This window comes from Ischnura elegans, chromosome 1, assembly GCF_921293095.1.
Source record: "Ischnura elegans chromosome 1, ioIscEleg1.1, whole genome shotgun sequence".
Taxonomy (NCBI): domain Eukaryota; kingdom Metazoa; phylum Arthropoda; class Insecta; order Odonata; family Coenagrionidae; genus Ischnura; species Ischnura elegans.
This window is the reverse complement of record NC_060246.1, coordinates 61,367,179-61,417,933: the sequence shown is the minus strand read 5'-3', so window position 1 is coordinate 61,417,933 and position 50,755 is coordinate 61,367,179. Positions and strand designations below refer to the sequence as shown.

At 36.0% G+C, this 50,755-nt stretch overlaps 3 protein-coding genes across 8 annotated transcripts; 2 read left to right on the top strand and 1 right to left on the bottom strand.

Annotated features, from left to right (window-relative positions):
- Positions 1-2,354: 2,354 nt before the first annotated feature.
- LOC124161561 (histidine-rich glycoprotein-like) lies at positions 2,355-8,553 on the top strand. Of its 5 annotated transcripts, XR_006865381.1 has the most exons (5): positions 2,369-2,619; positions 5,854-6,444; positions 6,739-7,096; positions 7,996-8,186; positions 8,450-8,553. XR_006865381.1 is itself a non-coding variant. In XM_046537944.1 (2 exons), the coding sequence occupies exon 2, from the start codon at positions 5,919-5,921 to the stop codon at positions 6,441-6,443; it is 525 nt and encodes a 174-aa protein (XP_046393900.1). In that variant the 5' UTR covers positions 2,386-2,619; positions 5,854-5,918; the 3' UTR covers positions 6,444-6,445. The 5 variants fall into 5 exon arrangements, 1 of the variants encoding a protein (XP_046393900.1); XR_006865377.1 differs by having other exon boundaries at positions 2,355-2,619; positions 6,739-8,186; XR_006865384.1 differs by lacking the exon at positions 7,996-8,186 and having other exon boundaries at positions 2,373-2,619.
- A 2,015-nt stretch (positions 8,554-10,568) lies between these two features.
- On the bottom strand, positions 10,569-17,468 carry LOC124161547. Of its 2 annotated transcripts, none has more exons than XM_046537925.1 (4): positions 16,846-17,467; positions 16,559-16,712; positions 13,344-13,605; positions 10,569-12,129 (listed from the first exon to the last, which is right to left on the bottom strand). In XM_046537925.1, the coding sequence occupies exons 1-4, from the start codon at positions 17,170-17,172 to the stop codon at positions 12,051-12,053; spliced, it is 822 nt and encodes a 273-aa protein (XP_046393881.1). In that variant the 5' UTR covers positions 17,173-17,467; the 3' UTR covers positions 10,569-12,050. The 2 variants fall into 2 exon arrangements, with proteins under 2 accessions (XP_046393881.1, XP_046393889.1); XM_046537933.1 differs by having other exon boundaries at positions 12,041-12,129; positions 13,349-13,605; positions 16,846-17,468.
- Positions 17,469-23,391: 5,923 nt separating this feature from the next.
- On the top strand, positions 23,392-43,048 carry LOC124161538. The gene is made up of 8 exons (XM_046537912.1): positions 23,392-23,550; positions 23,659-23,813; positions 23,972-24,128; positions 29,432-30,052; positions 35,403-35,540; positions 36,199-36,357; positions 36,473-36,581; positions 41,298-43,048. The coding sequence occupies exons 1-8, from the start codon at positions 23,490-23,492 to the stop codon at positions 41,590-41,592; spliced, it is 1,695 nt and encodes a 564-aa protein (XP_046393868.1). The 5' UTR covers positions 23,392-23,489; the 3' UTR covers positions 41,593-43,048.
- The last annotated feature ends 7,707 nt before the right edge of the window (positions 43,049-50,755 follow it).

Below are 50,755 nucleotides of genomic sequence, written 5' to 3'. Positions count from 1 at the left end.
AAGTTGACACTTTATTTTATAATGTGGTGCTAAACACTTCGTGAAGCAAAGTGAAAAACATCAAGTTTTTCTCTACATTATGTTAAAAATACATGAAAAATAGGACATTTTAATTGTTTAAATAAAACTTATAAATATTATCGCTAGAATTAAAAATTTCACTACAATGGATTCTAAAAATGTTAATTTCTATTATGTAATTATTTAAATTTAGGCATTTCAAAACATAACGCAACAGTAGAAAAAAACTTCAATCAATTTTTTCAAAAAATGGGGAAAAAATTTTGCGATCATTTTTCATTAAATTGACAGATGTCTCCTGCTTTAAAAAAAAATAGTTATAAATAAAATTATTTCAGTAATGTGGTCACTGATCATTCTATAATTTGAAAATATATTACTTTTTTCCAAATTAAAAAGTGAAAAAAATCATTTTTGGCCAGCTTTTTTCGATTTCAGCCCACTGTGGGACGTGCGCATTTTCTCGAGAGTCTGGCTGCGGGGAGAGCTTTTGAATGCTAGCGCAACCTGTAATCAAATAAGGGCATCTTAAATAAAAAATGAATTATATTTAAGTATGAGTACATTCTCCAATTTTAACACCCTTTAACTATCTAATATATTGAAGTTTTCCCAAATAATATAGTAAATCATTTTCCTGATGGTCTTAATGCCAAAGATCATGCGTACCTGCATTGAGAAAATATGTTTGGAAAAATATGCTAGAGCTCAGCCTCAAAATAAATTTGAATCCTCTAATTTGAGGTCGCCATTGACCAATTTCTAACCCTTATTATTCCTGATTTTTGGCAACACTTGATAAAAATAATGAAAAGGTTTTTTTCTTATCCACTATCTTAAATAGTTATACCTACTGTATCCGTACCGATTCGATACTTCACATTAATATAACCTTCGGAAGGGTTGGAAACCTTCTCATTGCGGTTTTTAGCCAGCAGAAAAATCTTCAACTTGTTTTTAGATTCCCCACACTATTAAGCAATTACTGCAAAAGTAAATAATATCGTCTTTATTTTCAATAATTTAAGCTTACTCGAAAATAATGGGGACCATACTTGCGTAAAATCTTTAAGCGCTCGATATAACCACGCATCATTTTAACTTACAAAGCCCCTCGAGTGTCACCACCAGATCTCGATGAAATTTCATAGGTGATATGAAATGGATTCCCATGAGATGTAGTATTGGTTTCAGCAGCAAACGCTCAATACTCTTCGAGATATTAGCGACGGAAAGTATCAGAAAACGCCTAAACCTATGCATCCTTCGCAGGACAACAATACCCCGTCTGTGCTCTTCAACCTAGCAACGGAATATAAGGATATATTGTTGTGCTGCGAAGGATTGGCGTTTTCCGGTACTTCCCGTCGCTAATATCTCGAAAAGTACTCAGCGTTGGCGGCTGAAACCAAAACTAAATCTCTTGATTATCCATTTCTTATCATCTTACAAAATTTGAGCGAGATCTGATTCTTGACGGACTTTCCTTGTTAGTGCTAGACAGTGGCGCAGCAAGAGGGTTTGGGGGATAAACCCCCCCCCCCAGAGCTCAGAGAATTTTTTAAGTTTAATCCATTTTACTTTAGTGGATTGATATTACTAATATAATAGGGTAAGGATGAATAAAATATCCCTCAAAAAGCCGTAAAACTCACTATTTTGAACCATATATCATTAAAATTCCGCAATTTATTAATCTCGCACCTACCGCTTATCCTGGTGGGTATACTATACCCCTACACACCCCGGTATTATTGCACCTAAACCACCCTCCCCAGCCTTAATTCCTAGCTGCGCCCCTGGTGCTAGAAACATATATGCATGTTCAATTATTGCCACCCATACACGTAAATCAATCATTTCGACCTCAGAAATTACTATTTATCAATTGTTTGCCACAAATGACGAAAAAAAGAAAGATGACATTTTTTTATCCGAGACTAAAACTTGACCTTTTCTTGACCTAAGGAACCCTAAAAGAATTGGTAAACGACTCCAAAAGAGTTTTCGAGTGTTTCAGAGTCGTTAAATCAATGCTGCTTCATAAGGTAGTACTGATGCAATAACTCTTCCTGTGAAATCAGGGTATAATCCGATACGTGGGCTGTATCTCGAAAATTCGAATAAATTTCAGAGTATCCAGCTACGCACTCTCACCGACACATGACCTCGAACGCTGTCCTTCTTCCTAAACCCCCCCGCGCGAGAGGATGGTAAAGAGAGTCACAAGCGCGTGACCATCACGATGACATCATCGCCAAACGTGAATCGTAATAAAATGCTGAGACGCGCAGTAAAAAATATCACGCGACCATGAGTCACAGGAGGGGAAACTATAGGTGACGTATCAAAACCTCAACCGAACAGAAAACTCATTCCGAAACTGGACGGACGTACTTGTTTGAACCGGAACTGATGATTATATAACGACGGAGGGGAAGGGAGAAGGCGCTTTATAAACTGCGTAGCTGGAACATCGAACACAGAAAGGAGAAGCCAGAGAAGCGTTTGAGGCCGCAGCGACGATATTCTACGGACGCCGAAGTCAAGGAATCAGCTTCTACACCTCCAAGCACGACGAACGCTATTTGCAGAAGCGTGAGTAGAAAGAAATAACAGAATAGAAAACTATTGAAACTTCTATTTGGCAATTCGCTGATGATGGCTAAAAAGGAAATAAGCGCCTGGAAACTCCGCTCATGCAAGCAAACCAAGATGGTTGTCAAAACGTCGCTGCGACGTCCTTTAAAAAATTGCTGTCACTGCAAGTCTCCTTCCAGTAGAGCTTCGGAATATATGTGTAAAGAGAATCGATGGCAGGCGAGGTTTAATACGTTTCTCCTGAGTCAAGGCATGAATGTGCAACAACGACCTTTCGAGAATTGCTCATACATGGGCGTACCCAGCGAGGGGCAGCAGGAGGCAGCTGCCCCCCTTGAAGCAAAAGTAAATTTAGTTTAAAACGAATAATTTTTTATACCCAAGAAAAGTGATATTAGTACATATAAACCATGTAATTATACTAAAAATATTTTTTCGAGCAAGTAATTGAAAAAACAAATAAACTACTGTTATATATCTTTTGGTTTCCTTAACCTTTCCGTGTCACAACTTGAACAACCACGGCTTGCCCCCTCTAGATTAGGTCCTGGGAACGCCCTTGTACTCATAGCATTTCAGTGCAAATTTAACCCCCATAAGAAATATTTGGCGGTGAAAGAATTGAAAAATATATAACAGAATTAGCCTTCCTTTATATTTCATACAATTCTTTGTAAAATACACACATTTCGGTAATAATTGTCTACGTCATCTGTGTTATTTTCATTGAGAACTTATTTTACAGTTGTCCCCTCCCAGGGGCGCAGCTAGGAAGTACGGCAAGGGGGGTAAGATAAATGGTTCAAAATAGAGAGTTTAACGGCTGAGTGAATACTTCGATGTTTTGTTTGAGAGTCATCCATCCCTCTAATATTAGTTACTAAATTTGTCGCATTGAAATATTTTTATAAAAAAATTTCTTAGAGCTCTAGGGGGAGGGGGTTTTTTCCCCCAAAACCCTCCTCGCTGCTCCGCCGCCCACAGCCTCCACAGCTTGCACCACCTCCACAGCCAAAACTAGGCGCTGTAGAATGCTTGAGGTCTCAACTAAGGTCTTTCTGACCATACATAATGATATACCGAAAAACATTTCTCCTTATCTATCTATGAGTACAGATAAGGTACTGCGCATTAGGTACTTAATTTGTGCACTTCGGAAGAAATTTTAATTAAGAGCGAGCACCAAAGGAATAAAGTTTTTTCAAAAATTTTAATTGAAGAAATAATTTTTGAAATTTTTTAACACACCTTGATGTAGGGCCTATTGTTTGTGTTTGGTACATTGATTCATTATTCATAAAATAAATCTTTAAAATAATAGTACATATATGGTAAAAATGCCAATATTCTCACATGTGAACATGCTGCCTAAAGACATGAAAAGGTTACCAATTGCTGTTTTACATGATTCATGTCGTTAATCTGTGCAAGCATTGAATTCATTCCCCCAATATTTTTACTGCTCAGCTTATATAGTGGAGCATCCAAGTAGCTAAAATTCCATTCACATGTTTAAAAAAATGTCCCATATTCACACACCTTAAGTGAGTTAAGCTAACTTAAGGTGTGGGAATGTGTGCAAACCGCCAGTGGGAAGCTGTGGGAACCACCAGCTCTGTGCTATGAGCAGCTAAGAATTTGGGCATCTACCCATAGAATGGCGTGATCTTCATCACTGCCAACTTCTATGGGTGGATGAGCTAATCTAAACTGCCTTTGGTGCTCTTTTTGCCTTGTCTCTATCGTTTAGCTTGTCTGGTAAGCCCCAGGTGTCTTCAGGCTGATGGGATCCTTTGCCTTCACCTGTCAGTCCCTTAATTTATTTACAAATTTTGTGACTGTATTAATGTAGACTTCAAGAAATTAAAATGTATTCACGAGAACAAATTAGGAAAAAATAGATACAAACATGATCAAGCACATCATTTTCCAAATCAAACATGCTTTTGCTAGAGCTTGTGGGATTATTCTTCCATGGCTCAGGGGTCTTCAACCTTTTTTTAATGCAAGGGCCAAAAGTTGATTTCACATTGTCTGGAGGGCCACAATGCTCCGCATCACCTTACCACCACATCAATAAAATAAAGAAAAATATAATTTTAAAGTGGAATAATCTTTATCGGCAAAAAATTTCAATCAAAAAATGTGATTTTTTACAGAAATATTTTTTACAAGTGAGTCAATATATATTTTATATTGTGTGGCATGAATCAGTACATATTTTCAAAGCTTCGCCCCCTAGCATATATTTTAGGAAGGAAAATTCATTGTCACCTATCGCCAAGTTATGAATAGGCCCTCTCTCTTCTTTGAACTCCGACGGTTCTTCAAAAATCAGGGTGTCCCTCCAAGAGTCATGCACTTGATTATCAAATACCTTTTAAATCACTCGCGCCTGGGGTAACATCATCCTCCAGTTCTACTTCACTTGATTTGTCACTATCACTGTATCCTTCTTCTCCATTCAAACAACTAGAACTATCTGAATCACTCGGAAATTCACTTCTTCTGCGATAGCATCCTATCTTGGATAGACATGGAGTTGGCCATCAGCTGAGCTAGTTGACATCTATTTCTCCAATTATCAATCCTATGTACGTAATTGTATTGATAGCAAGCCACTTAAAGATTATCATAGGTTCGTATTAGTCATTAAATTTTCTGAGGTAAAAAAAGTGTGAAGTCCTCTTGGCTATCACTTCCAACAGCTGTTTAGTTACCTACTGAACTTGCAAACAATAATATATATACCATTTCTATCAAATATCCTTCTGAGAAGTACATATTTCAAAGTCATGTGCACACAAGTGCTCTGATTAATTAAGAAATAAACTTAGATTCCTGAGCAACTACAGTATATAATCATCTAAAAATTAGATTCAAGTACAGTTGAGGACCTCAAATTCAGAATCCAGAAAACCAGAAATCCGGAGCATTTGAAAATTCCTCTGCGTAGTGTTTCGACTTGGCACCACTCTCCGAGCCTTGTTCTGGGACGAGGAAGAAGCTAGCCCACGCTATGAACATACGCTAACAACCTAGGCAGGGGCATGTGGGGACCTCAAATATCGAGCACAAGAGCCTCAATGCATTTATAAATTAATTAATTTAAAAAATATACCATGAAACCAGAAACTCTTTGCTCCCAAGCTTTCCGGATTTGAGGCCCTCAACTGTATAAGGAATTAAGGTGTGAAGAAGCATGTCACAAGGATAATGTCTTCATTTCAGGAGTCTGAGCCAGAAGGAAACAAGACCATATTTAGTACCGCTTCAATTGACAAAGAGAGAAGAAAATGAAAACAATGGGAAAGATGGGTTTCCACTTCAGGAAACATGGTCACTGTGGACACAAATCTGCTCGCTGCGATCAGACCAATAAGTGGTCAGGCTGGAGAGCATGTGCAGGCCAAGGGCATGGTGGGAAACAGCAGCCTTCTGAGAGCATGGGTCATGGCCCCTGTCATCAACACCATGGCCATGGTCATCACCACCACCATCATGGTTTTGGGAAATGGGGCTCTAAGGGTATGATGAGAAAATTTCATCATGCTCATTGTGCTCATATGCACCACTTCCACGACCACCATCAGAAGCATCATGGCCACACCCATCCCCACTGTCATCAACACGGCCATGAGAGATGCTCGCAGCATGGCATGGGTAGAGAACGCATGGAGAAGAGACATGAGCAAGCTCATGAGTGCTGTGCCTCTAGGTCTCAGAGTAAGGCTTGCCAAACTGAACCTATTGCGGAAGAGGCTGCAGATTGTAGCGACTCTCAAGCAATTGAGACAGAAGCCAATCAAGCATCGGCTTAAGGTATGTTACTTTTCAGGTTACTTTTTCTAGTCTTTTTGCTGCTTAAGAGGCAGAACTTTTCAATGCATGAGTGTACAAATGACTTAGGAATCTACATGATTATTGGCAATGCATTAGGGTGGAAGATGAAAATCATGATTCCAAATAAAACAGACTTAATGCACAAATATGGGCCATAAAATATTCCAGGCATAGATTTATGCTTTAACTTAATATAATATTTTTGTATTGCTCATATTTTCCATTCCACTGACATGCCATTAAACATTTCTCTAAAATCCACATTGTTTTCAGGAATAAAGAATGAAAATAGCTGATATTATTTTCATGCTTAATTTGGGAAGCGAAAGCAGAAAATATTTCTGTAATGAAATTGCAACAGCATCCCATGATACCACAGCTAATAAAACTCCAGTGGTGCACTTTTAAATCTATTTTGTCTCACAATTGGATTGTCTACTCTGAGACTCAAGTGTGATGCACTCATAGGAAAATTGTTATCCACATATATTGATTGCAAAGAATAATGTGATTCAGAGTTCAAGCAAGTCAAATAATTGCTGCATACCTGCTATGGATAATTCAAAAGAAAGACCATAATATGGGATCAAAGTTTGAAGTTTAGGAAATCAGGATTGATCTGACATGGAAGGTAAGAAAGATAAGGGAGCCCTAAACAACTGATATAAGCCAAAACATCAAATTTTTTTACAATACTTCCGTAAATAGATGTGCTTGATTGAAGAGCATCAATATATTTCACTTATTCTAATCATAATATGTTATTAATAAATAATATATTCACTCACTATCATAATGCCAATTGGATTTTGTTTCTATGATACGATGGATGAATTTTCTATCAGAAAACAAACTTTTTGTAGATTATACCGTCATCCCCGCTTACTTTCACCGTACGCAGTAATTACTACCATAAGAAGGCAAGGATAGAATAAAACTGATTTTGATAGATAAAAATATGTATGTAGCTCATTAATAGAGGTATGTACCATATTTTAAAGAATTTTGGTGATGAGGAGCTCTCTTTTTCTATGTATTTTGGTTTGCATTATAGACTAAATGGAATGTTTCACATGGCCAGTAGATTTGGTTTATGACCAATGTATCAGGAATATAGATAAATGTAGTGGAGTTGAACTCAGCATTTACTGACTGCTAACAAAAAATATGATGCCTCATATCAGTAATTCTATAATTAAGTATTAAAAAGTCAATTTAAAAGAAAATATTTCAGATATGCTTTCTATTAAATGGTGTATTATATGTAAGCATATTCCATATCATGGTACATATTGTTGATGCATCAAATCAATTTTAATCATGTAGCACAAAATATCAAAATCAAATTGATAAACACACAAAAGTTAACCCTAATATTGGAAACAAACACAGTGAAAGACGAGAGATTCAAAAATACTCGAAAGCTTCTCTCTCGGATGAAGGCTCTGATACAGCAGTTTTCCACCTAACTGCTAAACCCACAATTTAAACTTAAAGTATAGATTTTAATATTTCATTGATACTTTACAGGAAAACTAAGGTCGTTAATGTAAGTTACCTACATAGAATTTTCAAATTGGATGAAAGGAAAAATGGCCTAATACTATGATACATGAATAACTATCAAAATGAGCAATGTAAGCTAATTACTTGCAAAATAATTTGAAAAAAAGTGTAAAAATGTAGGAAATAATCAATACATGATTTGAAAAGGTATACAGGTAAGCAAAAACTAATAGCTTTATTTTACTATTTCTAATTTTAATTAAATAAAAAATTAGAAGTAAGGATCTGAATTTGAGGATACTAAATCAACATGTAAGATTTTCAGTCAAAATTTCCCAAGACCAAGTTTGGCTAGGAAAAAGGACAATGGCAGGAATTTAAATTTTGTGCTTATTATATCAAGGAAATTAAAGTAATTTTAAATGATAATTCATATCACTGAAATTACTAACGGTTGGAACTCTATTTCTCCTTGCAGGAAAACCGAAGCATCATGAAGTGCTCAGCAATGGTAGATTGGATATAGACTCAATCAGATGTAGCGGTCAATCAACTGATAAAAATAAAATGAAATACTGAAAAGTTTTGACTTTTTCTTTTTAACGGTTATAACTACCATCTCTAAATAAGAGTTTCCCTGAAGGAAAATAATAAAAAAGTAATGTTCCTGCTTCCAGAGGGATAACATAGTATTTAGCAGTGATGTATAAAATCTTAGAAATAAATGGAGGTAAGAAGCATCACACCTAAAACTCTTTTGTTTCTCCTCTTACCAAGAATATTCTCTTTTCATCCCTCCGTTTAATCTTCCACATGTAAGGGTGAGCACTACCAACCAATCACCTTCACATTACATATAAGAACCAATAGTACCTTCCATGACGTTCCTTGGCTCAGGTGATGAAAACAGATGAAATTCGCTTGAGATGATACGTGTAAATATTATAGCCATAACCTATGATAATGTCTCAGTAAAGGTTTCTTATATTTTAATTGAGTATAAGGTCATTCTGCATGTTAATAGTATAGAATGTTTATCATCCAACATTTCAATATCAATAACTAGTCCAGCTCAGCATTTTAAGATTTTAATAATTAAAGAATAAAAATGCATCTTTAGCAAAGCTTCCATGTATTAAACAAAGAGACTTAGAACTAGAATCAATCAATTACCCAGCGAGTCCATGAAGCAAACTAGGCTTAGTTACCAACCCCACTATTAACGAGGTAAGTCAAGACTACAAGTAAGTCAATTCTACCAAAACATAAATCAAGAACCGAATTAAAAATAAGAGGGTTGTCCATGTAATGAGTTTTCCAACAATTTTTTACTTTTTCTTTTCAAAGATGATAAATACCCCCTCTCACATTGAAAAAAAGTTTTTTTTTGGGTTGAATAGTGCAGTTTTGGGAAGCTTAAGACTTTTCCCTACTTTTCAACATCATTACCGCTGAAATGAAAGCAATTTTGCATAATGTGTACCATCTTATTTGGGCCTGACTCGTTGAACTCTCCAAACTGCTCTGCAAAGTAGGTAGCTTAAAACTTCATCTCTCAGCTCATCTTCTAATTCTGGAATGTGTCCAATTCTACAACGGTATGCAATGGTTTTTCCTCACTATCACAGATATATCAGTACATCTGCATTGAGGCACTTCTTCAATTCATGGAAGAGATGACAGTCACTTGGGGCTAAGTCTACACTGTTACTGATGGTTAGCTGTGTGACATTATTCCATCCAAATTTTTTGATGAAATTTGTTGTTGCAAGGTCGAAGTTGGGCTTCTATTGCCACATGGTCTTCTGTGAGCATTGTTGGGATGCACACAAACCTTGGCATGCCCTATAAGGTTTGTCAAATTCTTGTCATTGAAGATCTTGCTGACTCTAGGAATCATCTTGCTAAGCTCCTGAAACATCACACTTAAGGCTTTCAAGCATTGTGCCTTTCACTTTTGCAATTGTGTTGTGCCAAGAGTCCAGAACGATGCATGGGCGTCTGTCCGTCATTCTTTGAATTCTCTGCACTGTTTGCACTGTACTCAGCTTCACACATTTTGGCATGAATGTCTACTGGTCCATTGTTCTTTGCACAGAAAATAAATTCACAGCATGTGATTCGCTCCAGGTGGGAGAAGCAAGTGTAAGCTCCGTCTTTAATGGTTGCCAAGCCAATTCTGATTATTGCAGACAGTTCAATTGGGCGGGGACTGATAGAGGAGGAACCAAGCTCCTTGCCCATCACCAGATTCTGTGAAGCATTAATCTTCACCACTGCAGCTCTTTGGGAAATTTATGTAATGGACAGCCTTTATAAGTTTTCATTGAAAACTGTTCATGATGTTGAGCATGTGTCCATTACAATTTCCTTATAGATTATGAATGAATCCATATGCTTAGAAAGAGAAGTAGCATGAAAGTAACAGTTAATATATATATATATATAGTAATATCTTGACTAGGTCAGAGGCAACACTGCCAAAATACTTATGTATAGAAAAAGTGACAGCCAATAACGTTCAACAATCAATACTAAGTTGAAGTAACCTGATAAAGCACATGAATTTATGACTGTATAGTAAATTCAATAGAGGATTATCATTTTCAAAAAGTCTTTATTCAAAGCTATATAAATCTTGAAAATGTTGATGAGAAGTAGTATGGGCATTTTATAAACTCATAAAAACAAATTTGGATCAAATTTACAAAACATAGAACACAAATAAGGCATTTGAACCTCAAACATACATAATAGCATAAGAAAACTGACATGAGTTCAGCTACTTGTAAATTATGATTAAAATAGAGAGCTATGCACCGTCTACAATACAAATGCATTCAATAGTGAAAATAGCAATATCATTAACATAAGAATTTGCTGATACAGCATACTCAAGCTGAAATTTATTTGCCAATCAAGTTTTGGCCTAAGCACCAATAAGTATTGATTTATTCAATGCAATGAGCATAAATTGACATATAGTACTCATACACATCATTAATGTACTTCGACTAAGTAAGATATATTTACAAAAAAATAACTGATATACTCTATGTTTATCATTTATCTGGAAGATAATCAGGTGTAAACATCATAAAAATTTAATTAGCTCAATATATTTTATATTATGTTAAAATATATTACCATATCTGATATTGAACACTAACAAGCAAGAAAACTCCAGCTTTCACATGTTTCATTAACGTCACAAACCAAAATTTGTACAGAATAGTTAAGAAGCTTCACAAGCTATTAAGTCAATACAATGGTATGCAATGGTTATTCCTCACTATCACAGATATATCAGTACATAAAATGCCTATTTCAAAGAAATGCATAAAAATATCCTTGGAGGTTTAGTTGAAGAGAAATAAATTTTGCATTTCACTAGGAGTAATTAAAGACGATTTAACGAACAAAGTAAGATATGTAGAACTGAAGCATGTAGGCATGTAGGATGCCAAATAAGAGCAACTTTCTACATGAAAGAAGATTTAAAAATATGTAAATAATTACATATTGAACTTTAGCAAAAGAAGGCTGATATTATTCAAGCCTAAATGTATCACTTATTTCTCATTTAAAATTTCTACCAATACACAACACTCTAATTTGGTAAACAATAAGAATTAAAATGGCAAAGTATAGCAAAGAAAAATATGCTTTTACTGTCATGAAATGTGATATGTGAAAGTGTATTTGGTATATTTGAGCTTTTCAACTAGGCATAGTTTAATTCTAAAAGCCATGGTGTTCAAGCATCATATACACCTCAATAACTGTAATACACATGTCAAGAAAGCAGCGTGACTAGCAGTCTTCACAGCTACTTTTCAATAGCGTACTTAGGAATCATTTATCAACTCTATAAATACTCATAGTAAAATACACATCCGATAAAAAGATATACGTATATGATTAATACGAAAGTCTTGGAGCTTCATCCTTTCTTTTTAAGTCTTTATTCTATATCACTCGGAAGAAATAGTTTATGAAAACTATTTTTAAAGCCCTTTTATGAAATAACTGTCAGTCTTCATGGAAATTTTCCAGATTGGGAAGCTTTATCAACACTATCACATTTTACTGCATGATCCTCCTCTTCCATTCCCTGGACCTCCACTGCCTGTATGCTTATAATGGCTGATGTCAACTCTATCAAAGAGACAAATGAAAAAGCTAATTAATTCACCATCATGACTCCGACAACCCTCATTTTTCATAATTAACTTCATACTTCAATATTCTAACCATATTAGGCTCTTGCAGCGTGAAAACATTTGACTGATGTTTACAAGCTAAAAATATCACTTAACTAAGAAAAGAAATTACACGAACACCATATTTTGATTTCCATATTATACAATTATTTGATCTTACAAAAAAACTGATTTATTCATCACCAATTTTTCCAACAACCCTACATTGCAACTGAAATACAGTACACTCCCGATTATCCGCGCTGATGATGGGGAGGGACGGCACGAATAATCGGAAAACTTCGGATAATTCAAACTTTAACTTAAATGTCTTGCAATGTTCATAATTTACCTGAAGCAAACAATATATTATTATTTATGCAGTTACATATTCGGTTATTTTAAAGTGCTTCCTGGACTCAATGAGAGCTTTCTTTGCCAGTTCACAATCTTTTTAGCTGCGATAACATGATTGTACTCGTATTTATTAATATATATTATTAATGCTCTACGTAAGGTCTGGTTTCGAAAACCACACATCCGTGGCTGCGTGATCACGCATACAGAAAAGTGGTTTGCATGAATGCTTTGAAACCACTGCTCGACGTCGGAAACTTTTTCAGGCACCACGCCACGTAGTTGAGTCTAGCACAAGTTGCCCGGGTTGCAACTGCTGCGGGACGTGTATCCATGATCACAGAGCGCACTATGAAGCTTGTAAAACAGAAGCACGGTACTCCCGTGAATGCAGCTAGAGCGTGATCGCTTCCGTTATACGAAGGAGATTCTAACAGAAATAATAATCCTGGTGTATCCTAGCATTAATGCAGTAATTCCGATGATTTTGCATCCGATTTTATTTTTAAATATATAGATCGCTGAAAAAATTGAGCGAGAGTGAAAATCATGCACGGATAATCCGCAAGCCGGATAAACCGCAGCCGAATAATTGGGATTCTGCAGTACTGGAAAAATGTATCCCCAAGACATCGGTCAGTTTCAAGATTTTTGTAGGGTTTTCATTGACAATTTGACCAATTCATTCAAATTCACATGATATGATGCATTCTCAGAATATGAGTTCAGAAGCTACTATTCAGGTAAGGTAGGTGATGATGAAAGTTTTTTGAAAATTCAATTTTACACGGTAATATGGCTATAGGAGCATACCTTACTGGTTTAGTATCATCCTCTTCAGCTGCCAAAACTACTTTCAACCCCTTATGCCCAGGTATCTCATCATCTTCTTCAGCCATGAGAAACATAGCTTCTTCGTAAGTAGGCGGTGGTGCTTCTTCTGCCAAATTTTCATCACCGTCGCCCATACCACTACTCGCCCAAGTGCTGCACCCGACTAAACCATGGGGATGTACATGGTATGATCCCACTGACATTGATGGCACACTATGACCACTTGCAGCCCCACCTCCACCTTGAAATAAGATACTTTTTCAGATATGGCCAACATAGAGTGATAAAATAAAGCCTATGACGTTAACCATTTACTGCCTCACGGCAATTCCACATTCATTATGGCAGATGAGATGGACTCCATTGCATTACACCAATTAGCAGTCTCTAGCCTTCTTTGACTTAATTGCAGATGTAACTTACTCCTGCTCATGTTTTTCTTTCTTATTTAAAGCAAATTCAATAAAACTTCACTATTACATATACAATTAAAAAGCTTATCTCCTTGTTGAAGGGATTAATGGTTATTGTTAAATAACAGATAAATGAAAACACTTTGTTCAATCTTCCTGTTGCAATAAGCATGATTAATGCTGATTTTTCAGTTGAGGTCATCGATGTAATGGCACCAAATCATCAAGGTGTATTACAAGGACTAGGGATTTAAATATTTATGCCATAGCTGGCCCTTAAACTTAAATAAAAACCAGTGACAATTGGCAATTTAGCAATCATGCGTACCTCAAATGTATCTTCTCAATCACTAATGCAAATAGTTTGATTAAATGACTTCTAAGGTAATGACAGAAAATAACATATTCATTTGGTTATTTCCAGACTACATAAAGAAAAGATCAACGTGTGTTGTGGGTTACATGTTTCCATCAAAGATCACCTAATGTAGCACCGTATTATGCAACGGTGTCACTCTCACCAAAATATGACAATTTTTCTATTTTTAGACATACAGTCACAAACATTGAGGCAAAAATGTAGCAGAAGTTCATATTCCAGAGGGTGTTTTAATATCTAGTCTTCCAGGTCACTTGGAATCATGAATAACACGAATAAATTTGGAACACACACAGATTGTAAGGGCAAAATAGAAGTCAAAAATACACCAAATATCACACAAAATGTATACATACACACATCATTCAAGGAAATGAGTGCTTTACCAATATGAAGAGGTTACATGGTAGCAGTGATCAGTAACTTATTTTGCGCCAATTGTTAGTTCTGAGTTTTAATTTATCAATAAACCCATTGGCAGCAATTTAAACCTTCCTCTGACAACAATAACTAAGGAAGAGAATTTTTGTGAGCCTTTACTCCAAGCAGAGTTAATTTTCCTTCTAACTCTGATGCCACTGCCGAATGACTTGCAGCGACCATTTAATTTTTTTCGCAGATATTTCACTAGAATCAACTGTTTCCAAAGTAGACATACATTTATCAACATATTTTCTGTTTTATCAAGGGTCTCATAGGATCAACAATTTAATGTAAAGACTACACTATGCTTAGCTCAGTTTAGCACAAAGCCATAGACCAGATACTTGTAATTGGCCCATAAACTTCCATGGTATCCATCAAAAGATCACATTATGTACTGAATTCAACTTGTCACCATTTTTGAAATACCTGTAAGTTCATCATATATTATAGTCCATTCACTTTATGTCTGTGGTGAGCTTTCGTGAGATCCTGGACACTATTGGATGGCTTCGCTGATAGGGGATGGGTAGTACCGAGATAGAGAGGAGGAGCAAACTTAACGTTGCCAAATGTACATAGCCACCCTACTTTGTCACTGACAACGTGTAAGTCATAGGTGGCCACAGGTATTTTGGCCCCGGTGCCGAGACAATATACCTACTCATTTGGAAGGCATTGGGGATAATCCTTTCACAAAAGCCCATAACATTGTCAGCTACCACGCTGAATGAGGCAGGTGGATATATTGGTGGAAGGCATACTTGTCACATACAAGGAGAATGTGTGAGGTATGGCAACACTGCTTCACGAGCAGATACACAATAGTGGTGGCACTGAGGCCACGCCTACTGTTTGCTGATTGGAAAATGCAAAGTCACATGTTGATAAACTTTCCCTCCCCTCATCCCCACTTGCTTGGGCTACACCAGCTCACCCGCAGAGATAAAATGAACAGAGTATAGTGATTACTACTACCATTGAATTTTACGAGACAAACAAAAAAATCTGCCATTGGTGAATACCTGCGGGAATATTCAATCAATTTCCATAACCACACAAATACAGCACATCACCGCAGCCACGACTAAAATACTTTTTTCCAAAGATCATTTAGAAGCCTTTCAGGAACATATTTCCCATTACATATTTTAGCAGAGGAATGTGAGGAGCTTAACCTGAAGGCCTTGAAGGGTTTCCTAAGCTTAAAGCTAACTAGGACCAATTGCCATGAAATCAACCATCATACTTGTTGTTCACTGAAATTTTGATAGCATAATTCAAGTGCTTCAAATATAATTACAGCATCAAAGCATTTATTGAAATATATTATATAACAGGCTAAAATAGACCACATAAGACTACATTCCTCTTCAATAAACAATAAAAACAACATATGGCATTAATTACGCTAAAAAACAGCGCATCATAATCCAAAGCAAGCAGAAACGATACATAAAAATAATTAAAACCAGCCATTACTAATTTTCAAAAAAATAAAAATTTACATACGAAAATGCAAGATGACTAAAGAAAATGACTTCTATAAGAATGATATATCGTCTGTAATGATGAAATAACGCAAATCCCATTTGCACACTACATAAACACAAGGATTCATTTCCATAAATTATATTTTTGATGGGTAAAAAAAAAGTTTATTTAGAGGAAGCCAAAATTAGGGTAGGAACAAAAATAATGAATTAAAAATACAAAGACTGATATTAATATAAAGACGGAACCTACACACCAAATACGTCCGCATGCATATTAATCATTGAAGTGCGAAGAATGTATATTTCCACTGATTAGCGATACTCTTAAATATTGGGCCTCGAATAGCTTCCTTTTTTAAACATTATCCAAGGATTAAATAAATTCGTAATTGAGGATTAATAGAAAATAAGCTTTCGAAATAATGATATGCTCCTGAAAACAGCCTTACAACGGAGGATATGGATATGAAACATTTATCAAACCTGGATCTGTAGCACTTTGTCCACCGCCGCCTGATGGGATTCCTTGTCCATTAGTTCCCATTAGGAGATCATATGAAGGAGGCAAAGTGAGACAGCTCGGATTTCGGGCAACAACACCATTGCAGGGTTGGTTTCTTGACTGTTGAGCCAGCTCCTACAAACACCAATGAGTAAGCAATTAGTTTGAGGCATATATGCTATAGATGCTCTTTTTACAATGAAATTCATCATCACTCGAAATAATGCTATATTACCACTATGAAAATGCATTAATTTCCACAACTAACCCTCAAAAGTGCTCTTTGACGCAATAGCATCTGGATTAAGTTCTTCTTTCTTAAGTACAGCACACTTTTGACTGCAACCATCAATCCGGAGCAGATGAAAATTGGGCCAACGAGCCATATGTGCCCCAAGTTGGAAAACAAATAACCCTGAACATCTCCCAATGCTAAGACAGTTATAACTGTGCCAACAGCGAATAACACTGTCGAAAGAGCGAAGTACGAATATGATGTGCAATCACACTGACCAAAGGCCGAGTTATTTTCGTAGCAGAAACGATCGACGTTTCTAAATCTCTGGCGAGAATAATTTTCTAGGGCGGAAGCCATGCAAGCAATTCACGGTGGATGGTTGTATGCGAGAATTCGAAATCTTGATTACACTCTAATGTGTACACTTGAAAACCCAAGGCCGCAACTTTTGCCAGGTAGAAGTCGTTGACATTTTGTGGTTTGCAAAAACTTAATAAACAATGTCAACAAAATGATTGGTGTGCCAATAACCTGGCATCGCACACATAACGACACTTTTTTGGGTAATTAGTCACTTCAAAACACATCTAATCCTGTTTCAATCTTACATGCACCACTTGCGTTGTGTCAAAACAAGAGAAAAACGACCGTCAATGCTACCACCGCGCGCAATTAGCATGCAAAAATATTACCAACATAACCAATTACAAATTTCGTTCAACGAATCTCGAAGACATGAAGGATACATATTTATATTCGTGCTCTGAGATCTCGGTGCTTTTATCGGCTATCCAGGGACAACTCTGGTGTTTGGGCAGAAAACCAGATAATGATCATGCTGTAATTTATTGTAGTTCGCAGGATAAGCATTAAACATGGTAAGATAGTGAATGGGTATAAAGGGTGTTGTATGGGGTGAAAGTGTTCTCCAAAATAACATGGTCAATAAAAATTCTGCCATATAATCGAAGATGTTAGCCATGAACAAGACGGTTGACATTTGTTGATGTTGCTCCCAGCCAGATGACTGTCCTGGGTGTTTCTGTATTTATTGACTCATATATTATGTTTGACATTCACTTTTTTGTCGATCATAGTGCCCACACACAAAAGCGTATACATATGCACAGTAGAAACATACGATCTACTGGTCTGCGGTCTATTTATCTGAAATAGGAGACCGTATATATTTACGAAACGTCTACGGTATATCCTACCCTTATTTCTGTATTCATATGGCAAAAAACGTATATGTATATTTATTGACCGTTTTCCTTCTCATATCTGCTCTGTGTGATATTGTATTATCCTATGGGGATGAAAACGTCATGTTTAATCAATAATTATTCAATCATGAAGAAGAGATTGAAGAAAATAATGCACAGTTATTCCAGTAATACTTGTATGTACCCTCTATGAAAGCGCAAATGTCGTCCATTACTCACTTGGCTTATATAAATCATTGTTTTGTTACTTCTACTACTAGTTCTTTTTAAATGACCAGTACAATAACATAGTATGTTGTGGGACATAACACATATGGTTGGCGTTCTATGTTGCGATTATTCTGGAATCTCATAGTCTCATAGGTTTTCTTATAATTTTATTGTTGATTTTTGAAGACTCCCCCACCTCTGTCCACCCCTTGTCCCCATAAAATAATTCTGAAACCTGGCCTCAACATCAAGAGATTAAATCAATTAAAATTGGAGATCATGAGGTCTGTTATTTCCGGAGCTTGGGGCTCCCTCCTATGTTTATACTTACCATTGCTCACCCAGCCATGGTACATTAGGCATCTAGGATTATGATGAATTTGGTCAAATGATTATCTTAATTTGTAATTTAAATGCAGTGGAGAACGACACTTTCATCTGCAGGGCCGCTTACAGGCAGATGGGACAGACTGCCCCGGGATACAGAGTTAAGGGGGCTATTTCTCTTCACGGGAGGGGGGCCGGGCTCACACCTTAGCTCTACCCTGGGCCACAAGAAGTCTGTGGGTGGCCCTGTTTACCTGCACATTCAAATGCTGTCAGTTCCTCTTAATTTTGTCTTCAGATGCCATTGCTGATTTTATATGAGACTTCTTTTACCTCAGGATTTCACAAACATTTCCCAATAAATGCTTGGTATGCATAAAATAGAGAGCTAGCACTAATGTAGAGTGCTGCTTGTCTGTGGTAACACCAAATATACCTAATGGGAAAATATGGATTTAACCTGTGCCAAATAGGTTCTTGAGTGGTTGTGCATTCTCTTGGTTCTTCTATTAATATTTCCCCTCAGATGCGGTAGGCCTCCACAGAATGGGAGGCTCCCTCTGTGCATGGCTAATTTACATCAAATAGATAATTTATATATGGAATACTTCAAGACCACCATCTTAATTGCGGCTACTCACAAACCTTTCCTCTGGTTACAATATATAGATGACACGTTTGTGGCCTGGACTTATGGCGGAGAAATATATGAGCAGTTCCTCAACAATCAGAAACAGAGACAATGTAATGAAATAGAAAAGTTTAGAAATATTCTTAGTGACAACAGTTAGAGAAGAAGTGATATTGACTGGATCATTTGGGTAAAAGAAAAAAAGAGGATTAGGAAGTCACCTCTGGAAGAAACCAGTGAAAACCAATACCCTGCCTTGCATTCAATTAATCTTGACAAAATATAGCATTAAAAAATACTGATTCCAAACAATATTACAATATTCAATGGGTGATGACATCACACTGCTCGATTCGGAGAGAAAAAATATGATTTCAATGAACGTTTTACAGCACTATTCATGACATCATCTCAACTACAATGTCCATCGTTAATTAATAACATTTTACTTGTGGGAATACACTGCCTTATGTTTGTATTCTGGCATTTTATTCTGCCCTCGACCTTGCTGAGAAGGGACATGATAATATCTTCAGTCATTGTCAAGTGATTTTCATAATTTTTGGGAACATTGGCAACCAACTCCTACTCCAACATGGTTAGCATGCCTCTTGTAATGCCTTCATCTCTTTTTTCTAGCTAAGGCTGAGACCACCACTGTCTTCGTGTTCTTTTTTTTTTTTGCCTCTTTAATGTTCAAGAGGCCTACGAAGACAATTTTTACTGCTAAAAAAGACAGAATACTTCTAATTAGAAGCTTCTATATTTGTTTATATTAATATCGTCTTATGATTGTTTTCCATCTTTTGGTCCAAATGAAATGCATCATGGGAGACACTGTCCCATTGTTTACAAATTTGACCACACACCCGTTACACACACCCTGATAAAAATAAACTCCTCCATTGTGGAGAGGTGTACCCTCCAATGAGGGTAAGGGAAGGATAGGTGTACCCTTCATATACCCTTCAGCAAGGGTAGACGAAGGGTATTTTAGAACATTGGTGGGTAGGCCCTCTCCTTCCTGGAGTGTAGGGGAAGGGTTTGGCCAGCCTCAATGAAGGGTAGGACTAATATAAAAACTAAAAATCCATAAATTAACATAAACATTTAAAAAAATCGCTAAGCAACTAAGTTAAACGAATGGGTATGAGTTGTAACAGTGATTTCTAAAATTTTAAGACAGAAAAAATATTAGCCTTCACATGGCCTTTAACCCAGAATCTACATATTGGAGGATGATAAAATAGTGTCTTAACAACCTCGGCTATTGAGGTACTTGTCAGGTGATGCTTCTCAACGGAACTTATACTAAAAAATCTTAAGATGACATTCGCACCCGGGCCTATGTGGAAGAAAGCTGTGACTTTTTTCGACCACACCTATTTCGTTTCAGAAAATAAGATCAGCATTCAAATACCGAACATCACTTTCGCGATGTCTCATTGTCATCTCAGCCACACAAATAGGTTACATCCTAAAAATGTGAATGAAAGAACTTCTAAATGAGCTTTTTTCACACAATTATAGAAACTATTGTGTACTGTGGCGTAGCCAGGAATTTCTCTTGGGGAGGGGGGTCCAAAACCAGGTGGGGAAATTTTTGAAAAACAGGATACTATGTAATGGGTTTTCATCTAATTCAAACACTTTTCATAATCGAAAAAACTTCAATAGTTAAAGAAATATTTTTTTATTCAATATTTTGTTTTCTTTTATGAAGGAAAATGATTGTGTTTTTATATTTCGGGGGGCGGAGGGTCCGAACCCCCCGGTACCCCACCCTTGGCTAAGCCACTGAATATGTATATTATTGCTTTCCTTAAGGGAATTTTAAAGATTAGTTGTGTAGCCTGTCTATCTTTGCTTTCAAAGACTGCTTACGTTCTTGTACAGAACTCAATACTCTTTAGCAGGTGAAAGTAGCTGAGGAGACACTTTCAGGACATGTTTTCCTCAGTTATAAATGCTAAGTCCCAAGGAAGGGTAGGCGAATGATTTTTCTACCCTTCCTTTACCCTTAATGGTGGGTAGAGGAAGGGCAGACGGATGGTAAGGGAAGGAGTTCCAAGGAAGGGTAGACGCAGGATTTTTCTATCCTTCCCTTACCCTTAATGGTGGGTAGGGCGTGAGTTGTGCAAGGGTAACAATCCACCATGAATACCCTTCCTTTACCCACCATGATGGAGTTTATTTTTATTAGGGGCACTACCACCTTATTTAGTCTGTCCTCCCCTTATGACCCACTGATACCTGTCCCTTCCCATCAGCCTCCCCTCTATGTTTGTGAGGGTTCTTCTTGAGTGACCTCTAATGTCAAAACCAGTGTGGCCAAATAAATGTGGCTTAACAAAGTTTTACAGTAATTTTTTTTTGGAAAATTCACCAGATTAAAATCTGAATCTGAAAAAAAATGAGTTGAAGAAGTGAGAGAGTAGATAACTTACTGCTGAGAAAGAAGTGGAATGCATGGAAACTATGATCAGAGTTGAATGCTGACTACTAAAGAATTGAGCTAATAATAGAGTCAGATGCAGAAATAGTATAGATTTCCATCAGGTGCAAGTTTCTTTTTCATCTGTATCACCAATTTAGAAGACAAAAATGTCCATTACGATGTATGTGTATTTATATTGAAAGTAATGTCCTATTCCGGTAAAAAATAGGCCACCTTTGTGCAGCAAAAGGATAGAGCCTAAATCATATACATATGTGTTTCTGTCTTGTCTTCTAATTTTCCAAGACTGTTCTCTAAAATCCCCATTTGATTGAAAATATGATCCCCATATGATTTGCAAATGTTGATGTTTTGCAAGCTTCATCTAATCCCCATCAGAGTAAGAAGTCAGGAATCGGATGATATGCTTAAAATAGAGAAGGGATTGGGATATTAAAAAAGCCAATTGGAATTGAAAGATACGAAAATGTTTTTATTAGAGGATCCTCCCATTCCTACATGTTGGGAGAAGCCTTTGAAACAATAATCCTCCTTATGTGAGGTGGTCCTGGGAAGGAATCCCTATACCTTGGGGTGTGTGAATTTTACATAAATATGCCTAAGTTTCAAGTGAGTTTTACCCTCATCTATCTAAACCAACCCTTGGGTCAAGTCGCTTAGGAGAAGTAAATATGTATAGAAAAAAGAGGTTCTTATTTCTGTTAAGTGAAGAGGAGGACAAATTCAGTGAAAATTAATAACAGGAATGACAAAACTCTTCCCGAGCTGCAAGTGGTAGAGAAATGGATGTGCAGAACATCTTAATAATGAATGGTAGGGTTAATGATTGTTGTGGGTAAGAGCAGAGGGTCATGAGCTGCTCATGACAGCTGATACTCTGAAACATTGAGAGGAAGATGTTTCTCTATGAGTTAAACCAGGTTGAGAAACAAGAAATTCAATGTCAGATGTATCATGTACAGGTAGAACACTTAGTCAGAGGAGAGAAAACTGTAAGCATACTAAAAATAAGACTGGAAGCAAGAAAACTTATGACATCCCCTAAGACTTTGTGTTATCATTTGAATGTTTTTTTAAAAACCCTTTCACTGCTGTGAACGTATACCTTTTCTTCCTACCTGCCATGCACAAGACAATAAGCAAGCACTTGAAATTAAATTTCTTTGTACTTATTGAATGGGATATTTTAAATAAATGTTTGAAAAAAACTTTATGATGAGGAATTCACATAATTTATTACAACTGGCCAACTGGGACGACATCATCATTTTAATTTACAGACACAATGCGTTCATGTACTTATGTTCACCAGTGGCTGATACAGAAAATACTCAAGGGGGGGCGCAAAAGATATCTTGAGCTACCTTTACTTTTATCGTAATAAGAAATTAATCAATCCACGTGCGAAGTTGAAGAAATTTTTATTTAAACTCATTATACGCGTATATAAGTCAATAAATTACGATACAAAAAAGTTACAACTGTGATTCTACAATGTTCGGCTATGTGAGCGGCCTCGCAAAAGGGGGGCGCGCGCCCCCTGCGCCCCCCGTCTGTATCCACCTCTGATGTTCACCCTTATGTAGGGTTCTTGGTTCAAACCAGTTCAAACAAACATATTATTTGACGGGCAATGTACAGCCAGCGCCAGCGCTGCTTGCGGCGATTTCATTTAGCTGGTTCGGTGTTGCATGTGATCAATCTGGCAACTCTGATAGTGAGTCACGACCATATTGCTATGTAAATCACGAACAGTTGAGGGGGTAAAAGAGTTGAGGGTCTTTGTTGTTATGTGTCAACTGATCATCGTAGACATTCTGAAATGAAGTTTTTGACTTTGTTTTTAATTAGTGCGGAGATAATCATACAATACTGTCAGTGCGGTAAGAAATCAAGGCCCATCGTAGATGTAATGCGTTCCTGATTTATCCTTTGCTTTCGAGTTCTTCACGATTCTCACTGTGATTCTCTATTTGTTTTCCTATTTTCAGGAGATTATCGTGCTGTGCTTAGCCACAATGGACCAGTAATATTAGGTGCTACCATAACCTTTAAAGTAGAAGTTTTTAATTCGGATGATGAACGACCAAGTGATAGTTTCAAATTTAAATGGAGAGACGATGCCATCCCTCATCACGAAGGCGAGGTATGGAGGAAATAAGACTATACGAAAGTTTTTATTGTTGTATATCTGTTATTTGTAATCATTATTTATACAATTTAAGCTATTCTTAGCAATTTCAGTGTATATCTTTTTCACATCAAGTGATTCCTGTTAATTTATGCATCGCGTTTGTGTTTTAGACGGTTTCCAATAACGGTGTTAGCTACTGGAATGTTTCTTATCCATCCAGTAAGTCGTATGCTCCTGGCCAGTATGAAGTACAAGTAATTGTACAGAAGTGGAGCGTCATCGTTTATTGGGATGTTACCAGTCAAAGAATTAAGTTTGATGTGACAGGTATTTATACATTATATTTTATAAGTTTTTTTTTAAATACTGGCCATGGTATGGATATTCACCTGGTGATTAAACTTTTAGCTTTAATAAATTCGCTTTATGTCTAGTTTGGTAGCAATTAAATGGAATGACTATGTGAGGTTCTTTAACTACGGCTCTTGTTTTATGAGTTTGCATAGGAGGAAATGGAAATTTGTTCGTCGAAGGGAAAAGTTTTAATTGATTGGAAAAAGTCAATTAGCTATCCAGATTTACCGTGCCGTGGGAATGGTATTTATTTATTCATATTTGATATACCTTTCAAATTGTAACGGAACATTATGTAATTATAGTAGAGTTTGGCTGGCCTTGAAATGGCTTTGGAGGTGCAGGGATCAATTTCATTAATGCAGCAAATATTGCCATCTGGAATATAAATTTCAATCAGGGTTAATTGATTAACATTATTATTATTTTTTCATCAATAATGGAACAATCTGTAAAATTAATTTTTGACTTCTAAAGTCAATATAACTCGAAACAATAATTATTTTTAGATTAATTTATTCTCTAAATAAATCGGCTGTCCAAAAGTATTGAGTTGATGAAGAATATGAAGATATGTATGTTACTGGGCTCATTTACAGGGTACCAACCAAATGTCAGATTGAAATTTTCTAAATTTTTGAGAAACTCCAGACTGCTCTCATAATTCTCAAGACTGTTTGATGGGTTAGAACAGTTAAAAGGCACCTCCTGAAGGACATTTTTAGAATGGGTATATGTGGGAAGGAAAATACCCCTTAACTTTAACTGCTAGTACAACTTCTCTAGAATTATTTTTCATTTCTTGTACATTCCTTTACTTTTATAATAATAATAATTATTATTATTATTTACTTTTGAGGCACAATTAAAATCTCTTTTAACTTTCTATAAGTATTGCCAGTTTGATGATGTCATGATCAAACTTGCTATCCTTTTCTCTTTTTCATCAAATTAATTCAATTGCTAGGACAAAACTTCTATCTAAGATACGAATTTTTTCTGACACTTTTCATCTGTTTTTGATGAATAATGATTCTAAATAGGGAAAAGTTTAGTGAATCTAACATGCCGAATATTTTAACTTACCACTTTATTTTGAGGTAATCAGAAAAGCAATTTTTTCGCCAAATATCAACCATATATGCTTATTTTAATAACTTGTCCATAATGTGGCACTTTCTTATATTTTCATTAAAATTTTGATGTGAAAAAATTTACAAAAAACCTCCAGGGGAATCACAAAATGGTGGAAGTCTATTGTATAATCTTTGGAACTAGGTATCCTCTGCTATGAAAGGGATGTGGTTGGAGAAATATATTTGTATACACACTAACATACCAAAATTCCTGAGAGGCCTAGGCCTAACTCATTTTGAATTAGCTATCAACTCATGACATTGGTGCAGTTGTAATGTCATGCCCTTCAGAATCGGGAAAAAATTGTTTTAACACTAGAAGGATGGCAGGGGTCATTTGACCCATTTTCAGAATTAAAATTTATTTTTCTCTTGTTAAAATATTTTTTTAAATTTTGAAACTTTTTGACTTTGTTCATTTTGGTCTATATTTTGATAAATTAGTGAAAATTCAACAATAATGTTTTGTTTAAAATTTTTATGACATGTTATACCTAGAAGGACGGCTAGGGGTCATTTGACCCACAACTGGTTTTCGCGCGATTTTCTTGCCCGTGGGCATTTTAGTGCCATTTATCATATAATCAGCAAGAGGCTAGTGTGGTAGATGATTTTCTTCATTTTGAATCTGGAAGTACCCGGTTCAATGCCAGTTTCGTCCCAAGGGCTCCTATTTGTATTCGAAAACCTAGGCATAGCGACTTGTTGTGCACAATCTTTCGATATTTTTTGGGCAGCAAAGGGAAATAAAACCTTTTCATCCTTGATTTGCGTAAATTTTATGTAATTATGATATTTTAATTTAGTTTTATTTATTGTTCAATGATTATTGTATTACCCACACCGGAAAATCGTCACGTATCCCAAGAATTGTTTTCCGTCGTCCAAGATTCAGAGCTCTTAGAGACATTATTTTCAATATCGACTCATCAGGTTTACGAATAACTTTCATTTTTCTGGCCTGACGGCACTGTCACTTGACCTAGCCCCTTTGCCGTGTGTCCAGCATTAGTGCCGCCTGACCCCGTCGGGGTTTGGAGCGGGTTGACTGCACGCTGCGTCCTGAGGAAAAATCCTGTCTCTTTTTGAGAGAGCGGAGGAATTGGGTGGACTGTAAAATTCTACTGTAAATCTTACCCTTGGAATTGGCACGTAGGTCGAAGAAGAAGCATTACTGCAAGTTCCTGGAAGATACGAATCAGGATACGGTTGGCGGTTGAGTCCCTGCCTTTTGAACGGCAATTAGCGTTACTTCTGAAAATGTTGTCCTTTTGTGTGAATTTCTAATGCTCTCCAGCTCTCTATACCTCCAATGCAACTAGAGAAGATTCTACCATAATGCGCTTTCGTTTGTAGATTTTTTCGCATGCATATCAGTAGCGAGTTGAGGAAGAAAGTAAGAAGTCAAGAAATATATCAAGAGAAGAGAATCATCGCGATTCAAATAGCTGTAAGGAATATTGAAGATCAGTTTTGAAGTGAATTGTAAACATCAGTTCAAGGAGATTCTGACCAATCCATCAACATCTGCATGTGATGGAAGCGACGAAGTCCAAAATAGTGAATCCGATGGCGACCTTGGCGTGATAGAAAATGCACAGCTCTATCCAACAAAATGCAGCTGTCCTTTTATGAGGTAAATTCCAAATAAACCAGACAAATTTGGAATCGAGTACTGGGTTTTGACGGATGTGAAATGAAAATACAGCCTAAATAAATTTCCATATTGTGGCAAAGATGATGATTGGCCATCAAATCAAGCATTGGGGAAATAAATAGTTACTAAAGTGGCCGTAACATACCAGAATTCAGGAATAAATGTAACTTGTAACAATTATTTTCCATCCACCCTGCTGGCAGGAAGTCATAAAAAAAATGGAAAACTTCTCTTGCATGGACGATCTGAAAAAAAACAGGCGTGACGCACAAATATCCATGACCCCTAAAATAACCATGTAATCCATTCAACGGGAGTTTTCAAAAATACCTTAGGCCATACTCTTTCGTAGAATCAGGCAAACTTGAACAATAATGTACTTTCACTCAGCAGCATGATCTCAGATGACACTATTTCCGAAACGAATAAAAGAATACCAGATACCATCCTATTTCATAATAAAAACAAAGCAGGAGTAGATATGATGGATAGCATGTATCAATTTATTTACACGTCTCCGAATCCAAAAGCCATATCTCCACGGGCACGAAAAAGAAAAAGGTGCCAAATACCATCAAATTGAATCATAGCACCAATTTCCTTTCCGTTTTCCAAATTCCTTTTCATGTGCAAATGGCTGGTGTCCTAACACCCCCTGCCACACGCTTTTAAGAGGCTTGCTGGTTAGTGTGTAGATTGAAATGTAGATGAATAAATCGTCCAATGAACGCATTCAGCGCAAAAAAATATTATGTGGAAAAAGCGCTGAAAAAATGCTGTCTGTCTGAGATTTACAACTAAGTGATAAGTTTTAAAAATTTTAATGCAAATTTTGTAAACCCAGTACCCCTATTGTTTAAACATGTAACACAATTTTTGTATTGAGTGTATGTATTTTCATTATTTGATTTGAAATCGACTACTACATACGGTTTAATTCATAATTTTTTAAATAATTATTATTAACTTTTGACGATGGAAATAATATTTAATAATGTTAAATAGTGTTTTTAATGAACTGATTCAACAAATAATACGGTTAAACTGAATATTGGTTAAAAATTAGGCGTTTTATTCCAAAATACATTTTAGGGGTCAAATGACCCCTAGCCGTCCTTCTAGGTAGCGCGAAACTCCCGTCCTCCTAGTGTTAAACATTGAGATTCTTATTGCTTGAGACATAGCTCCCCCTGAAATTTCTCAGTTTACTACATTTAGTCCTTCCTTAATGTAGCCTCTATTTACCTATATCATGCTCCACTCCAGAATTTTTTCCCCGAAATAGGTGTTGTGTTTTTAATTTGAATTGGTATCTCAAACAACTCATTATCAATCCATTTTGTCTCTTAAAACTGTAGCTTGTTTTAATTAGATTCTTTTTGACATATTTGATATGAGAAGGCCTCCCTTATGTGGAGGAACAGCTATTGGGGCACTATAGTTCCTGGTGAGAAGATGCCTAGAGGGGACACATAATTCCTTATGCACCGGTTGTAGTTTTTCTTGTTCCCTGACGTATCACTTCTTAAAACCTTAGCTGAAAATCGTAAATATTTCTAGATATATAAATTAGGTACTTTGAAACATTTACCTGTCTCTCAGGCATCAAAAGTGAAACCTCTGAGAAAAAAGATGTATGTTAATGTTGGCAACATTGTATGGCATACATCTTTAGAATTTAAACATAATAGCATAAGTTTTAAATGAGTTTTCCATTTAGAAATCATGTCAGTTAAGAGGAAGTGACGCGTCCTATGTAGGGATAGTTACCTCTTTAGAACTAACTGCACTAAGTATTGAAGTATGCACTATTTTTGAAGTATGAACTGGAAAGTAATTTCATTATAGCTATATATTTATATGAAACTATTTTAATATTTCAATTGTTTACTGACAAATCAATGTTAACATTCTATGGATTCCAATTGATTGGGCCTCTACATATTAGGAGCAGCTGCTTTCTTGGGAAAAATCTCCAAATGATGCACCAAATTGAAGATGATACGAGGCTGCAATTCTTCCGTATTTCCTTCTGCGTTTATTCATTTTGCTGGACAATATTTCGCCAACGTCCTAGTTGGCTTCCTCTGGTGCACTGAAGTGTCAATGCAGAGTTTTTCCCCTTCATATAGGGCATATTTTGTAGATTTAATTAAACTATTAGATATTAAAACCTTTATGCATTTTAAATCTGATTAATTATGTACCCTTGTTAATTATGTTAACTCGTATAATATGTTCATTTTACCCTCCATTTTGCCTCTAAGACTGCTGGGGAATGGTGGCCACTGAACGAAAAACATTCTTAGGGGATGGGTCAAGAATACCATCATGCTGCTTGCTTTTTACAATCTTTTCTTTGAAAGTCCCAGTACTAGTAACCTTATCGACAGTTGTAACTAGCCGTCAATATGTGTATATTTATGTAATTTCCTGTCTTTTTCTCACACCGAGCTCATTTTTTATTCATTGGTCTATTTTAGCCGAGCTAAATGGTGAGATTCAGATCTCCCAAGAGGGAGTCAGGAGGAAAGGGCAGTATGTGTCCAGTGTTGCAGAGGCAGCGCACGAGGTGGTGTTATCAACCCCCGACAAGGCGTATCTCTCATCAGCCACCCAAGTGCTTTCGTATTGGTTTGTGGACTGTGTGTACTATGGACAGTCAGAGGGTTATAATTTTCTGTACAACTACACTCAGGAGGACCAAGCACGGACTGTGGAAGTTCTGGTCGTGGCATCATTTGAGCCTCTCCCTACTCCAGCACCAAGTACAACAACTACAACTACCACAACAACCACCACGACCCAGGCACCCACAACCCATACAACTCTTGCCCCTGGTGATACCAATGTGACCACTCAGTCTACAAGTACAACTGCAGTCACGCTCTCTTCCCTCAGTGATGGTGATAGTATCAGGGTCAATGCAACAACGGGAATCCCGCAATTGAACAATTTGGATGTAGCTAGGACCTTGAATGCAAACCCAGCTATTAGGCTGAGTCCTAATGAGATTGTGCCGCACATATGCATGAACTCATCTGTAATTCCATCTGATCCGAAGAAGATTTATGGCCATTTTAGTCGACAGCTGAAAATTAAAGGTTAGTTTGGTACATAAAAATATTTCAGTGTAACCCTTGATAAAGATAATTTCATTTGAAATCAGAAAACATATATTGGCCCAGTACTTTAAGCATCATAAGGTACTTACATAATCATGCAGCAATTACTGTCCCATTATCTTCATGACAACGTGTATTTTGTCTTTTGCCCCGTTCACACTACGCTCTTTTTATGGTGGTTAAGCCCGACCATGGTTACAAAACGAGGTTTGAACGCAAGTTACTGTTAATCGTGGTTGGGATTCTCACTACTGTTTTGCGACCATGGTTGGCGGTAATTTGTGCATGTATCAATGCAAGTTGGTTAAAAGCTGGTTAGAAAAAGAAGGCAAAGCAGCACAATGGTGGGAGAGGAGGAAAGAAAACAGAAAGTAAAGCATTCGAAGAGGAGACGGTCATTCTTATTGAACGATATTAGTCAGAATTAATTCATACGGAAGTGCTCTAGATTCATTCTGTAATTTGCTGAATATTAATAAATTTTAAACTTGATTTAAGATATGCGATATACTAGAGTTCATAGTGAATTAGCCATTTGCTCACATTGTATTTTACGGACATAGTGAATAATCTCAATAAATATTTTGCTAGAAATAATGTAAAATGTGCGAAACTCCCTGAATAAAAATCCGATGGTCACAATTATTTAAATGATTTGATAAGAATTCTTTGTCCTAGTTTAAAAAAGATTTCTTATGTTCATCCTTGAACAAAATTTCCTCCCGTACTAATACAAAATATCAGGTTAACTACTAGTCAGGTAACTCTATAAAATAAAGTTAGAGACATCAGGTGATATTAAATAGTAAAAAAATTACCATGTTCGCTTTCTTATTTCATAAGATTAATTTCTACAATATTCTAGTCATATTTCTGCAAGTTAATTTGTCAACCATTGAATTGAAGTAAAATAAAGTTTAAATTTATGGTATAGCATCAGATTGGATCTTGTCCTTTGTTAAAATCAGAAAACAATAATTACTAGGATTGCAATGCAGCGACAAGTGTATCTCAATCTCAAATCACTACAGGGTGCCTAAATTAAGGCTCAAGATTAGATCCTCTTATCATCACGTACATCAATGATGTGTCAACACATCTGAATCAAGGGCAAGAGGTTGTATATGTTATTGATACCAACCAAATTATTAATAATAGTCACTTAAATTTGGATTCAATAGAGCTGTAGAAAAATGCAAACCATGCTATCGATGAAATGATAAGTTGGGCAAAATTTAACTTCAGCGCAGCAAGAATGGTGTAAAGAACAACGCTCAGCGATGCTGGAATGCAATTATGTCATTCCTAAGCAGCACATACTATTCTTATACGTTGAAAATCATTGCAGTTAACGCAAGAACTTTTTCCTGAACATCTCCTATTTCCTGCCAACAGGCTATTCGCTCTTATAAATTCATTTTTCAGTTGGACTTTCTTTACAATTCATCAGATGGTGCCAACTGGTGTCTAACCATGGTATGTGTGAACGCACGCTGGTTCTGATGTCATCTTTATGCTGGTTGAGAATGATGGTAGTGTGAACGGGGCATTTGAAAAGCAAGCATGATAGGCATGCTTGACAATAGACAAATTGTATATGAGCCAAATATTTCTAAGATGTGCTTGATTAGTTGAACAAGCATGAACATATAAGTTTCAACGAAGCAAACACAAAATAAACATTAATATTTTGTGGTAAATACCTATAAGATAAGGTGGGGTAAGTGCGACCCCTATATAGCGTAAGTCAATTTTAACTAGCTTAGAAAATTTTTCTATGATTGATAAAAACACGAGATTCAATATCTAATATATATGTGAATCACCGAAAAAGATAATTAGATTTACATTCCTCTCTCTGTAAAGTGATAATTTTTATAAATTATTTCTCACAAACTTGTCAAGAGGTCGAACTTTCTCCGTAAATGGGACAAGTGCACCCTATGGCTGATGTGAACTATATTTCCAAATTACGCTGCGCATTAGGTTAGTGCGATTTGCCCAAAAATTCAGCTTTACATTGCTTTTTAACCTCCGCCTCTCAATTTTTTGTTGAATTTCTGGATCTAAACCTCTCTATGATTTCTTATAATTTTCACATACATATATATTGTTTTAATCTGAATTAAAATTACATAATACATATTTATACATTACTTATAGACTATTTTTCAATTTAAACAAGAAAATGCAACTGACAATTTGCCTTCTCATTACAATTATGCAAATTGAGAGAGGCAGGTAAACCACCGGCTCTTTAAGCGAATGCGTTAAAGTACCAAATTATGTTTAACCATTCTTGAGATAAATAACTTTTATCTTGGGTAATGAAAGTTGATTTTTTTGGAATTTTTGGCTAATTATGACACAGTATGAAATTTTAGTGAAATGTGTTTTTTTAATGATAGTAACAGTATTCAACTTTTACTCATTAATTTACAAATGTGTAAAAAATAGCTAATGTGCATTTTTGCGAAGCTTGTATATGACAACATATCTGAATACAAACTAGATTGTAATGAACAAAAAATTGCTTCTCTAATGTTGCTAACGCTATTAATATAAAAAAGCCAAATGAAGAAAACTCATTGTCTTCAAGCATTTGAACATTGAATATTGATTTGTTTATTTTAAGTTGTAGCCCGAGAAAGATAGGCAAAACTTTAACTTTCCTCGACAGCCAACAGAGGTAGGTAATATTTTTGTGTGTTCCCTTGGTAATACACTGGAATCCTCATTCTCGGAATTGGTGAAATTTATTTCATTCTCAAAACATGTCCTCAAAAAGCAAACGGCGGGATCACCTGATTCATTAATCTCCAGAATTTTACATGCAGAGTGAGCTACTGACTTTTTGTTGCCGAATCTAGCCAGTATCCAATCTCCACTTTGAATGTTAGCCACCAAATTTGTTAGGTTTTTTCGACTCATGCTATCTTCTGTCTCCGGCATTAATGCCGTGTCATCTACATCCTCCTCATCAGAAGATATGATACCCAATGCCCAATCATAATCAATGTCGTAGTCCTCACCAATTTTCTTTATTATTTTTTTTCATTGATCTGTTGCTGGATTCTCTGTGACGAAAGTTTTCTTTCATTTGACCGCAGATACATTCCCGTGTTACCACTTCTGTGCCTTTTGCCACTCTTTTCCGTTTAATACACCTCTTTCCTTGTTCTAAAGTGTTTGCATGGACAGTCATCAATTTAAGTTCCTCAAATTACACCTCACAGATGTTGCATCCTGGCACACAGTGGATGACTCACTGCAAGAGTTTGTTGATGGTGTAGCATGAGATGAAACAAGAGATATATCAGCTGCAGCATCAATTGAACTATGTATGTGCTGGAATCAACCTGGATTGTATGTTTCTGTTTCCATCGTTTCAAGGCAAATGGGTCATACTTCTCATCAGCTATGACATCACGGTTGAAAGAAAAAATGCCCCCTTTTCTTAAGTCATTACGAATTAACTTCTTCAGTTTTTAACCAAATGTCTCCAATCAGCATAGAAAATTGGCTCTTAGGTAAATTTAGTCCCACATTCTTTCTCTTCCATTTTGTAAGCTCAATATCCCATCTCCTTTTTAGTGATTTGAATATGCCAAGATCAAGAGGTTGAAGCAGGTGGCTAGAATGTGGAGGCAGCTTTAAAATGTGCACTCCATCTTCTTGAGTAATTTTAATAATTCTCGCCAACTACTCTCGTCTTCCCTGGCTCCGTAGAAAATTAAGTTTCGCCCAGATTCCATATAAATTCCAGTTTATTATGAAGACAAAGTTCATGGATTGTCTTTTGCAACAAATCAAAATAAGCATTAATCACAAAAGGGCCGCATATCTTCTTCCTAGCTTACTATATGTTTTGAGTTTTTTTAATGCAAAGTTTGTGCTGTGAAGTAAAACCAAGAAATCAATCTTCTGATGATTTGTCATCTTTGAAAGGTGTTTTTATGTTATTTTTACGAACATAATCAGCTACTCTTTCCTGAATCTCTTTTCTTGACAACCTAAACCCATAGTTCTTCATACACATTAGCCCTTGCGCTAATACCCAATCTTCAGAAATTGGAATAGCAGTGCTGCTACCAAAGGATGCTGACTTGATACCACGTTGTCCTTCTAGATGGTCAAGAAGAGTAGTCTTAGGAATCAAATAATGTTTACTAGCACTTTTTCTTTCTATTCTTCTAATTTTATCAAGAGCCTTCTGTAGGTCATCCTTACTATAACTCAGTCCCTTCTGTGTTTTTCTTACGTAATTTCGCACCATTTTATCCTGCAATAATAACTATTGCTTATATTATGGCAGCAACCCCCACAAAATGCACAGAAGTATTGAAAGTATGAAACCAGTTATCAAATAGAGTGAAGGAAATACTCATGAAATATCTACTAAAAATATGAGCTTCATTTTTATTTGGCCACAGGAAAGGTCTCAAGTTTAACTTTGTGTAAACAATTTTACCTGGGTAGAACCTTGGTTATGACACCTATGAGATGCAATTGTTCCGGTAAGAGTAGAATGCGAGGTCCATGATATTATGTAACATTAATGTAAAAAGTTTAACGCAAAAACTGCTAGATAGAAACTAAAAATTTAATCCATACTAAAACCTTGCAATGGGGTCTCTCTTGCTCCAGCAGGTAGGAATGAATGGTTACTACGAGAAAAGTGCTACCACCCATTTAAACTAAATATAATGACCCAAGTTCCAAAATTTAAAATAAAGGGGGGATAACTAATCAGTGAAGAAGAGAAAACATGATACAGTAATTACCTGTGATGCGTTGTTTTGAGGGAGCTGCAGAGTAACCTCTCCTCTCAACCAACTACAACTATGAGGTGAACTGAAGGGTATATTTTCTAAGCAGGTGGAATGAAAATTTGAGGGATAAGTATTACAAAATAGTTGGCTCTGGTTTCATTACAATGTGTGGAATATGTTGCATGACCACCACCTGCCTTGAGAACAGAAATATTATCTTCCTCAAGGGAGGTTGCAATTACCCCACAGTCGCACTCACCCCACCTTACCTTTGTGGTGTTCTTCATTTAATCCATGTAAGTTTGTTGCAGTTAAATGGTTAATAGTTTTGAAATACCAATGTGAATGACCTGAAATGACTTGGCCCTGTTTGTTGAGAAATGTGCTTTCTGACTTGCAAGTTCTTTACCTTTTTCAATGACGTATGATTTGACGTAATTAGGTTTGTTGATCATAGGTATTTGGTTTGACCAAAGAGGCTGTGTTTGAGTCAACATTTTTGTTTCAATGTATTCTATACCTGCCAGAAAATAATTTGCATTGGAATACTTTTACAGCTCCTGTTGCCAATGTCACTGTGAATGGCACATTCTGGCTGCCGCGTGGTGATGTCATACATCTTCGTGTCAACTGTTTTGGTTCATTGCCGTATACCCATTGTGTTCAGGTTATGCCGGGAGTGTACACTGTTACTGGTAAGGTTTTTAAGGATCGGCTATTCTTTGTCTATTCAGATGGAGACAAGTGAGATCTATTTTGAATTTTTGGAAGGGGAATATCTGTGGAAAATGTTAATTTGCGGAAAAAATAAATGATTTTGGCATTTTAAACTAATGTAATATATCAAAGCTTAATTGAGTTGTTCATCATGGAATTAGTGCAGTGAAAATGAAAGTGCTCTTGTGGATGTGCAAACTTATATTGCCAGAATTTGTAATTCAAGTCCTGGGATTGATGGCATAATATGTATTCTCTTTGATTTTAAGTCTCAACTAAGGATTGCTTCCTACCCTTTTTAATGTATTAATGATTGTCTGTCCCACTGAGTGTATGGAGGAAAGAATTTTCAGTGATTTCAAAATCCTTATAAGTTTGGAGTCCAGGGATTGTTTGAAAGCATTTTCTCTATTTACGTCTTGTATATTAATAATATGTCAGGTCTTGCCTGTTTAAAGCAGTATTCATGATTGCCACAAAATATATCTCAACCATTTTGGAATGAAATTGTTCTAATTTGGAGCTAGTAGATCAAGTGAAGTGTTGCTTTTCTATATTTTAAATGCATTCACAATCCAAGAAATAGGTCATTATTATGATATTGTCATTGTTACAATGGAAGTATCTCTTTTGCAGGCAATGAAACCTGTCGACCAGATGAAAAGATAACAGACTCTGTTTGTGATTTCAACTTTCAGCGCTATTTATCAGTTGTTTCAACATACACAGCATTAATCATAATAAACAATGATGTGAGCACTAATGTTACGGGAGTGGCTGTAAACATTTATGAAGGCAAGTGAAATGAGATTAAATGTATCAGTATGAGTGTGGTTTGCACATGGAATTGTTTCCGAATAAAACTTGACCTGTTACTTTATGAAACAATGCCTACTTCTTTCATTTTCAGTGACTGAGAAAGCACAGCTCTCGGTAATTGTGGTGCCAGTAGTGTGTACCATTTTGGCAGTGATTCTGATGATATTTGGAGTTGCTTACTATGTGCAGAATAGGAGGAGGTAAGATGTAATCATATATATGATATACGTCTGACTGGGAACTAAAGCATGAGAACACATTCTGAATGATATTAAAGTTCTGGATTTAAGCTTGAAAGTCAAATCTAGTTGAAAACTTACTTTATATTGTAGCTGCCCTGTATCATGTTTGTAACAGTAATGTGTATTGATGAGTGTTAAATTCAATTCCATCAATATTCAACTCCCATATTGTCTTTACTTTGAGCCACTGGTAGCTCAAATTAATTTGGCTGAAATTCCATGGAAAATGCCAAAGTAAGAGTAATCAAATCACTGTTAATGATTACATCTTTCATGGTTTTTAAGTGTTACTGATACTTAACAAAAAAGTGGTTTTTATTTGAAATCTACTTCAATGCTATTGCGAGCAATGACTACATTTTAGTAATCAAAAGTCAAAATTTGAAATTCAAGCATGCGGCTTGAATTTCAAATTTTGACTTTTTTTTGACTCTTTTTTGAAAGGCAGTTACAGCTGCATGCTTGAATTTCTAATTTTGACTTTTTTTTTACTCTTTTTTGAAAGTCAGTTACAGCTACATTAACCTCATCTGCAGGTGTAAAATTTTGGAAGACTATTTATAAGTGCCTAAATCAAGCATTTTAATAATTATATAGTGGTGTTAAATAATATTTAAATGCAGTGGCATTAGAGTACTTCTTTTTGAGAAAATATTTATCTTATTTTCTCAGACAGAGAGTCATTGAAAATATTGATTGCATCATGTGAAGGAGCAACATTAAAAGTGATGCAATTCTATTTTTAATCCTACTATGTACTGTGAAACCTCTATTTTACACTTTTGAATGGACCACTTACAAAAAGTGCAAAATTGAGGATATTGTAAAATAGAGTATCATTGTTTAAAGGCGGTATTGTTTGGGACCTGATAAAAACTGTGCAAAATCAGGGAGAATGTATAATAGGGTGGTGCGAAAAAACTCAAGTTCCAAATTTCGTGTCGTAATAGTGCGGAAAAGTTGCGATACGTTAGTACAAGAAAAACAAAAAAAGAATTATTAAAATCGGACGTCATCTTCCGATCCCGCAAAGCACCTGAAAAAATGACAAAAGTATAAAAAATTGTTTTTTTTTCGTTGTGAAAAAATTAAATTAAATTAATACCTTTTAACGCTGTAGCAAAAAATGATTACAAATAGCATAGGTTATTATTTATACATGCATATTTATGGCTTTTAACTGTTATTACCGATCGCACAAGATCATTAAAAATGTATAAATTTTGCAATTTAGCCGGTTTTTCAGAGTTGTGTCATAATAACTTAAGGTAATATTTTAGTCTAAAATACTTGTTTGATTATGCAGCTCTTCCTTTGTTTATATAAGACTTAATAATATTTAAACAACCCAGAGCTCACCGCGAAGAGGTGGCTGCACTTTGAGTTCTACCCACACCCTCCATCCATCCAACCAATGAGGGTTACTGCTTCTACAATATTTAAATTTTTGTCCTTCTTTTAAATTTTAACTTTTGAAAACTACTTTGTACTGCGATTTAGTGGTAAGGTCTGGCATAATGGACCTCGATTTGAATTAGCCCTAATAAATCCATCTCTGGATCGATAGCCACAAAGCTTAAGGAATGCCTCCGTTACCAATTTCACACACGGCTCCATTGCTTGCGGGTGATATGGGAAGTTATAATATCCCAATCTTGTTTATCGCCAGATTCAATGAAGGAAGCTATTTCTTCACTAGTAATTATTCTCAAGAAGAGGTGGAGTAGATAGTTTGACTACATTCCAGTCAATCAATTCTATATGGTCAGTTATTTCGAAGTTCATGGTAGGAGTAATGAAGTTTACGATAGGTTTGCCTTTTGGTTAAGTCTGTCTGGCTTCAAATACTCTTTTTAGCCCTAGCTCTCTAATGTGCCTTCTGTAATCAAAAACCATCGCCATCAATACATTCTCTTCGTGATCAAAGTTAGAGTTCCGTTCAATAACAAGGAAAACTACTTTCTTTTAATATCCAGGTATGTATCGAGAGGTTTCCTTTGCTCTGTTCACACGAGCCATCTAGCATGGGAAAATGGTCCAGTATCCCGGTTTGCTAAGTCATTTGGAAAGTCGCTACTTGTGATTGCTTGACTAATGTCAATAAGGTATCTTTGGTCCTTGCTTAAAATTTATCTATCAGCTTGTAGAATTTCACATTCAATTGTTTGGAAATGCAGTTTGGAAGCTTTCCATAACCATTCATATTATTCCAATTGGCCCACTAAATGATTTTTGGCCACTTGTTTCACCATCTAAATACTGAAAAATATGGCAAAAGTAATTCAATGAAACCCAACTGCCCACTGCAGCGGGTGTCATTGGTGTTTTACGAGCTTTCTAATAGTGCCACCTTTCCATCTAATGTTAATGTTCGTGCCATCACAGAAAACTAACTCTAAGAACTCTAATGATACTCCTTGATCAGAGAGATAAGATAGTATGGAGACCACTATATCTTTAGCAGACCCGGAGCTTGGAGAAACATTACTCAAATACACAAAAGCCGGTTCTAGACGGTTTACTAGAGAATGGTGTTCCGCTATAACTGTCCGACAGTACTCCTTCGATTCAATCATTTCTATTACTATGGTATTGTCTACCCTTCCGTCAAAGTATAACCGTGTAGCTCACCTAAATCAAGATGGATTTGCTGTCAATCGTTTATTACATTTTTCTTTTCTCTTTTAATTCTACATCATTCAATGAACTTAGAAGTATATTCTTCAGTTATAACACCAATGTCTACAAGTACACTTGATGCTATAGCAGCAGCTTTATGGTGAGACCGTATTGATCACAATGAAAAGCTGTACTTTGGAATTTTACCCTCATTTGCCATGGTGATTTATATTTTTTTGGATGTACTAGGCATGTAATCTTCCGAGTCAACAAATTTCTCCTTGATTGTTGAACTTCGCGTTGCGTCATTTAAAACCTCAACATCTTCACTTTCGGCTTCAATAAGGTTAACATGCTGCCTTTTTAAAGTGCAATTTTGCCTTTCAATTCTAGTGGTCAGTTTTATTGTCATTTTTGATCTAAAGAGCTAATTAAAACTTCTCAAAAATTATCCTCAAGTAATTATTACAAAACTCTGAAAAATAGGCGAAATTGCAAAATTTATACATTTTTAATGATCTTGTGTGATCGGTAATAACAGTTAAACGCCATAAATATGCATATATAAATAATAACCTATGCTATTTGTAATCATTTTTTGCTACAGCGTTAAAAGGTATTAATTTAATTTAATTTTTTTACAACGAAAAAAAACAATTTTTTTATATGCACTTATTATTATACTTTTGTCATTTTTTCAGGTGCTTTGCGGGATCGGAAGATGACGTCCGATTTTAATAATTCTTTTTTTGTTTTTCTTGTACTAACGTATCGCAACTTTTCCGCACTATTACGACACGAAATTTGGAACTCCACCACTCGCACCACCCTAATGTATAATGGGGGAATGTAAAATCGAAGTTTCACTGTAATTATGTTTTCAAAGGGTAATTTTTTATTGTAATTTATTACAAATGTGACTTTATAATTGTAATTCAGCCTGATCCCAATTTTTTCAATGCTTCTCCCATTACTACTGATTAGGGCTATTTCAGAAGTTTGAATAAATGTCACAGAACGTCAATTTGTTTTTCTCCTCTCTTATCTCTTAATGGAATCGTTACAACATTATTGGGTGTCGTCTGTGAGAGTATTACTTACCAAATGCTGTTTCAGTAAAAGGGATTAACTATTTCAAAATATTAAATTCTTGCATTAAGCAACCTGCGCTGTTGGAATTTCCCTACTTTCAAAATGTAAACAAATCATACATTGCGATACCACCACTGCACAAATGCTCAATAATCACTCACTGAGTCAAATCCGTTCATCTAGTACTACTGGGGCTACTAGATGAGCAGATTTGATTCTGTGGGTGATTGTTGAGCGTTTGTGCGGTGGAGGTATCGATTTTCTGTTTTACATAATAAGTGAAAGAATTGTTTCACTAAAAAGGCTCAACCAACTTCCCAATACATTATACCTTTTACACTTCTCACTACCAATTTTCAGGTATTCAATGAGGCATTTAACTATTCTCTTAAAATTGACATAACGTAATGGTTATTAAACCCTTGGTCTAATAATGTATTTGATATAGATTACAGGAGAAAACAACTTCAATTGGAAAAGTGTATGTATTGAGTATGGGTAAAAATAACAAAAAAAATTAACTGATTATGATTTGTATATTTTTATGCATCACACCACTCTTTGTTCCATCATGTAACATGTAGTGGTGTAGCAAGTTATTGAGACCGTGTATTATTGTTTATAGTTGTCATATTGCATAACTGACCAATTATCTCAGATGCTATTTTTATTATACATAATATACTACTGATTTCAGATAAGTGTTAGATGTTGAAATGTGCTCAGTAATTCGTAGTATTTTCCATAAAATTAGAATACATAATTACTTATCGTAAACTGACTGAAATTAAATGAATATTTAATGACACTTTGTAGCATGTTAAATACTATATAAGGTACAATTATTTGATGTTCCACGGAGTAAACTTGTCCACCACATAGCTTTCTACAAAAAAATTTCTCAGTGTGTACTTCTAAATGTTTTTAGTTTTTCAACTAATGGTTTTCATCTTTAACTTCCAGGTTCGTTGTGGAGGTGGCTGATTTTCACTTTGGGCACACCGATGTAGATATGGAATGCAAAACTTTTCAGGAGCGTTTGAGGGAAGCCATAGTAAATGCTTTCAGTCGCTCAGTCATTGAAGATGACAGTGATAGTGACAGTAGTGACAGTGCTAACAGGACCAGTCGTGGAATGTGGCCTCGAAGAGGATTTGGTAATGCTGCTGGTCCGAGCACCAGCGGTGTTTCTGGAGGGCCTGGAACAGTTGGTGGTAGAGGTGATGCACGGGGCCAAAAGTATGGAAGCATGGAGTGAATTATTCCAGTATCATCTACCCTGGTTTTTGTGAAATATTTGGCTAAGAAATATTGATATAAACCATAGGATAAGTCTTGATTATCTTACTGCTGCAGTACAGGATAACTTCTTGTTTTGTGGCCAATATTCCCCCCGAAGTGTATTTGTAAATTTCATATCTGCATATGGAAAGTCACTAGGATGTACATATTTCCTTCTGCCCTTTCATGTGTGCATTTTAAAGCATTATCAGAGTTATTAATATTTTATGGCAATTGTTTTATCATCCTTGTCAAGAATGCTGTGGCCAAAAAAGGAAATTATACATTGAGCATATAAAATAACAAGCACCTTTCTCAATACCAATTTTACCAAATTTATTGTGCATAATACATTGTGATGAATGTGTGAGAGTGAAGTGATTCCAGCTTATTTGTTATTTTGTTTTTTGAGGGTGTTAAGTTTTCCATGTGGAACATCATGAAGAGATAGCGGAGTTTGAATCTTTAAATTTCATTTTAGCTCATTAATTAGATTTGTACATTGAAGTATTGGAAGTTTTTTCCATTGATTTTTATCTAACTTGGCTGTTTTGTTTTCTCCAATTCGTGTGATAGCGAATAATGTTGGAAATCATTAAGTATGTATGCAATTGAAGTTTCTTAGTTTCAAAAATTAGCAGAAATTATCATCTGTGCTAATCAAGGTTATCACACTTTGGAATTCAATAAGAATTGTCTCTGTAGTGGCCTAATGAATTTCTGGGGAATTTAAATCTCATGTGCAAAATGGTTGTTTTATATTTTTACTCAATGTTGTGTTAATGAGATGCTAGCGTGATTGCAAGGTAAACTTTGTGCTTATTAGTATCCCATTAGCTTTTGTATGTTTTATAGATTGCCGCCTTGTATTTTTTATACTTTTCCATTTGTAAATGCAAATGAAAAGCCTTCTTAATGTTGTTCCTTTATGTCTCAGTAAATTGGCATTGAAAGATTTTATGGAACAAGCCGAAATCAATCATTGGAGTTACAATAGGTCTTGAATGAGCTCTGATTATACTTCATTAGAAATCTGCTAACATTATTCTTTCATAGCTGGTGTAAATATTTTTATTTTGATCATGGCAGTTGCCAATACATATTTATAGTTGCTGGTTTGAATCATAGATAAAGTGAATTGCTATAATAAATTGAGTCAGCTGTATTTATGCATCAGAGTCTTATGTTTTTGAGCTCATAGTGCTTGTAATATAAAGGTTGTACTCCAAAATCATTGCCAAAGACAATGTAACATAGACTGAGAATGGCTGTGATGGGTGAATTTCATCCTGGTTGTATGTTATGTACACTAATGTGTTCATTTGAAGTATATTATATGTGAGGACAGCAGGTCTCTCCTATGTGATTGTGCTGATATGTATAAGATGTACACAAATAATAAAATTGTGATATACCATGACAAATTGTAAAAACTTGAAATGATTCTTACATTTAGTAAAATACATTGTGTGTTTGGTGATATTTAAATGAGTTATGTTTCAGCATGGCCTTTTTTTTTGGAAAAAACGGTTTTTTTAATGTACATGCATATATAATTATAATGGATATTTAGGGATGGCAGGTTTGAATTCTCAAATCACCGAATACCTCAAAAAATGAACCTATTACGCTCTCTGATATTTGAGAACACAAAGTTAACAACTATTTGAATTTATAATATGTAACGTGGATCGCCCATGATTACTATTTTGATCCATGGACAGTGATTGAGTCTTACATGTTAGCTTGCATTTTTGGACTTTAAGTTAAGGTGTATAAAACTATGAAAAGGAACAGAGATGATATGATGAAGTTGGGTGACAATAGTTGCTATGAGACTGGCTATTCTAAATTAGTCATCTACCCAGTCTACGTGCTCTTTGCCATCAGCCTGTGAAACAGCATATCCACCAGTGGAAAAAGAAATCTTCCTCCAAGACAGCTTTACTTGCCCATTTTCATGGAAAAGACTGAAGTTCATACCATGAGCGGCAAAAATATATAAAAAGGGTAGTTGCCAAAATGTTATGCATTGACTGCCAACCATTTCAAATAGTCCAAAACTAATGGTTTAAGAACCTCATGTAACATTTGGAGCCAAAGCACATCATCCCCTCTAGAAAATGTATCTCCACTGTAGTAATTCCAACCACATACGGAATTGCATTCTGTGTGAAGAATGTGGAGTATGTCTCATTCACCACAGTGACTTTGACTAAAATCTCTCCTCACAGCAACTGACTCAGTGGGTACCTGGTTCTGTTAGTATTTTAGGTGATAGCTTGAAAAGTTATGTTTTTGGGATAGTTCTGCCACTGCATAAAAATTCCACCCTGGTCAAGGCTGTTGACAGAAAATATGTCAATGGAGGATGTTCGTTGAGACAGGGGTTACAATGATAGGGGCCATAGGGTAGGATGGGAATTGAAACTTGATACTCCCCCAATGGCCGGGCTTGCTATGGCCTTGTCATTAGCACTCCAAAATAGTTGAATTATCTCTTTGTTATAAAAATTATTGTAGTGGAAGAATCTATTATATATTAATTTTTGTTGCTCTATCAGCAAGCTTTGCAGAGATTATTTACTGTGGGCTACTTTACGACTTCTTATGATTGGCACCTTTAGAAATACTGTTTTTCCAGAATTTTTTAAATTCATCTAAGACAGTTTTATCGATATGTAGTGGAGGGGTTTCAGGAGAAACTTCTGATAAATTAATGCATTGCAACTTGTATTCCCAATGTATATTTTTGCAGAATTCATTTGAAGTATATTAGCCACATCGTTAAAAATGAATATATTGTTGCTGCGGCAGAAATGCAAGTTACACCATAGTTACATTACGTTTAACCTCCAGAATTTGTAATATTAATTTGTATTATTCGTGGCTATATCTGTCATGTTTCATACGTACTCTGAGTAAATAAAGAGACTCAATGGAATGGCAATTGTTTTGCTATTTTATAAAGAAAGTATGATGCATAAGGATTCCATTTTTGATGAAATGGATGGGGATGGGGGGCACATGCCCCTGTCCCCACCTCCTAAATCCGCCTATCCTCACAATCAGTGAAATTCCGTGATACTGGCACGAGTGCTGCTGGTAAAATATGGTAATAAGTAGCGGATACAGAAAAAACTCAAGGGGGGGGGGGACGCAAAAGATATTTTGAGCTACCTATAGATACTTTTATCATATCATAAGGAAAAATAATCAAGTTACATGCAAAATTTTAGATAGTTTTATTAAAACTGATTATACGCAAATACAAGAAAATGCTATCTTATCATATAAAAAAGTTTCAATTGTGGTTCTGTAATGTCAGGCAATGCGGGCAGCCCTTCAAAGGCCCATGTGTATCCGGCACTGTTAAACACGTCATGATCAGAACGCCGTTGGAAGTTGAATGGGTCCACTGCATTCCATGCCAGAACATTGGCGAAACTCGTACTATCGTTTTTAATAATTTGTAGTCACTCACGAGTCCCAGATGGGGCCGGGTCGGTGGAAACTTGGAAGGCTGCGGTGCATGAAACAATTACATCCTTTGCCTTCACGGCACCAAGAGCCTACGCGGAAAGGCGCGGACGCGACTGATCAGCCGAAGTTGGAGTCAAACTCCATGAGAAAAAGGCCGAGCGGATTTCATATTAGCGGATGGAATGCACGGAGGAAACTCATGTCCACAACCCGTCGGAGTATTTTCTTTCTGGCTCCTTGGCGAGGGTTTTAGACTCAAACTTGGACTCGCCATTTATATCTCACTATAATATGTCGCTCCGAAGACGATTAGGTCTATTCAGTGAGCGGTAGATGCGGTGTAGTTCTGGGAGGGTTCGAGTCCGAAGTAATGGTAATTTATTCAATTAAAAAAAAAATTCTTAGCATCAACATACTCTATGCAGATAACCCAAGAAAAATTTAATATAGAAAATTTTCAAACGACTTAATTATTCAAATTTTGACCCTATCGCAGTTAAAATATTCATGTCTAAACTGATTCAATTACGGACTGTAAATAAGCAGGGATAAATTGGCAAATGAAATTTTAAATTTAGGAAAGTAATCAGATGATTTTTAATAATTATGCATTTATGACCGAAATATTGGTCATCCATGTCTTTAAACTTTTTGTTCAAGCTAATCCGTAATTTTACTATCACGAATTTTTTCGGGGAATAATGGTAGAATTTCCACTTGGTCCTTATAGCTAGTTTTGACTCGCACACCCTCTGTTGGGAAAGCGTTTGTGCTTTCCTTCGAGTAACTTCCCACACTTTTTCAAGTACCGTCGAATGGGGCTTGTTGACTTTGTGACAAGTTTTGCACGTTTTCGCTCGTACGCTGATCAATTTTATACATAAACTGAAACGATTGACGTCATAAGATAGTTTCAACCTTCCTTTTAAAGATTATGTCCCCGAAAACTCTGTATCTTTAATATGAACAACTAAATAAAAGGAAAAAAAAAATGTTGGGTTAAAAAGTACGCTAAAGGAATAATGTCACAATTTCGGCAAATCAAAAATTATATTGACTTAATTTACAAATGTTTTGTGCTTTGGAAAAGCAACAGAATTTTTGCAAGTGATGAACTGGGTGCTCCCTAATTGATATTTTTCACCTCAAAGGACCCTCGCTTCTCCTTCTCTTAGGGGCACGGCATCCTGTACCTAACATCTTCTCTCTTTTTGTTTAGCTCTTCCATGAAGATCTTACCAACCACTCCTGTTACTGACGGAAGGCTCTCTTCCAAGACGGCCTTCGAAAGTTTTCGGAAAAATTCCATTTTGTTGAGCGGAATAACTCCAGTCTTCCCGCATCCTGACTGGAGATATTTTTACTGTTTTCCTGCAGCTTGTCAATCATTTTATTTAACAGACTAGGCAGTTCGTCTTTTGGAACGGCCGTGCACCGGTTACTGGACGTTTATTGCTACCTATCCGACAAAATTGCACGCCAAATCAGTTTTAGAACTCTAGAATGGCGACATCTAGTGGTTGCAGTAATTTCTCTAGGCCCTTGCACCCCACTTCTTTTTATAGGTCTTCATCTTCCTTTCAGTGCTACATAGACAAAATAAACATGATATAACTTTTCCTTAAATCATGGCGAGTTGACTTTGTGACAAGCTTACGTGTCACAATGTCACCACACAAAGTGCATGCATTCCAGTTTTTGACTCATATTTTCAAAAAACATGCTTGATTTAATCGATATTCTAGAATAATTGGCCCGACATATTCATTAACAAATTTGCATATCTGTTTTAGATGTGTCTTTAAGAGAAACGCTTTCACAATATAAAATTACCCTCCTTGTCCAAAAGAGTAAAAAATACTATTGCTAAACAATGGCATCAGAAAGAACTATACGAGCTGAGAAGCTCCATCCGGCAGTCGAAACATGCCGCGGCATGTCTGACAAATGAAATGCCCAATACATCTCCTTCATGAGACGAGCAGTCGCGGCGCGAGATTAAAAATACGAAAAATAGACCCCATGCCACAAAGTCACCCCACCAGTCACAAAGCCACCCAACTCTACGGTACTATAAATTTGAAAATTATAATTATTACTAACTATTATTTCAAACTGTGATGATTATCGATAGAATTAAAATTATTTATCTTACTCAAGGTTACCAAAACGATTGTAACCATAAGTGTATCTTGTTGTGAGAATTGTAGTTAACATGAGTAGGAATTTTTCTCAACCGATGTTGAACAGTAATTATCCGAAAGGACACCAAGATGTAACCTGTACCACTTCCTCTGCTGATTTCCTCTCAGTGTATGAATGTGCTTAGAAATAAACGTGTTAACTTTGATTGTCATTATTTTGATAAATTTGGTCGTTTAAAAGAGTCGGTACCCAGACGGCACAGAACCCTCCGTATCTAATTCGTATGTACATAGTACCCATTGACTACGGGGATACTGTGCCGCTCCGTCGCTTTTCGTCAATGGATAATTTCCATTCGCGGCCTGTTGACGAAGCGCGTACGCAGCATGTGAATGTCCGCTACGAAGCACGTACGATAGGATACGAAGCGCGCAGGAACATAGCACTCAGGCTAATCTCAATCGATTAGGTCGAAAATTAGATATATCGTAACTCGCACGATCGAAAAATGTATCGAACGCAACACAATCGATAGCTACCGACCGTAGCGAGAACCTTAATACGAATCATTATGAATGGTAAGTTCTCAACAGGTAAATAATACTATATCATAGTATTTAGAATTCATGATACAGTATTATTTACCTATTGAGAACTTACAAAACTTATTCGGCCACTTAAATAACTGCGAAAAATGAGATTCTCAAGGCTAATTCACGCATCCCCAGCATCCAGCATTCTTAAGTGGCTCGTACTTATTTGAAAACCTTGAGATGTTAATAAGAGTAAATTCTTATTAATTTTGACACTAAATAAGACATCACATAGCCCACGAGCATTAAAAAGCTTACCCTAAAGCCTGACGAAATAAAATTTTTAAATAAAAATTGCCGATGAAACAGGATTGCTGACACATCTGCTATTAGTACGATCGAATTCATCAAAATGCAAGCAAAAATTAACGTATAGTTCAGTCTCAGCTACTAAAACTTACCCATATCAGGCGCTAAAGTATTTGAAAAATTATTTGGGATGAGTAAAAGTCTCTAGGTCACTGCAGTAAATGTATCAATCCTATTAAAAATATGCAAGTCCTGCCAAATCACCAGCATAAACACTTGTAAAATAAAACATGGTATCTCTTAGATCACACCTCCGATTTTATACTTACTTTGCATGAAGTCACCACCACAAGAAATTTTAAAGAGGCAGGAAAGAAAAAACCCACAGAAATACAATACATATAATTATGTATTTTCTATTGTCAACCACGATAATATTTCCAATTTTCTCTTCTATCCCACATCTAATTTAGCGAAACAATTACTGTTATTCTCTTTCGAATAGAAAATTATTTAAAAGAGGACTGGTCGATACATAAAAACTATCTTCAATACTTTCTCCGATGAACGTCCACTATCACAGCATCAACTTGCACAAATCAAATCCACATCCACAAATATGTCACTTCTGCCACAATGTCTGTATTATGTATTTTCTATTGTCAACCACGATAATATTTCCAATTTTCTCTTCTATCCCACATCTATAATTTAGCGAAACAATTACTCTTTTTCTCTTTCGAATAGAAAATTATTTAAAAGAGGACTGGTCGATACATAAAAAACTATCTTCAATACTTTCTCCGATGAACGTCCACTATCACAGCATAAACCTGCACAAATCAAATCCACATCCACAAATATGTCACTTCTGCCACAATGGCTGTCTTCTTGGCGACAGGTAACAGTGAAGCAATGGTACCTTCCTCCAATCTGGGCACCTTCAATTCAGCAAAAATTTTCTCCTCGTCTTCTCGTCCAAGGCCACAGATTATTTTCTGATATCACAAGGTGCGATGTGAAGCTCACACACCTAAAATTAATAAATAATAAAATACCATGTAACTTATTAGGTCAAATCATTTCCAATTTTTGGTATTTCTGCATGAGAAATCAAATTACTAGGCTCGTAAATATAGTAAATATTTGAATGCCTGATATTTTTATTGTTTTAAACTATAGCATAAGATAATTTGAAATGATGAAAGCCGACGTGTAATACACCATAGGGCAAGCTAAGAAGCAATATTCGATCCTATAAACTTGGCAGCTTATTCCTAGTTTCTCCTTTAACCACACGTTTACCGAATGAATTAATACAAAAAAGACAACTAAAATGCAAGAATTTTCAAAATAATTGCTGCTACAATACTTTGAATCACCATTTTTAGTACTGAATAGTACTATAGTACTTCAGTACTGAATAGTTCGGGATGTTGATGCATCAACATACCGAAGCCACTTCTGACTTAAAATTACATCCAAATAATTACAGCGAGAAAGAGTACATACCTCACAGTTTTTCGTAGGGGTGAAATGTTTTCTTCTTATCGCCCAAATGCACTTCTTCTTCAACTCAGGATCTTTTGGAAAGCTAAAAACTTGAACCATGTCCCGGAGTTTCCATTACATCCCGACAATACACACACGAAAGGTATTTTTAACAAAAATATCTCACAAACACGTTTCTGAAGCCCAGTGAATGAAATTAAAGAATAAGGGAAACTTCACCATTACCAGACACTCTATTTTTCACAAACTTAACCACAAAAATCCCTGAAATGTGGTGAGACGTGACGTAAACGATGTGATCTCCAAGGGCTTGTGAAGGCATGTGATCTTTCTAGGAGGATATGGCACGATGGCACCAGATGGCACCACCCGCGAAAGAAAATAGTCCCAGACCGAATACAGTTTTATCGATGAGATACAATTTTATCGATGCATATGAATTTGCCAGTCCTCTTGCATCTTTTTTCGCCATTAAAGGAAATAAAGAAACAAAACCTTTTTAGTAACTTCCTAAGCGCGATTTTTGTATCTTGATGGTCCACCCTCGTATTCAGGTACGAACACTTCCTGTGCCGTCTGGGTATTTATTATTTGTTGAGTTAATGTGTCTATTATGTTGATGTTAAGAACGATTATTTTACAACATGAAAAAAAGAATATAATCACTTCGGATTCGAGCCCTCCCGAAAGTGATATGCCATAAATGCGCGAGTAACAAACCTACTCAACCACGGAGCCGCATCGACATAATATGTACACGTAGAGTCCAAATACGAACCTAAAGTGAGGAAAAACCTCGATAAGGAGCCCGAAAGAAAACACTCCCGCGGCCCAACCTATGCGTGAACGTGAGTATCCTCAGTGCATTCTATTCTCTTGGTCATATGCGCCTGGAGTCTGACTCCTGTCTCGCTAGCGCAGTCACCCCCACGTCCGTCCTCGTCGGCTCATGTCCCTAATTTGTTTTTCTTTAATTATAAATGGTTTTCAAGGCATGACAGGACCCGTTCAGAAGTTAATTGCAATTAAAACGGTGAAGCCGAAGAGGTTTCATCACGGTATTGTTGACAGTATTTATTATTGGTAGTTAAATTAGGTAAAATATTTACTCATTAGCATAAAAGCTGGTTATTGAAGCATTCCTACTATATTTTTAAG

Bases quoted from the DNA above. Each gene is read 5' to 3' on its own strand.
- LOC124161561 (XM_046537944.1), top strand. From the start codon at position 5,919: ATGAAAACAATGGGAAAGATGGGTTTCCACTTCAGGAAACATGGTCAC.
- LOC124161547 (XM_046537925.1), bottom strand. From the start codon at position 17,172: ATGGCTTCCGCCCTAGAAAATTATTCTCGCCAGAGATTTAGAAACGTC. The intron at 16,713-16,845 runs GTTAGTTGTGGA...TGGTGTTTGTAG, and splicing joins GTCAAAGAGCACTTTTGAGG to GAGCTGGCTCAACAGTCAAG. The intron at 13,606-16,558 runs GTTTGATAAATG...TCTTATTTCAAG, and splicing joins ACAAAGTGCTACAGATCCAG to GTGGAGGTGGGGCTGCAAGT.
- LOC124161538 (XM_046537912.1), top strand. From the start codon at position 23,490: ATGAAGTTTTTGACTTTGTTTTTAATTAGTGCGGAGATAATCATACAA. The intron at 23,551-23,658 runs GTAAGAAATCAA...TCCTATTTTCAG, and splicing joins CATACAATACTGTCAGTGCG to GAGATTATCGTGCTGTGCTT. The intron at 30,053-35,402 runs GTTAGTTTGGTA...ATACTTTTACAG, and splicing joins TCGACAGCTGAAAATTAAAG to CTCCTGTTGCCAATGTCACT.